The sequence below is a fragment of the Cryptomeria japonica genome, chromosome 3 (genome assembly GCF_030272615.1).
Source record: "Cryptomeria japonica chromosome 3, Sugi_1.0, whole genome shotgun sequence".
NCBI lineage: Eukaryota > Viridiplantae > Streptophyta > Pinopsida > Cupressales > Cupressaceae > Cryptomeria > Cryptomeria japonica.
In genome coordinates, this window is record NC_081407.1 from 6732320 (window position 1) to 6804408 (window position 72089).

The window sequence follows — 72089 nt, forward strand, 5'->3', positions numbered from 1 at the left end:
CTTTTTGAAGAATACCCAATGCAGGGGAGGCCTTGCCTCCTTTTGCCGAATCATGAACTGATTTCCCAATAGGATTAATTGTTTCTCCCTCCCCCAATGTCACATTAACAATAGACTTAGATCCCCCAAATGCCACCAAACTAAGATTTGTATCCATTTGCAAGGCACCCTCAACCTACAAAGTCTGCATACAATCTGTGACAATGCCTTTCTGAACCACTTCCAGTGCACCCTGATCCAGAACCAACAAACTAGGATTCACCTCTTGTTGACTGAGGTCATCCAAAACCTCAAAACGGTTAAAGGTATCTTCCTCCTGTCTTTCCTTAAAAGTTCTCTTCTGAACTCCACTCCTATTGCGAGCTTTAGCTAGAATAAATCTCTCACCACCTGTAGCCTCACTAGGAATGGGAGCTTTTCTTTTGTCAACCCTTGAAAGGTTGTGAGGGGGTTGAGTTGACTAAGACTCCGACAATTTAGACCTTGGGCATCTTCTCTGTAGATGCCCATATTCATGACAGAGACGGCAACGAAATGGCAATGTTTCATAATCTAACTGTTGAACCCAAGAATATGAACCCACCTAAATTTCCAAAGAATCTAGAAGAGGGTTACTTAAATCTATTTCAACACAAATGTGAGCAAAATTCATTACCTTTCTGTCTCGCGTTTGTTGAGAAGAGCCCACTGGTTTCCCCAACAGTGCAACCACATTATGCAAGATATCATTGTGTTATCATTCAATAGGAAATCGATGGAGACGCACCCATACAGGAAAGTGGTTTGGTAGCTCCTCCAAAGGATTGAAACCCGCATGCCAAGGTTTCATAAATAAACCAACCTGGTTGTGGAAGTAAGGTCCACCCTCAAAAACTTTATTTCGATATGCCATGCAATTGAAAACCACCATGAAGTAGTTTGCCAGCAGCATAATGTCCATTTCCCCCTCGGGAGACCAAGTCCTCTGCGACCACAACTCCACAAATTGAAGTGAAACCCTCATTGACATAAATTTGCGAAGCAAGGCATGCTTCGACAAATATTCAATGTCCTCTACAATGGACTCTAGCTAAATCACCAAAACGGTTCTCTGCTTAAACTTCTCTAAACAACCATTAACCTTCAAGATTCGAGAACCCCCTCTAGGCATAAAAAACTCCATCAACTGCATCCTTGGTGAATAGGCTATTATCAAAAATTCTTGTCGATCGATTTGGGGGAGAAACCCCAACCGTTGCCCGAAAATCCATGGGAGATTGAACTCCAGATGTCTTCCTTGACATCGTAATCAGGGGAGAAAACTTCCACCAATCCCAATATTGGGAATCACACAGAGACTCCAAAGCTCACGTCACAAAAGACTAAGAAGAAAGAGCCAAAACATGCAGACAAAAGTTACTACAACCACCATCCAAAGAGAAAACATGAGAAAAAAGACCAATCCAAGCCTCAACCAACCACCTCCAAATTCCTCCCCGATTCCTTGAAAACCCCACTCCCACACTCAACACAGAGAAATGAACACCAACTCGGCACAAAAGGGCGCATGCAGTAGTGTCTAAGGCCTCATGCAGGTTGCGGCCTACTCTAGACACCCAACATCCAAAAAGCCATCCATCTTTTTCTTATCATATTATTACAATTTTAATTATTTTATAATAATTATATTTTTAATTCTTCTTTCAAGTTATATAATAGAATAATTTATTTATCTCTCTCTCTCCTCATCTCCAGCTTCCTCTCTCTCCCCTATATCTATCTCCTTACATCTCCTTGCATCTCTATTTCTACTCCCTCTATCTTTCCCACTATATCCATCTCGCTATCTCTCTATGTTTTTATTCCTATCATTCATCTTCCCTTTCCCTCTCCCTCTCCCTCTCCCTTTCATTCCCCCTTTCTATATTTCGCTACTTCTTCATCCTCTCTATTTCTCTCCCTCTCACTCAATCCCTCTCTATCTATCTATATATCTCTCTTCCTCTCTATCTCTATCTCTATATCTCTCTCACTCACACACACTCCCCATTTCTCCCTCCCTATCTCTATATCTCTCTCTTACATACACTAACTCTTTGTGTCTCTCTATCTCTCCCCTCTCTATGTCTCCCTCCCCCTCCTCTTTATTACTTGTGAAATACACCAGCTTATAAAGTTTGCAAATTCTCAACAAGTAGTAAGAATTGAATGTTTCCAATCTTGGAATAAAGTTCTCATGATAAACAAAACATTAAATGCAGAATCTTCATGTACTTTATTCTTATAGATATATTGGAATTCACAATATAAAGCACCTCATAATTATCATATTAGTTTAGCACACTTCCATAATGTTTGCAGATAAATCATCCTAATGCATTGAAAAGTCGAATACATATGACAACTCAGATTTGAACAGTAAACATATTGGTGTGATAGCCATCCTTACAATTCCGACTAATAAAGTAGGTTCTTGACACTGCAATCGAAATTCCCTTGTCTGTCTGTGTCCCTTCTTGTCTGGTGTCAAACTCCTTGCTAAAACCCTGAGTGTGATGTCTCAATAACATCATCAAATAGAAGCTAACTTGATTACATACACAAGTATACATCAATCACATAAGCATAAACGCAAATTGTAGCTAAAGGAAATAACAAACATAGATATATAAATATTGTCAAATGTATACAATATTATAAAACTCATGGAATAAAAAATCCATGTCATCATATGATCAAATGTTCCATACAAATATCAAAACTAAAAACAACTACAAGCCTATGGCTCAAAGGAGCTTGCATCCCCCCTATGAAAGCATCTAAGGTAGGTCTTGGATGATTCGACAGCTATAGCCTATCCCCATGACACCATGCCACCCTCGCCAACATCAGGTATATGAATATATGTGTCATTGTCTGCCTCTGGCTCTGTTGTCTTTGCTCGTGCTCTTTGCTCCTCCTCTGCCATGGTTACAGCCTCAGCTTTTGTATCGGCCTGGTCGACCCAATCAATGTCGTTGTCACTAAAGATGGATTATGTCTCCGCCTCAGCTTTTGTATTACATGTCGTCGACCAAGTTTGGGAGTCGGGACTTGCCAAACTCAGCCAAAATCGTCGAGTCTGAGTTTGGGCGATTTTGGGCCCCAGACTGGCTAAGTTCAAGTCTGAGCCCCCTAGACTCGCCAAGGCTAACTCGACTCGGAAATCACCCAAACTTGGCGATTTCTGGCGATTCCCTTTTCTCTGATTTAGACTTTATTTATTAGCAAAATATTAACAAAATATAGAGTCCAGCCGACACAATTAACCGAGGACATCACAGTCCACTCGTCCCAAATGTTTCTTGGTCTAAAGCAACTTCATATTTGGATGTTTGGTTTCCACATCTTCCCATGTTGCTTCTTTTCTTTATTCATCAAAGATCACCTCAATACAATGTATTTGACCTTTTCCCAAATACTTATGATTCGGTTGGCATGATTCCTTGCTTTCCTCTAAAATTACTGCTAGCCTCTAAAATTCTATTGCATAGTCTTCCATCTTACCCTCTTGCTTTAGATGTGCTAACACTCTAAAATGAATTTCTAGACCCTTCGTCTTGCTTGTGATTTGAACATCATTTTTACCTTCCTTAGAAGATCGCACTAAGCTTTGTGGAGTTGTTGCTTTGCATGTTAAAGCAAGGCTTAGTGGAATTTCACCAAAGGTTGTCCATTGTCTATTGCATTCTTAGGAGTAGCGAAGTCTTCCTAAATCCATTTCTTTTGTTTGTTTTTTATTCTCCAAGCAAGTAGATAGAATCTAAGTTCCAGCAATTCAAACATTCATATATAATGTAAGACCCCTTGAAGAAACACCAATCACAACAACCAACTGTGCTTATCCACACGTTGTGACCCGACCTTTGGAACCTTGGAGTTGTCTCATTTGATTGCGAAGCATAGCATTTGAGAGATTTTGTTCAAGAGAGGATAAGATACTTTTGGGTATTTTATTTTGTGTTCGCATGTGCCTAAACAACACATCAACGGAACCCTGAGTGTGATGCCTCAAAAGACATTTGTAGGGCATTCACAAAAGATTAAAAGCATAGATGTAGCAGGGTTTTTATCCCACTGCAGCAGCCTCTTAGGTTTGCATCTAAGAGAGTAGATTGCATTTGTTTAATGTAGAGATAAAATCCCAATTTTCATAATGCCCTCCTCATTGAACAAGAAGCACGTATATATATAAAGTACCACCAAGTCAGCCTTGCACAAAATTATCAGTAATTTCATTTATTATAATTTTCAATTTTATAGTCTATTTAGACTTTATTTACTAGAAAAATATTAACAAATTATAAGGGCTAGCCAACGCAACTAACTAGGGACATCACAACTTGCCTCTAGCACTTCTTCCCTCTATCTCTATATCATTATCTCTACCGCCTCTTATATTCACTCCATCTCTCTCTCTACCTATTTCTCTCCCTCTCGCCCCTCTCTTGCTCCCTCCCTATCCTCCCCATCTCTCTCTATATCTACCTCTCTCCCTTTTTATTCCCATATATCTATCTCCCTCTCTCTCTCTCTACTCTCTATCTCCCCTATTTCCCTCTCTTCTCAATCTCTATTTATCTATCTATATTTCTCTTTGCATATCTATCTATGTCCCCCCTTTATATATCTCCTTATATCTCTATCACTCTTTCACCATCTATATCTTTCTAGATCTCCCTCTCCCTCGTTATCTTCATATATCTCTCTATCTTTATCTCTCCCTCTACCTCTCTCTATATGTATTTGTCTCCCTCTTCTTCTCTCTTTTTTCACCTCTACCTCCATCTTCCTCTTTTCCCATCTCTAGACATGCCACCTCCTATCCATCCATCTCTCTCACTCTCCTTGTCCCTCTCCCTCTTCCTCAACCTTTGTATATATATCTCTTTGCCTCTCTATCTCTATCTCCAGATTTCTTCATCCATCTCTCCATCTCTCATTAACTCCCTCTCTCCTCTATATATCTATCTTTGTAATATCAAAAATATTGTCCCTTGTAATTAATGTGACAAATGGCGCTTTTTCTCCATGTCATCGGAGGTCAAGATCCGCCATCATGTCCTTTTGTCCACTTAGGCTATCCATGTCAGCCCTAGCCGAAGCGTTGTCAACTATGTCGACCTATCACCTACGAGGACACAGGGGCGGCGTGGAGACGTTCGTGCAACGCGCTAGCATCTCGCAAATCTGACAGTGCATAGGTGGTCGTTTGAGCGTTACGCCTGCGCCCAAAAGGAATCATAATGCCTCTGAATGCGCCCACAGATGCCTAAATTCCTTCCTAGGCCTTTATCTTTCATTTTGGAGGCATTTGGAAGGGATTCTTTGGCAAATTTGGCAATCTTCTTGTAGGTTGAGCTTTTGGAGACCACTTTGGACAACATACTATCAACACCACCATTGTTGCAGCATTACCAAGCATTCTGAGCACACCATTCCAAGTATTTCCAAGCATTCCAATCTTCATTCGTGATAGGGGAGTTATCTTAATCCTTTCTCTTGCATATTTATCACTTTTATTTCCAATTTCACGCTACATTGTTATTCTCTTTATCACTTATCTTTCTCGTGGCTTTCTTGGATTGTTCATGGAGGTGGAAACACCAAAACGGGAGTCTGACTTAGGCAGGCTCCAAAACACAACCACCAACATTTTCTCTCTTGCATGTGTGTAGGCATGGCTTCGTGAAGAGGAGATTATCTTGTGAGAGGCTTCCATAGCATGGACCCGTTGTGAGATTTCCTTACTCTTTAGTATTCTCTTTATCTTGTTTCGTAATCTACGTTTTGCATAAGTTACAATATCATTTAGTTGTTTTATAAGTTTTATCAACATGTCCAGAGCTTTCTGCTCAGACTCTACGCTTTGTTCGTACAAGACGACATCGCGTCGCGTTGGAGTCCCAGTTCCGCGCGCTCATCCCAAGGACCGAGGTTCCGCAGAGTCGTCCAGAGACGTCTCTTGGGTGTCTGACCCTTCCTACCTGATTCTGTTATCCCGTTGCTCATCTTAGCGCCAATTCGCAGAGGTAATTGGAAAGACAATTTGTCCTTGAGGATTTGTCATCCTTGAGGTGACAAATTCCCCCATTACATTTTGGTGAACCTGACATGATACAGGGTTATCTTTGCATTACTTGCTTTGTATTTCATTCAGATGCACTTGATCTTTTAAATTTTCCAAAGTTTAAAAATCTGAAAACAATCTAAAAAAAAAGCGGAAAATAAAAAACAACAAAATTTTCATTCACATTTAGTTTAAATTTTTGCACTTTTTTGTTTTTCATTTAAAACCAACTCTATCATTCGATGTCCCTATAGTGTGGTCCTGAACGTCGTGCGGCTTGTCTATGAGCTTTACGACCCAGACCGCAACAAGAGTCGTAGTCAGGAGGTCGTCCAGTCGGAGTTTTCCCCTTGATCGTTACAGTCCTCCTCTACCCGGCACCATGTAGGGTGGGCAGTCATCCAATCCCAATGAGTTCTTGACCTCTCAGAGTCTGAAATCTATTCGGACTGAGGGGCTTTCTCCTTCTAATTCGCAACCTAACGCTTTTGGGAGTTCTACCCCGTCTTCCCCTCCTGTGATCGATCATGATTTTGTGGTCACTGTGGACTTTGAAAAGATCAATATGTTGGAGCAGAATCTGAGAGATTGAGTGTTTCTTGAACAAAGAGAATGTCCTTCCCTGGGTTGGGAATGTCGTAGGTACCTTGAGAGACATGTTAATCTCCGACAAGACACGCCTGGAGATGTTGAGGGCTTTGTCCATGATTGTTAAAAACCATGTGCCCCTAGCAGATGCACCCCTTGCGGACAATCAGTATGATCCTTTTAGTTCCCAAGTTAGTGTTAGCATTCTGGGTCTGGGCGCGCACATGGTGGACTCCACCATACCTAGTGTTAGTGCTTCACTCACTCCTTTGGGCTACACAGGCATGGGTAGTAGCTCGACCTTCGTTGATGTTCATGTATCAGTAATTGATGTTCATGTATCAGTAATCAGCGCTAGCACTACATCTGCTGGTAGCACTGGTCCTTCTGGAGGTTCTGGTGGAGGTGGTGGCGGATCTGGCCCACATCCACCTCCTCCGCCTTCTAAACCTGTCCTAAATACAATCTTACAAAACATGGGACAGTTGCAGTTGCAACTGATGAACTTAGCCTCTGCCTTTGGTCAGTCATGTGTGCCTATGTATTACAGGAAGAGTCCCCTTGACATTACCATCCTGAATACTATCCTTCCAACTATTGTTGAGTCCTTGAAATTTGATAGATTCAATGGTGATGGGGACCCGAACGTACATATAGATTCCTTCATGACTATGTGTAGTGACTACCATAATCTAGATTTCATCTTACTGAAACTATTCTCGTGTTCCCTCAAGGAGACAGCATTAGAATGGTACAGCTCCTTACCTGACCACTATATTTGTACCTTTGATCAGCTTATAGATCTTTTCCTTAAACAGTTTCAGGCGAACATTTGTAGCAGAGTCACTATCACTGACCTTGTTCATTGTAAACAGAAGCCCAATGAAAAGATCACTGATTTTATTTCAAGATATCAAGCTATCTCGACCAAGATCCCCTTTTACCTGCCAGGTAGTGATCTGCAGAGGAAGTTTATCGACAATTTGTAGTCGGCATTGAGGGAGAAACTATCTCTTAACCGATATCAGAATTTTGCTAACATGTGCTCTACTCTCACTGATTACCAGCAAACTATCACAGTTCGAAGATACTTCTTCGAACCCTCGCGGTGGGTCCTTTGCAGGTACGACCACGGATGGGTCCCGGAAGAATAAGGTCGTTGCTAATGTTGTGGCTATTCCTTCGATGGCTACTGCGCAAGCCCTGCAACAAAATACAGTCTTCACTAAGCTGAATGACTCCTACTTGAGCATAATGCAGCAGTTGTTGAAAGACAACCTTATTACCCTTCCGAAAATAAAATTGTTGTCTGATAGTCGGCCTTATCCATGTTGGTATGATGGTTCGAAGTTTTGTCATTACCATCGTGTGCCTGGTCACGACACTGAGCGATGTTATCGTCTTCGACATGTTGTCCAAGACCACATCGACAGTGGTGCAATCAAGGTAGATGCACGGAGGCACAAATCAAACAAGTTTGTTGATAAGACCAACAGCGACTTGTAGATTTATATTGATCCTTTCCATCTGCATTCGGCTAACTTTATTTCTGCATCGGATTCTTCTTCAAATGATTGTCCATATGTGAACATGGTCCCCATCACCCCCATTAGCTCACCTCCGGCCCAGAAGGGGAAAGTATCTGACTTGTCCTTGTCATTTACCCCTCTGGATGCCCCATATTGTGGAGAGTCTGCTCCTCTTTACATCCTTGCCAAGTTGAATAGTCAAACTGTCACAAGTGTGATGGTTGACCCAACTAGCAGAGTCGATGTTATCACAGAGGAGACTCTCTTTGTGAACTGTTGGCATAGACCGACATATGATGAGTGTCATGCAACTTTGAGGACACATGATGGGTTCTATATCCACCCCTTGGGCAGTCTCACCTTGACGATCCTCGTAGGACCTAAGGCGGTGTCCTCTGTGTTTGTCATCATTCCCGAATCGGACCTCTTCCAAGTTAAGCTTGGCATTCCTTGGCTAATTACTATGGAAGCAGTCCCCTCAGTTGTGCACAAATGTCTCAAGTTTCCCCTTGAGGGCACGATGCATGTCATTCAGGACACTGGATACCAACCCCTGGTTGCCCGTGGGGATTTTTCGTTGGACCACTTTTGGCCTGCTCCGGTGGGACCCATGCTTCCCTGTGGCGATTTAATGTACCACGCTTATTATCAATATAAAACGAGGGAGTCGGCCCCTACATCTATCCAGCCTAATGTTTCGTTGCCACCTCCTGCATCGACCTCTCCTCCATCGATTTTGGTCTTGAAGCGGGTAGTACCTCTTGTCTCCTCATCATTGGAGGTTGAGGCTAAGCTTGCTCCCTCAAATATACCTCTGTGTCCACCTAGGACCGCACAGCCTCCAGCGGTGTCTGCTATTGCGGCAACTGCGCCCAGCGCAGCCAAGGAAAAGGCATTCGTGTTGTCAAAGTACGCGGCCCACCCTCCCTCGAGCTCGTGATCATGGCCGATATTCCTCGGCCCTCTCATTATGAGAAAGGGAAGCGCTCTTCTCATGTCCCTTCGTCGCATCCTGTGTCGGTGCCCTCTGCTCCTCTGGCCGCTCCTCAAGCAAAACGAAGTCAAGCACCCGTTGCTGTAAATTTGGTGCCTCTTTAGGATGCACCTCGTGTCTCCTCGGCTCAGCCTTCTCCCATCCTTGAAACAATCCCGAAGGCCTCTCCTATGGAACACGATGCTTCTGAATCCTCTCTGGCTTCGATTGGTGGTCCTCACCTCCACCAGAATTAGCGTGCACGTGAGCGTAAACGCTTTCGATGGACCCGAGCTCGAGAGCACGACGCTACCTTACAGTCCGCTAGTGTCGTTCCAACATCCAACGCTACTGTTTCGGAGCCTATTCCCTCGGTTGCTCCCATCTTTGCACCTGTTTCAGTCTCGCTCCCTACTGCTTCAGGGGCTTTCGATCAACCTCCCTCTAAATGGGTGCAGGTTCTCATTGCTCCTTCTTTGGAGCCACGTCTTATCACTTCTTTGCCAAACATGCCTCCCTTTTCCCGACCCCTTAACATGGCACATACTTAGGTGGTGCCTAGTGAGACTTTTTCTACCCCACCCGCTTCGCCACCACTCCAGCATTCGAGTTTTCCTGGGGTCCTTCGGCCTGCTACGGTTGATAGGAGGCCTGACACTCCTATCCCGTGTAAACGCAAGTTTGAACAAGGCCCTATCCCGGAGTTCCGACGGCGCAAGTCTTTGCAGGTATGTTCTGCATCCCTTCCTTCGCCTGTCTCAATGCCTACTCCTTTGCCTATTTCTATTTGTGTGATTGACAAGGCCCCGACTTCTCCTGAGTTTGTCACTGCCCCTCTTCTAGAGGTCGGCAATCCTATTTTATCTTTTAGCTCTTGTATCAGTTTCCTTTGTTGAGTTGCTTTTTCATGTTTGCCTAGGTGGGGGCCAAACCACTTGATCTTTTTATTTTCCAAGATTGCCTAGGTGGGGGCAAAACCACTTGATATTTTCCAAAGATTGTCTACATGAGGGCCAAACCATTCTCGACTCATATCTATCTTGTTGCCTTGGTAGGGGCCAATCTATTACTTACCAAATTTTATCTAACGTGTCACTACCCATGCTGGCAAAATTTATCTTTATTTGCCCAATCGCATGGCTATCTAGCATGTCACTACCCATGCTGGCAAAATCTATCTATCTCATCGCCCTATCGTATGACTATCCATACCGGCATATCATTTCGCCCTATCGTATGGTTATCCATATCGACATATCATCTCGCCCTATTGTATGGCTATCCATACTGGCATATCATTTCGCCCTATCGTATGGTTATTTATATCGACATATCATCTCGCCCTATCGTACGGTCATCTAGCATAACGCATCTTGCTACCCATACCGGTGTATCTTATACCAATGGCGGCCGCTTATCTCGTATCTTTCCGTAACCAGGGATTTCCTCCAAAGCGAGGTTTCTTTCTGTTACAGTATCTTATCCTTTATCTTATCATCCATCACGCTAGCCTACAACTAGTGTGTTTGAGAAGTACCAAATAGCAACATCTATACCAAGCCTCAACATCGTCTTGTTGGGGGCAACATCGTCTTGCTGGGGGCAACCTCGTCTGATCAACGAGAATCTGCCTCCCTATCGGGACTATTCTTTCTTTATATCTTTCTCTACTTTAGCGTCACATCCCTCAACAAGCACATGCTCGCTAATGTGGGGGCAAAATGTAATATTAAAACTATTGTCCCTTGTAATTAATGTGACAAATAGCGTTTTTTCTCCATGTCATCGAAGGTCAAGATCTGACATCATGTCCTTTTGTCCACTTAGGCTATCCATGACAACCCTGGCCGAAACGTTGTCAACTCTATCGACCTGTCACCTTCGAGGACACAGGGGCGGTGCGGAGACGTCCGTGCAGCGCGCTAGCATCCCGCGAATCTGACAATGCGCAAGTGGTCTTTCGCTTGGACTCGCAAGTCTTTTGACTAGACTCGTGCAACCCAAAAAACACGTCAAAAAATTATCTAAATCTTTTTTTTTTCAAGTCAGCCTCATTCTCTTCATCATAATATATACATAAAATATAACATTTAAGTATAAGAAAGGACCACTTATACTTTGAATTATATTTCATGTATATATCAGCAGGGTGTTTGAAAGTGGTTTCAGATCTCTAGGAATTATAATGCAAATTCTAGGTTTTAAACGATCTTCTTAATTTTCAGACTTAGAAAAATTTTAGTAATCAGTAGACTCCTATTAACATTCTCTCGCCCTCTCTATCTCACTCACTTTATCTGCCCCAAATCTTAGACCTGTCTATCTCCCTATCACTCTTCCTCTATCCCCTCTCTCTACCACTCTCTATCTCAGCCTTTCCTCTCTCCCCCAAGATCTAGACCTATCATTCTATGTAATTTTGTAAACATTTATAAATTTATGTTGCTATTATACATTTTAAAGTTTGAAACTATGAGTATGAATGATGAATTTCAAATATTGAGTGTTTGGAGATCATATGACGTGTAATGTTTCAATCATGGCTCTTATGTTCTCTAAATACATTAATTTCTTTATGTTTTTTTGTAAGACTAAGGTGTTTTTTTTTTTGCCGAGTCTTTCACGAGTCCGAGTCCGAGTCCGAGTCCAAGTTTTTGGTTTGCCGAGTCCGTGGCGAGTCCAAGTTTTAAAATTTTAGTTTATACAGTAATTCCTAAACATATTTTTAAAGACGGATAAAACAACAATCCTTCTCCGCTTTTTAAGTTTTTTTGGGCAGATTAAGGAGTTTCAATTAAAAAATACAAATGGACCAAGCACAACGTTTGTTCAAAGCCTGATGCTCAACTGAAAATGTGATCCACTTCAAGCTTTGAAATAAAACAAGTCCTAAAGCCTCTCCATCCTTCAGACAAAAACATTATCCCGGCAAAAACAAGTATATGAGCTCATGCTCTAGAATTTTCAACCTAAGCAACCTTCAGAACAGCAAGATAGAAGTCGGGCTCATCTCTAAAGCTGACAAGCTGTATAGGATATCCCTGCATAACCTTTTCTAATTCTACTTTATCAGGCAAATCACCATTAATAACACCTGGATAGCTTTGCTTGTTTACATTTAACTGAGCCCTTCCCTGAGTGTCACTGATAATCACTCTTGCACCTGCAGAAAATGATAAACTTATTAAAGGTCTTTTTAAAAGTTCCTTGACTCAAATTTCTAAAATATGCTGTAATTATTTTTTTTGTAAGTTCCAAACACGTCAAAAATAAAAATTGTAGCTAGAAAAAGTAAATAGCTATTTGCTTAATAACCACTACTCGAAGATATAACTACAATTCATTCAACCAAAGTAAAACGGATGCATCTGGATATAGCACATTTACAAGCAGCCAGATAACAACAAATATCAAAACCAATGGAACAAAACAAAACAATTTTTTAATGTAACCTCACAAATCAAAAATTAAAATAAGCATATACGCCAGACTTTAGCTATTTTAGCATTTTATTTTAATGCCCCCAAGGGAAGGATGAGGCTGTAGGATTGAAATGTGGGTTTGCAACGGTTGGAAAAGCCTAAATGATCTTCACCCTGAATTGCAGTCTTTTATCTCTATTCTAGAGCAATTTGATTTTATTCACAAGTGAACTTTATACTAGAGGCCATTTATCATAATTTTTGGTAAAAGCGACTCTAGTTGTGTGATAATCCCTGGTCATGTGAAACAGTATCAATCGACCAAAACTATCCTAAACGTATGAGTTTAAAACTGAACTAAATTTTTCAGATAAGTAATCTCTTTGCTTAATCAGGAAACCATTCTTGTAGAAAAGATAAGTTAATAAATATGGATAATCAATTTGTGCAAACAGGTGATTAAAGATCACATCTTTGGACAAAAGTGTATTGCAATATTTGTGAGATAATTCCTTGTTGCAAAATTAGTCAAATGTAATACACAGAAAAATACAATTTTTTAGCTAACTTCTTCTCTTATGTCAATCCCTTGTCCACGAGTCCTGAATAGGATTTCTAGTGGTAGCTTCAGGCCTCGGACCTGAATCACCAAACTCTGGCAGGTATTCCTTCTATGTTTCCAGGTCACTGAAGCTCCTTTGAGCCTCCCTCCATTGTCTTGTGCAGGGGCACTAACAAAACAGGCATTTGCAACCCATCATTCATTTCTTCAATGAATATTTTCATGTGTATCCAGAAGGATATAATCAGATTCATTCTACCTTGCTAATGAGAGTGTTGATAAGTTTTCCTAGCCCGACATCAATACCTACATCATTAAAGATGCCTCAACAAGTGACAATTCATTACTTATTTGCTACACCCAATGGTAGATCATTAGGGCAGGAATATGTTGTTAATATATTAGGTGAAGATAAATGCAAGAGGAGAGATTTATTCATGGAAATTTGCAGGCTTAGGCAAATCTAGATTTGACTGAAAGGAGTTGAATTTTGCTTTCAAAGGCATGATAATTGGATAATGTCAAACCTTCCCCTAGTGGTATTCAAAAGATGCTTCAGTTTTCTCCTATATTCTTTTATGGTTTCAGAGTTCATTAAGGGATTCTAGGCAGTAACTCAAAAAGGCTTACAATAAATGTTATGTATGAAAGAAGTTGTTTCCTGTCTGTATAATTTTGTTATCTGTTTAGCTATTTTAGTCCACGACTTGGTTTGGTAAGATCATTTTAGTCCTGTGACCTTATTTTAATCTTTCTGTAAATAAGGAGTGTCCAGTTGAAAAACCTTATCAGGCTTTATGTTGCTCTTAACCTTTTCATTCTATCGAATTGAATTTCAGTGTGTGTTTACAATTTTTTTTGAGTTTGTATTATATATTCCGTCATGGTGTGTGTTCTCTGTACTCCACAGAAGGACAACAGCAAATATCAGAAAATTAGATAAGGATTATTGGAAGAAACTCTAATAAAGTCCTAGAAAGAATGTTAATATTCAAATGGCACCTAGTAGTCTAATTGAAAATAAAGACCATGTCAAAGGAGATTTTGTTGAAACTATATCTGATAGGAATCAAAAAAAATCTCCATCAATTCCGTGAGGTAAAAATCTAGTATGAAGTCAGGCTCTAACAGATAGTAAGCCGGAAGAGGGAAAGCATGTTAACGTGAAAGGAACTGGCAGCATAAAAAGGAAGTCAAGCCAATATGCTGGGTCCCTGGAAAAGGAATTCGAGTCCTGAACAATAGAATTGAGGATTAGCAAAGTAGCAAGATGGCATGAGAATCAAATTATCATAATGTTATCAGCTGTGGCCATAAACCAGAATTTCACAGTTAATAATGACAGCTTTATAGAAGTAACCAAAGTTTGAAACACTATCAGGATCACAGACTCCAAGTAAAAGAACATATATTTTCTAATCCACAAAATCTAATTCATTTCTTCTGGAATGGGTTCAGCTCAAGTGGTGAAAGCCTTGGGGCTTCCACTGCTGAAATGTAATTGATTGAATTGCCTAAGTAAATAAATATAATGGAATAAACAATGAGGTCCAAGCCCGAGCTCTGGTCTTGGGTCTTCAGACAGCCACAATGTGTAAGGAAACAAAGATCCACTTAGAAGGAGACTTGATGAACATTATCATAGCCATCAGTACGAAACCATCACCAAACCCAAAAATCAATGGCACACTGAACCAAGCATGGGTGTTGATTGATTCAATGGAATCCCTTTACTTCTCACGTTGCTATCAAGAATCTGTTAGACCCATTTTTAAACTCAGCAAATTTTTAACTTTTGGCGTCTAAAATATTATCTGGGATAGTTCTTGGTTTGGAAGGGTCTCCAATTATCCCAAAATGCTAAATTTTCTCCATCTTGAAACAAAACCTCTATTGTTTCATAAGACCTTCAAAAGCTATGATATAGCTTGTCGAGACTTACTAAAACAATTGATTTACGAAATTTATGAAGGTTGATTGAATACATTTTATGGAGATGGTATTGATAGTATTACACTAAATGTGGCTTGTTTACAGATAAGCCCACCTCCCAGTTTGAAAAATATTAAAGCTTTGACTTCCCCTCGATTAAATTGTGGAAACAAGTAAATCAAGGGTTTTATTCAGCCTACGTGGAACAAGATTTCTGAGTCGTGATTGTGATAGTATTATTAATGATCTGGCAAATTTTCACACCAAAATGTCAACTCAAATAAAAGTTGTGTTGATCTCCATTTTCAGATTGACAAGCTCATCAAGCAAATTAATACTCTGCAGAAGAAAGAGGGATTTATTGCATTTTCATGTGATTCCAAACACCAAAATAATGGTAAGTTGCCATTATCGATGCTGAATCTAATTTGATCACTCACATAAATGTGCCAAGGTAGATGGCAAATGGAAAGATACGTGTTAATAGCAAAATGCAACACTAGCAAAAGGAGTAAGACACTTGAATGTGCACGTTTAAACTCCATATGGGATGTTTTATGGTAATTGCCAAACTATACGTAAAAGTTGGTTCGTACTTAGTTTTATTCCACACCAAAGAGAATTTGGCAAAATATTTCCGCCTTTTTGTTGCTACTGGTAAGTTTACGAGGGATAGAAACCTTGAGAAGTTGGCGGCTTCTAAATACCATTGGTCATTTCGGTATATCGTACAAAGAAATAAAAAAGCCGATATCATCGAATTGTGAGTGGAAATAAAACCACTGACACGGAGGATTATTAGTTTCAGCCAGAGAAACCAGAATCGCCCAAAATCGCAGAGTTTGGGCGATTTCCGAGTTGAGTCATGCTGGCCGAGTCCAGTGGGCTCGGACTCGGAGTCGGCCGAGTCTGGGGTCCAAACTCGCTTGGACTCGGCCAGACTCAGCTAGACATAGACTGGGGTCCAAAATCTTTACAAATCTCTAATTTCTTGAGTTTTTCACTTTGCCGAGTCCAGCCGAGTCTGTGTCGAGTTTCGATTCCGAGTCCCGAGACGAGTAGGCCTCGTTGAGTCGGGTCCGAGTCTCGAGCCCAGTTTCTTTGGTTTCAGCAATATATACATCATCGGTAAGTTCATCTACTTTGCCAAAACACCGAACCCAATAGCTAGTTATAGTTAGTTATCGTAACTAACTCGATGCCGAGCATTATGAAGATTGACATATTGTTTTATGACTCCACCAAATTAGAAACCTTGAATGTTTTCAGATCTCGGGCAGCACAGTTTGTTGAAGAGGTTTTAGAAACTATCAAGCAAATGCAATTTGCAGACTTAAAGCCAGGCACTATGATCTTTCCCAGTATCATTCGCAGCTTTGGAATAAGGAATGAACATGCATCAAAGCGTATTTATATGTTGACTTTTGTCAAATATTATAGTTTGATAACTCTACTAGACGCACGTGCAAAATGTGCAAACATAAACAGCGCACCTGACTTGTATGACCGAATGCCTCAAAAAGACGTCGTCTCAAGGAATAAAATGCAATGATCAAAGCATTTGTAGAAATGGATTTAGAAATCATCAAGAAAAAGTAATTGGTGAAATATTTGACAGAATGTTTAAAAGATATGTCACCACATGGAATGCATGATTTGCATGACATGTAGAAAATGGATATGTTAAAAGGGCTTCAGAAACTTTTGAAGCAAATGCAATCGGTAGATGTGAAGGTGAATCCCTTGACTTCTATCATCATCCTCACTGCCTGTGCTTGCTTGCTTGAAGACACTCTAAACCTATTATTAAGATGCCAGTCAAACCTGCGGTGGTTGTGAATATGTATTTTCATGGTGCATGTAGATCGAATACAAATACAGCATGAAAGCATAAACAAAACACTCAAAGCGATGTCATCTCATGTAATGGAAACTTTGAACCAGAGTATGGGTTTTCTTCAAAGCATGATTGATAGGACTTTTGTCAGATCTCGTTATTTCAAATGCTCCAACAAACATGCATGGCATGTGGAGGAATAGACAAGGCATAGGAACTGTTTGTTAGCCTAGCTCGAATGCATACCATCTCATCAACTGCAACGATTGCTCAAAATGTGCAGAAGAGATTTGTTGAGGAGGCTTTAGAAATTTCTAAGCAAATGCATTTGGCGAGGATAAAAATAAATTCTATTATCCTTGTCCAACACTCAGCTTGCGCAGAAAATGGATTTCGCAAAGAAGCTCTCAATATTTTATAATTAATAAAGCACCTGCTGAACACATCATGACACTGTAAGCTTTGTTTGTGCTCTGTTAGCAGATGATGGCTGTGCATACTTCAATTACATTGAGTGCTTTGCGTATACAGTTAATCAATAATTGTCCATGATTGATCTTCATGCACGTGGTGGCTTGTAATGTCCCCTATTTGAATCACCTTATATTTGCCCACAAGAGATTAGAGTATCACGGTGCAAGTCTGATCTGATTGCTTTATAAGAACTCCTGCTTTGCTTTGATGCCCTCATCAAATGAAACCTTCTCCCCTTATATCTTCCAATGTGAGGGAGGGTCACACCTCTTCATCATGTTTGCCCTTTGTAATGGTCACAACCTTTCACAATCACCACCCTTCAAAAGAGTCACAACCCTTCATCTTTTATGCCCATTGAAAGAGTCACAACCTTCCATAATTATGCCCTTTGAAAGAGTCGCAACCTTTCATAATTTCTGCCTTCCTTTGGAAGAGTCGCTTCCTTATTTACTTCCCATTCCTTCTTCCATTGATTCTTCCTTGATTCACATGCTCCATTCTTTCTTCCCTCCTCTCCCACAAATGAGGTTCTCTTTCTCCCATTTATATCTCATGTTTAAAGGAGTCACAACTTTTCATTTCATGCCTTTTGACCATTCATTAACTTAATTAAATTTTAATTATATTTAATTTTATTTTTTTATATTTTAATTTTAATTTTATTTTTATTTTTTTGTATTTTAATTTTATTATTAAATCCTATTTCGAAGTGGGGACATTACAGTCCGCCCTTCCCAAAATTGCTTGTCCTCAAGCAATGACAGTTTTAAACCAAATCTTTTCCAATGTGAGGATCCCTACACTAATCTTTAGAACCTCTTTGTGATATATTTAGCTTCTACAACACAACTCTATTATCATTCAAGGGCATATCTCTATCTTCGAGTTCAATGTGATTTACGGTTTATCTCGACTAATGATTGGAAGTGTGCAATGTTTGTCATTTAAGACAAGTTCTCTCATCAATTGTAATCATAAGAACTATTTTGGTTGGTCCTATGGATATCTCCTCAAGATAAAACAAGGACAAACTTCCCATATATTGAGAAAAGGATTAGAGGCATGACACACATCTATAATTTTGTATCCCCCTTTTTTTTTGGTCTAGTCTTGTTATCCTCATATTCTAGATCAACCAAAAATAGGAATCCCATGATGATAGGAACATGTTTACAATAATCATAGATATTCTTGGAGTAGACATACCAAACACAAAGTATACACATAAAAACACGAAGCATACACATGAAGACACGAAGTATACACATGAACATAAGAAATAATGAGCATTCAGTGAATAAGTAGATTATGATAAACATAAATGACTAGCTAATTATTCTATAACCAATCTATTGATGTGTTTTTTAGGCACATGCGAACACAGAATAAAATACCAAGGTACCTTATCCTCTCTTGAACAAAGTTTCTCAAATGCTGAAGATTTGCACAAGGATCACTTGAGACAACTCCAAGGTTCCTAATATGCCGGGTCACGACGTGTGGATAAGCACAGTTAGTCGTCGTGATTGTTGTTTCTTCAAGGGGACTTACATTGAATACTTGAATTGTTGGAACTTAGATTCTATCTATTTGCTTGGAGAATAAAAAAGAGCAAAAGGCATAGGGTTTAGGGAGTCTAAGCTACTCCTAAGAATGTAAGAGAAGAGTGAATGATTCGATCTTCTAAGGTGCAATTCAAAGATGTTCAAATCATTATCATCAAACATTGATTATCATTCAAGTAAACGCATAAACAATGGATGTATAACAATTGAAGTTAAGGTCATATAATTCCAATTGACCACGCAAGGCACACTAACAATCAACAAGAGGCTAGCGGTATGGACTAAATGGATTCCACACAAATACATTCAACAAGTTCCTCCATTCAATCTAATCAACATGAAATTAAATGAGAAGTAGAAACCATGGGACTTGTTGAAATAACACAATTCACCATAACTTCAATGAAAAGAGTATCTCTATTTACAAGTCTTATCAACAATTCCTCCTCCTAATCTATTCTAACTGCTTGCTATATAATATCTATCAACTATTCACTATTGACTCTGCTACTAACTATTATCTATTCTATTTACTATTAACCTTTACAAATGAAGAGCTTGAGCTTTATATAGAGAGCTCATTACAATGAGTGGCTAGGATCAAACCCCATCAATGGCCAAGATTTTACAATGAAACCGTAATTAGGGTTTGTTAAAACAAACTCTATTCTAGCCGATGAAATGATTACAATGCTTGGACACATGTCATTTCTGGAGCGTTTGACCAATAAGTAGTGGGGGTAGGTACATTAGAATTTGTGCCCCCATGGGTAAGCTTGGTTCATCAAATCAAGACATGCTGATGTAGGACCTCCTTTGATTAGTGGAGTAGTGACCGGGATGCCACCTCAATCTGCACTTCACTTGCAAATCTCATATCTCATCATAAGCGATATCCCTTGATACTCAACGTTAGTCACTTGCTCAATGTGGTGATGATGGAGGCGTGTTTCCAAATTGTATCATGTTGTTTGAGCTAATCTTCTAACTCTGATTAACTCTTCTGAAACTATCTTCTTGAATATCTCAATGCTGAAAGCCATGAAGGTGTAAGGTGTAGATGTTGACTCCCTCTTAGTTTTAAATCTTGATATTGCCTTGGAATGAACCTTTGATGTCATAACTGCTTCTTCACTCCAATTCTTTCTTTGTGATTCCCTTCATGTTGTTGATTCTTTCATCCACATCCTTGGATGTGTGGATCATGTTCTTGTATAAGTGAATGCTTCTTGTGTAGTCACCTTGCCGATGCTCTTGAAGACATCTTCCTTGTATCTTGACCTTGATGTTGAAATTTCCTCCTTGGGATACTTGTCCCGATCTTCCTCCAACCTGGTTCCTTTGATTTCTTTCTTTACCTCCTACAAAACAAACAAATAGGTATCAAACACACATGATATATAAGCTTTGCATACTCTCAATTTGACATGATCTCCTATTTTATGTGTTGGAGGTCTGATATGCACATCTATAGGGGAGATCGCTCTTAAGGAGCCAAGGAAGAGAATTTTGCTCCTAGGAGGGAGCAAAGGAAAATTTCATACACTTAGTAAAATTTTGCTTCTGCAACTTGCCTCTCACTGAAGTACGATCAAATCACCTGGATGACGAAGGAAACACTTGCATAGTTGACTAGGCTTTATCTAAAAGACTCCACCATTCAATCTATTGTTTATGTTATGCAATCATTCCCACTTTGATGGCCAAGGAAGAAATTCACTCCAATGTCTAGGCAATGGAAGTGAATTTCGCTCCAATTGAGGAACAAAGGAAATGACTCAAAGAAAATCGCTCTTAAACATGGCCAATAGAAATTCGCTCCTATGGAGAGGCAAAGGAAGTGCATTCAACGCCTAGGAGGGGGCAACGGAAATTTTCATGTACTTAGTCAAATTTTGCCCTTGCAACCTGCCTCTCAATGAAGCATGATCATATCAATTGGATAAAGAAGGAAACTTTGCATAATTGATGAGACTTAATCCTAGGTATACATCCATCAAACCTCCTTGCTTGTCATGCTCAAATTGACACTTGACTTGACACCCCATTCCATGGAAGAGCAAAGGAAATTTTCCCATAGTCAAATTTTGTCCAACAGACCTTCCTTACCTACTATGCTCAAATTGACATCACTTGACCTCTTTCCAACCTAAGGAGGGAGAAATAACTCTACCATTGCCTAGCCACCTGATAAAGTGCACTTGTTCAAACCAAAGGCTAAATAGAAAAAGACCTTACTACTACCAATAGCTAAGCTAAGACAACTAACCTAGAAAGCCAAAAAAAGGAGGTCCCCATTTGCAATGGGGCGATGTGTGAATACGTCACAACACAATCATTGCCTAGTTCAATAGGAAACAAAAACTACCCAACCTAACTAAGCCCGAGAGCGCGTCACATCCAAATCATGGCCATTCACCTCACATCCCACAAGCAGTAGGAATGTCCAATTATGACCAATTCCATGCCTAGGGGAAATCAATTCATCACTTGACCTAAAAGAGGTAGGAACGTCCAACTATGACCAATTCCATCCCTTAGGGTAATCAATTCATCACTTAGCCCACAAGAGGTAGGAATGTCCAACTATGACCAATTCCATCAATTGGGATAATCGATTCATCACTTGGCCCGCAAGAGGCAAGAATGTCCAACTATTTTTTCTTATGGAGTTTGACTGGATAATTTGTTTCTAGATCTTGAGATGCAAAGGTGTCATAACCACTAGATTTGTTCCTCCACAAAGCTCCATTTGTTTGTTGTCCCTTCCATGTAGGGTTGATTCTCAAAACCCTTATCCCTCTTGTGTCCTCTTCTCGGTTTAGAAAGTCGTGAATGTCTCTTTTTGGACTGTCATACCTCCATCCATGGAATACAAGTCTCTGCATATTTGCCTTTAAGATCTGCAACAAAACACCTTCAAAATCTGTTCAATGTTCTTCAAAATTTCTGCTCAAGAAGGTCTGGTACAATCTGCTCACAAATCTGCTTAAATCTGCTCACAAGTCTGGAAAATGTCTGCCCATAAATCTGGAAAATGTCTGAAATAAATTGCTTCAGAATATGCTTATTAACTTTGATGTTCTATACTCATAAGGTCTGCTAAATCTGCTCAGAAAATCTGAAATAATTTGATTATTAAAACATTTAAAAATCTGCTCACAAAGTCTCCTTAAGTCTGATCTTAGGTCTACTACAAATCGTCATTAATTCTGCTCTTTGATCGAATACCACTTGTAATGTCTCTCAGGCTGGCAGAATCATGCTCTGATACCATTTGTAATGTTCCCTATTTGAATCACCTTATATTTGCCCACAAGAGATTAGAGTACCATGGTGCAAGTCTGATCTGATTGCTTTATGAGAACTCCTGCTATGCTTTGATGCCCTCATCAAATGAAACCTTCTCCCCTTATATCTTCCAATGTAAGGAAGGGTCACACCTCTTCATCATGTTTGCCCTTTGTAATGGTCACAACCTTTCACAATCACCGTCCTTCAAAAGAGTCACAACCCTTCATCATGTATGCCCATTGAAAGAGTCACAACCTTCCATAATTATGCCCTTTGAAAGAGTCACAACCTTTCATAATTTATGCCTTCCTTTGGAAGAGTCACTTCCTTATTTACTTCCCATTCCTTCCTTCTTCCATTGATTCTTCCTTGATTCACATGCTCCATTCTTTCTTCCCTCCCCTCTCACAAATGAGGTTCTCTTTCTCCCATTTATATCTCATGTTTGAGGGAGTCACAACTTTTCATTTCATGCCTTTTGACCATTCATTAACTTTAATAAATTTTAATTATATTTAATTTTATTCTTTTATTTTAATTTTAATTTTATTTTTATTCTTTTGTATTTTAATTTTATTATTAAAGCCTATTTTAAAGTGGGGACATTACATGGCAATCTCGAGGATGCCCTAGGACATTATTATTAAGATGCCATTAACACCTGTGATGGTCATGTAGACCTGTTTTCTCAATACCTCTTGCAAAATGTGGAATCATAGCCAACGCACTTGCGCACTTTGACAAAATGCCTCAAAGAGATGTCATCTCAGCAAATGAAATGCATGGATTGCAGAATGTACACAAAATGGACTTGTTGAAAAACACTTCAGAAAGATTCAAATAAAAGCAATTGGTGGAAATGGTATTAAGCACAGCGATGGCATTTGAGCTATGAAACTCGTTAAAAATGCATATCCTGATTACAGTCTCATGGATTGCAATGATTGCAGTGAATGCACAAAATGGATTTGTAGATAAAGATGACAGTTTCGAGCAAATAATATTGGAAGAAGAAAATCCAAGTTCTACAATTCGAGTAGGTCTAAATGGACAAGACACATGAAATGTTTGTCAGAATTGCCCCTATGTCAGAGCAGCATTTAGTAAACTACACATGATTCCAAATTATGCAGTTGCTAATCAGCCATCAGTCTCACAAGGTACCAAAACACCTCAAAAATTCAATTTTGTTGAAAGCATTAAAATGTGTCATGATGCTACTTCACTTATCCAGCCCATCAAAGATACCTCCATTGTAAGTGTATGTTTTGTGGCTTTCTCTCACGTATATGCCATGTTAACTTGTTTTTGGGTGTGACTTGTGGAAAACCTTCTCCCCTTTTGACATTCAGCAAATTCTAACCTCCATACATGTGTTTGGGGCCATTCATGCAACTGAAGTTTGTGCAATTCCTGGGTATTCAATTGATTCTTTCATCATTTCTGGGTGGGGAGAGAAAGATCTCTTATCTTGGTGCATCACCTCCTTTCATTTTAGCATTTCTTTCTTCCCTTTTCCTCTACAAGCTGTTAGGATAGGTTTAAGAGTAGAATTTGGAGTGTTGAGTTGGTTCAACACCTGCACTTGGATTGGGAAGGAAGTCGGCCTTCTCTGGAGATTCAACCCCATTGCGCAAGGTCCCACACTTTGGGGTTGTTTCCATGTTTCACAAGGTTGCTGAGTTGATGCAAACTTTTGTGACAACATTACCTAAAAAAAATTTCAAAAGGTTTTTTTGGCCAATATTTTTTAATAAAATCAAGGGTTTCAGTTTTTAAAATTTGGGGGTTTGATTTGCAAGCTTAAGGAGATTTTTTTTACAAGTTTTTGAAATAAAAACAAAAAAGAGTTTTTGATTTGGAAAATCACAGATTTGTTCAACAAGGTCAAAGATTTGCACGTAAAATCACGGGCAGATCCTGTCTGAAAAATTGTGTGCTTCTCCAATTACCAGATTCACAGGTTTTTGTTGCAAAACATGCAACATTCTTGTTGCAGATTTGTGGTCTCTTTTTCACACAATCTTTGGATGCGTTTTTTTTGCAGAATTGCACAAGTTTTTTTGCCGAGACTAGGTCTTTTTCGCGAGTTATATGCATTTTTTTATCATGCAAGGGTTCTTCTACTCGTGTTTTCTTCTCCCCGTGCCTTTTTTTTCCGCCCATGAAAATATGATGGGTTTCTTTTGTGCGACCTCTAGACTTTTTGCATGATTTTACAATAAAAATTGTGGGTTTGACCATTAATCCCCCACGGCTAGGATTTCAGTATTGTTTTTCAAAAGTCTTCTCCGACTATTGCCTAGGGTTTTTTTTTGCAACGACAATGCTGGTGTTTTTCCAACGCAAAAAAAAAAATTATATATCATGCAAAGGTCTCTTTGTCATGTCTTTGTTGTTGCATGATGTCTAGCGTTTTGTGGCACGCAATGTTTTGGTGGATTTTCTTATATTTTTCCAAAAAAAATCATTGTGGGTTCTTTTTCTCCAAATTTCTGAATTCGTGGGTTTTCTCTAGATTTCTGAGTTTGTGGGTTTTTACTGTTTTTTCCGCAAAACGAAGGTTTTTGCCGAAATCATGTGTGATTTCAGCATTGCATCTAGAGTTTGACAATTTTTCCACAAAATCATGGTTTCTTGCAGCTTGTTTTGGGTCGCACCTAGGGTTTCCAGGGTGAATGGTGTTTCTCAACAAAGTTTTTGACAATTGTTTTACAAAATTGAGGGTGTTGTTGCTTTTCACGATTATTGGCAAAATCCTGGTTTTTCATAACTATGAAGTTTTTTGAGAAGCTGATCTCATTTTCCATGCCTTTGGATTGCGGGAGTGATGGCTTCGTTACTGACCATCATGTTTGGAGGCATGGTTTTCATTTCTTGGTCCCATGAAATTTTGTAGAAAGCAATTGGCTGATCAGATGTTCAACCAGGGAGGGTTTTAGCAACAGGCTCATGCGGCGAAGTGTTCTAAAGAGGAGTCAGCCTTCTATGCATTCATGGCCAAATGGCCTATAGATTATGTCAAGTCTTTTGTAGGGTAGTGTTGTGACTTTTTCACACATTGCCCCATTGCAAACGGGGACCCCCTCTTTCTTGCTTTCCGCGTCTTGTTAGTTTAGGGTTTTGGCAATCAGGCAATAGTTTTAAGCTTTCCAAGTGTCTGAGTCTCAAGTTTTGATATGATCATGTGTAAGTGCTATTAGGGTTTTGAATTTTGAGTAGGATCGAGTGCATATAAGATATTAAATGTCTAGGTGATCCTAATTTTGTCCAAGTCTGGAATTTTTTGAGCGTAATTGAGTTTAAATGTGTTCAAGTCGGTGATATTTTTGTGCCTAAGCGGCAAGAGGTCCTTTAGGAGTTGTTTTTTCGCTCCTAGGAGGTAATTCAAGTCAAAATTAAACTTTATCCCGATGAAATCCCTATTTTCTCGCTCAAATTTAGACAAATTTGACTAAGTCCTAATGCATAATGATGAAATTTAATATGTCCAGATGTTTTTGAGTGTGGAAATCATCAAATTCCCGATGGAAAACCATTAAATTGAGGTCTAGAGGTCAATTATCCTGATGGGGGACATTTTTCTTCAGGTTTTTGAGCAAATTTCCGATGGACCCTGATTTTCCCCATTCAAATTCCTGATGAGGGGCGTTTTTCCCCGACTGTCCTGATGGGACCACATTTTTCCACCAAGAGGCCCAAAATTTGATTGTGTCACAAATTATCCTGATGGCCCACATTTTCCCCAGGAATGTTGTATGAAGTTTTATGCAGATGAAATTGACTATCCTGATGGAGATCGATTTTCCCCAAGTCAGTTCATGAGCAAGTTTAATGGAATTAAGTGTAGATAACTATCCTGATGAGTCGTGAATTTCCCCAAAATGTGTTTTGTGACCAAAATTGGTGTGGGTAATTATCCAGATGGAGGTCAATTTTCCCCAAAAGGTGGATTTTGACTTAATGAGCCAAATGAAGAGGATTTTATGTATCAAATGGGGGTCGATTTTACCCAAAGGGCAATTGAGATAACTTACAATGATTTTTAATGTGGATTTTTATCCAGAGGGGCGATTTTCCCAAATTGGCCAAAATTTAATGAAATTGAACGATTTTAAATGCAAATGTGGTTGAATTTAATTGTTTTTGCCTTAGCAATAATTATTTAATGATCAAAAACAATTATTTGATGCCGAGGAGCAATCATTTAATGATTAAAATATTTTTCCAAGGCAAATCGATTTTCCTAGGCAAGTTTTATCCCACATTGCTTGTGTGGTGAAGTGTTCAGGTGAAAACAAGTTTAAAGGGCTTGCCAGCATTATAATAATATTATACTTGCTGATGTGACTGACTGAAGACACTTTTTGGAGGCTGATTGGTGTTCCCAGCTGGGCGATTTTTGCCTAAGTGTCCATTGGACACCATTGTTGTGAGCTAAGTTGCAGATTTGAAGAAGTTATTTGCCCAATCAGACCTGGGCTCTGTCATTAGAAAGGGATTTACAGCAATTTGAGTGGCTGATTTAGCCACATTTTCTGAGATTTTGGGGTTGGCACCATCCTTGGGAGGCCACGATTTTACTTGTGTGGCTTGTTGCTTCACTTTGTGGGGCAATTTCATTGTTTTTGCTGAGCATCATTGATGGTTGGGGGCTGCCATTGTACTTAGATTAGAGTTTGACGACATTGTTGAAGGTGGTCTTAGCATCATTGTTGGCTGGAACATCACATTTTCAGACTTATTTTTCACTTCTAGCTACCTTCACACTTAGGCGATTTTGATTGGGGGCCATTTTTAGTGAGTTTGGAGGCATTTTTCTTAGTACACCATTGCTAGTGTAGGCAATGGTGTAGGTCTGAAGCTCCACTTGCAGGTTGTCTTCAGACTAATTTTTTCATTTCCAGCCACTTGTTTGTGCCTAGACTTAGCCATTTTGACCTTGGAGAGGTAAAGTGCATCAAATGGAAACACTTCATATAGCTGCAACCTCTCCAAATTGACTGATTTATGTTTGTTGCAGGTTATCTTCAGACTTTTGGGCAGCCATTGTTGACCTTGGAAGGGTGTCTTCAGACATTGAGAATTAAAATCTGACCTTTTGCTCACCTTTTCCAAGAGAAATCAGACTTTTGGTATACTCTTTTTACACCATTTTTGACAAATTTCTGAGTATACTGAGTAGTCTTCAGACTTAGTTTTTTACAATCAGACCTTATACAAGTCTGAAAACAAAGGTTTTATGAGGGTTTTAGGTCTTATTTTTATCAAATTTTCAGAATTCATGGTGAATGTTGTTAGAATTTCTGATTTTTGATCCTAAATTTGACTAAATCATAAGAAATCAAAACTTATACAATTCTGAAAATAGGTTATTTAGATGTTTTTCCATGATATTGACTTCGGGTTTCCTACAGGTGCCATGTCTAAATCAGGAATCGGTGTGAGGATGGAACAATTGAAGATAGTGCAAGAGGAATTTTATCTGGAATCCCAGTTGTCCTCCCAATAGAAGAAAATCATGGATACGAATATGGAATTCTTGGACGTGGAGCGGATGCGACAGAGAATGTTCGGAATGAGGAATCAACTTCCTTCTCCCCTTTCCACCAATATCATGAAGAGTGGCATATACCACACCGCTTGGTTTCCTCAATCCATACAGCGCAGTGAACTTATTTTGGAGTGTGCAAGGCATTATGATCCAATTTCCAGGATGATCTGATCACCCAAAGTGGTAACTCTTGCCTATCTCGCCGAGGATGCAATTGCAGAAGTATTTGTAATTCCCAGGAGTGCAGATATGAAAGAAAGAACCAAGGATGAGTATGAAGCCAAATACAAAATGAAGGCCGATGCGTGCATGACAATTGTGAATAAAGAATGGATGATTGAACCAAGGCCTCACCATTCTAAGGCACCTACAAGATTTATGTGTACGGATTTTAAAGATGAATACAGTGACCTAATATTCCTACTCAATCGAGTGATGGGGATGCCTCAGGGTGCCTTGTTTGAGGGCTGAATGTTTTATTTTATCTAGGATTGTATAAGAGGAACAGTGGTCAATTGGGCCAAGATTACAAGTGACAATCTGGATTTTCAGTTGAGGAATGTGGAAAAGACTAGGTCATTCAGCATGGCTTCCTACCTTGTGTACCTACTTGCAAGATTTGTCACATACAAGGGATTGATATGCAAAGGCAAAGTTGGGAATGGACCAAGACAATACAGAAATTATAAATGTTATCCACAACTTCATATGCATAAAATTGAAGACTACAGAAGGGTGAATGGTGCTTTCACCATGTACATTACAAGAATGTTGCAAGGCGGGATCCACAAACGGTTGTCCAAGGAGGCAACCCAGTTGATAGAGAAATATGGAACGTGGTACATACAGTTTCCCACCTTCACATACCTACGGATTAAGGGATTCAGATCCGCACCTTACAAACTTCCTAGGAGTGAGTCAACTACAAAATGAAGGCGAATGCATGCATGACAATTGTGAATAAAGAATGGATGATTGAACCAAGGCCTCACCATTCTAAGGCACCTAAAAGATTTGTGTACAGATTTTAAAGATGAATACATTGACCTGATATTCCTACTCAATCGAGTGATGAGGATGCCTTAGGGTGCCTTGTTTGAGGGTTGGATGTTTTATTTTATCCAGGATTGTATAAGAGGAACAGTGGTCAACTGGGCCAAGATTATAAGTGACAATCTGGATTTTTAGTTGAGGAATGTGGAAAAGACTAGGTCATTCAACATGACTTCCTACCTTGTGTACCTACTTGCAAGATTTGTCACATACAAGGGATTGATATGCAAAGGCAAAGTCGGGAATGGACCAAGACAATATAGAAGTTATGAATGTTATCCACAACTTAATATGCATAAAATTGAAGACTACAGAAGGGTGAACGATGCTTTCACCATGTACATTACAAGAATGTTGCAGGGCAAGATCCACAAACGATTGTCCAAGGAGGCAACCCAATTGATAGAGAAATATGAATCGTGGTACATACAGTTTCCCACCTTCACATACCTACGGATTAAGGGATTCAGATCCGCACCTTACAAACTTCCGAGGTATCCAACTGATAAGATAATCCTACTTGAAGTGGTGAGACAACTTCTAGAATTTGATTTCATCTAGAAGGAGAAGCACAAAACACAGATAGCTTTCCCTATTGCAATAGGAAAGACTTTGGAGGTACGCCACACTGCCACTACAGCTAGTTCGATGATTGATGAGCTTGCATTTTATCGCCTTGGAACTTACAAGAGTAGAGATAGATTTGATCCACATGAGAGTGTTGTAAAGATCAAGGGAGAAAGATTCACACATAAGGTTGACATTGAGGATTATTGGGCTAATCTCATGGATGAACATGTAGTAAGGACGAGGATGTGGTCCAGAATGTCAGTTGATTTCATGAGGAAATGTTAACTTTTTTCCAATCCAAATCAGATAGTTGATGATAGTGATCATACTCATCCGCAGTTTGAAAATGAAGTGAATAGGCCTATCTTTTTGCCTAGTTGGTCACAATCGGAGGTGGTGGATTTGAATGTGCTTATGAGACAAGTGAATGATTTTTCCAAGGAATGGATAGACAAATATATGAACCAGTTGAGAGAGATGGGCGTCACCTTCACCTATGAGAAAATGAGACAAGAGGAGTCCTCCCTTGAGGACGATCAAAGAACAATCAGTGATGCAAGGATACATGATGATGAGGAGAGTCATGCTCCTAAACGAAGGAAGGGTATGCCTGGAGAATCCAAAATGGAGGGCAATGGTGCAGTCACGGTTAGGAGGGACCTCAATGAGATCTATCCAAATTGTACAGCAAGAGTAAACACAACGAAAGCAAGACAAGATGATGGAGGCAATGTAGAATCGAATGAACTAGATCATGAAAACTGATTACAAATGACCACTAACATCTGGATTACAAGATTTGGCTCACTGGCTTGCTACATGCATGCCCAATTACAAAATCAGCCACTTCGGACCTCTAAATCTTACGATATATCTTCTATATTCTCTACTACCTATTATGATGCTAAATTACATTGATTTATATGGTCTAGAGGGATCCGGTCGGCCCAAGAAGAATCAAACAATGATGAACAAGATGAAACGTGCAAAACCACCATGTAGGCCTCCGCCAATGAGAATCCTCCGAAAAATCCAAAGGATGAAGTGCGGATCAGAGGGAAGTTTTCCCACATGCTAAGGAACATTGGAACAACGCGTTGAGGCTCTGCAAGCTATGGAAAGACTTCACAAGATTCGCCAAAATAGGTCCAAGCGGTTCCGAAGCTCTAAGCCAGAAAACTGTCTCGAAATTCAGAAGCGATAACTTGCCAGAAAATGATCCAAACGTCCCGCAGTTCAAGAATAAGGAAGATGATCATGATCACAAACAAAATCCAGCTTTGCAAGATCCGGTGAGCAAATGCAAGAAAATGCAGAAAAAAATGTTGAAACTACAAAACTAAAAACAAACTGAAAAGAAATATTTTTGGTTGATGCAAGATTGCCAAGAACCGGGGATTCTCCTACATCAGACATCCAAGGTTGTTGAAAAAAACTGAGTCCCTCACTTTGCTGGGCTCAAAGAAAAACCAAGGCAGTCCACCTCTGTCTGAGAAACCCAAGATGAATCTTCAACTGGTTTGTCCTTCCATTTCACAAGATACTCCTTGTATTGACTACTCCGGGTATTACGCCCAATCTTACTGTCCAAAATGTCTTCAATCTGCTCTGGTTTCTTCCGAGGTAACTATTTCTCCAAGTCTGCAATACTGTCTCCATTGAATTTTGATTCATGATACTGATGTAGATCTGCAACGTTGAATATAGGTGAGATACTCAAACTATCCGGTAACTCCACTTCATATGCATTTCCAGAACTGAATCTCCTCAAGATCTTACAAGGTCCAAACTTTCTCATCTATAACTTGTTATAGGTTCCAACTGGAAATCTTTCTTTTCTCAGATAAACCATCACTTCATCACCAACTTCAAATTCCTTATGTCTTCTCTTCTCATCTGCTTTCTCCTTATATTTGTTGTTCATGTCCTCCAAATGTTGTTTAACCTGAACATGTAAGGCTTTCATATGATCTACAAATTCTTCTGCTTCTACACTCCTCTTGTCTTCATTACTGATATCCCTCAGTTCTGATATACCTCTAAGGTGTACTCCGATAACAATCTCAAAAGGTGTCCTTCTGGTAATCCTGTTTATTGAATTATTGTAGGAAAACTCTACTTGCGCAAGAATCAAATCCCAACTTCCGGTCTTCTCTCCTACTAAGCATCTCAACAAATTTCCCAAGCTTCAGTTTACTACCTCTGTCTGTCCATCAGTCTGTGGGTCAAAAGTAGAACTGAACTCCAAATTTGTCATCTTCTTCCAAAGTGTTCTCCAAAAATAACCAACAAACTTAGTGTCTCTATTTGAAACTATGCTCTTAGGTAATCCATGCAATCTCACTATTTCCTTGAAAAATAAGTCAACTACATGCACTGCATCTGATGTTTTCTTGCAAGGTATGAAATGGGCCATCTTCGAGAATCTATCCACTACCACAAATATAGAATCACTCCCTCTCTGTATCTTAGGCAATCCAAGTATGAAATCCATGCTTATATCTTCCCAAGGTCTCTCTGGTACTGTCAAAGGTTTATACAATCCCACATTCTAACTACTACCTTTTGCAACTTGACAAACTCTACAACTCTGCACAAATTTCTTGACATCCTTATGAATCTGAGGCCAAAAGTAATGCTCACTCACCAATGCTATTGTTTTGTCAATAACAAAGTGTTCGACTAATCCTCCACTATGCTTCTTCTTTATCAGCTTCTCCCTCATAGAACTCTTAGGTATACACAACTGAACTCCTCTTAATAACATCTCATCCTAAATGAAATAATCTAGCCACTTACTTTTGTCCACTGAAACCAGTTCTTTACATGCTTTCCAAGGTTCTGCAAAATCCGGGTCATCATTATACAAAGTCTTTAACTCTTCAAATCCTAATGTTGTCACTCTCATCTCTGTCAGCAAATTCCTCCTACTCAATGCATCAGCAACTTTGTTTGACTTCCCACTCCTATGCTTCAACACAAAGGTGTAACTCTGCAAGAATTCTACCTATCTCATGTGTTTTTGATTCAACTTACTCTGACTGTTCAAATACTGCAAGGCTCGATGATCAGTATACAACACAAACTCCTTAGGTAACAGGTAATGTCTCCACTTCTTCAAAGCTTGAACTATGGCATAAAATTCCTGATCATACACTGAATATCTCCTCCTTGCATCATTCAACTTCTCACTGAAATGAGCTATTGCTCTCCCTCCTTGACTTAACACTGCTCCAATTGCATTCCCACTTGCATCACAGTCCACTTGAAATACTTTGTTGAAATCCGGTAAAGCTAACACAGGCTGCTCAGACACCTTCTGCTTCAACAACTCAAAACTCCTATTTGCTCCAGTTGTCCACTTGAATTCCTTCCTATCTACTCTTGTTGTCTCAATCATAGGGTTACAAACTGAACTGAAATTTTTGATAAACTTCTGGTAAAAACTAGCCAATCCATGAAATGATCTTACCTCTCCAATGCTTTCCGGTGTAGGCCATTCAACAATTGCTTTTACCTTCTCAGGGTCCATTTTTAATCCATCCGCAGATATCACAAATCCCAAATAGACTAACTCTTCCTTCATGGAACTACACTTCTTTAGATTTATCAGCAACTTCTCTTCTCTCAACCTCTACAAAACTTGTCTTAAATGCAACAAATGCTCCTCTTTTGTCTTAATGAAAATCAGAATGTCATTCAAATATACAATAACAAACTTACCCAAGAATTTCTTTAATACCTCATTCATCAACCTCATGAAAGTACTTGGTGCATTAGTCAACCCAAAAGGCATCACCAACCATTCATACAATCCTTTGTTTGTCCTGAATGCAGTCTTCCATTCATTTCCTTCTCTGATTCTATTCTGATGATATCCACTCTTCAAGTCTATCTTTGTGTAGTATTTGGCTCCACTCAAACAATCCATTATGTCATCCATCCTAGGTAAAGGAAACTGGTACTTCACTGTGATCTTATTTATTGCTCTGGAATCGGTACACATCCTCCATTCTCCATTCTTCTTAGGTGCTAACACTGCTAGTACTGCACAGGGACTCAAACTTTCTCTAATCAAACCTTTCTTCAACAATTCCTGCACTTGTCTATCCAACTCTTCATTCTCTGTTGGTGTCATCCGGTGTGCAGCTTTGTTTGGTAAACTAGCTCCAAGAATTAGGCCCATGCAATGACTGATACTCCTCACAGGTGGTAATCCATCAAGCACATTATCTGAAATGATGTCTTCATACTCTGTCAGCAACTCCCTTATCTCCTCCTGTCGTTCTTCATACTCCGGGTTCTTAGTCTTCTTAGGGACTAAGGCAAAACACACGTTCTCATGTCTCATTCCATCCAGGAATTTCCTTCCATCCACCAAGCAGAGTCTAACATTTGTACAGACTTCATTCTTTAGGGGCTCCTCCAAGGGTAACAAGGATTGTTTCATCCCATTTGCTACAATAGTGTATATGTTCTTCCTTCCATCATGTATTGCCTGTCTATCAAATTGCCAAGGTCTACCCAACAAAATGTGACAAATATCCATAGGCATAATATCACACAAAACTTCATCATGATAATTTCCAATTTTCAATTTCACCAAACATTGCTCACTCACTAACAACTTATGATCATCTTGAATCCATGCTATCTGATAAGGCTTAGGGTGTTTCAATCTTTCCAACTTCAATTTATTCACCATTTCTTCTAAAACAAGATTATCCAAACTACCACTGTCAATAACTACTTTGCAACACTTACCAAATACCTTACACCTGGTCTTGAACAAATTTCTCCTATACAAGGGCTCTTCATCTTCTTCGGTATGACACAAGGCTCTCATCATCAACAATAGTTCTCCATCTTCCGATTTGTTACCTGATCCAGTGGGGCTTTCTTCTACCAAGGTTGTTCTCCCAATGTTTTGTCTTCTTACATTCAAAAGCACGATGTCCTTCTCCTCCACACTTAAAGCAAGTTCCTCTAAACACTCTCTTATCTTGTCTTCTATCATCTTTTCCATAACTTTCATTCCGGTAACCATCAAGTTCTCTTCTTCAGTAGAAATTTTTGTCATCCTTCCGGTATGAACTACCATCTTTGCTTACTTCCTTGTCTTCATTATGATCTGTACAGGTTCCTCTTCCTCCTTGAAATCTTCCTCCAGAAAACCTTCCACCTCTACCTCTTTGTCTCTACTCGTGTCTTTTGTTCAACTTCTCTTCTGCTTTCAAGGCATATTGGTAAGCTTCTTCAACACTCTGCAACTTGATAAAACTGAGTTCGTCTTGTATAGACACCCGCAATCCATTCAAATATCTTGCAGCTTGTTCAATCTCATCATCGACATGTCCGGATCTAATATTCAACTTGTAGAATGCTTCGGTATACTCCTTCACACTAGATTCTTTTTGCTTCAAGTTTTGTAACTTCCGGAACAAATTCACTTGATAATCAGCTAGCATAAACTTTGATTTCAATTTGGCAACCATCCGCTCCCATGATTTGATCTTTTCTTTACCTCTTCTCTGTCTATCAACCTGCAAATGTTCCCACCAAAGAGATGCATGACCTTTCAATCGAGTACAGGCATATTTCACCTTTCTTTCTTCTGCAGTGTTCTCAGAATCGAAATACTTCTCCATCTCCAAGATCCAATCCATTAATTCATCTGAATCCAACTTGCCATCGTACTCCGGTGGGGTAAAATGAGGTTTGGTGTTTGCCCTACTCAAGACCCTCAAGAACCTCTCTTCATCCGGATCAATCACCGACAAATTTGCTACTTGTTCTGTCGGTGCTTTTTCTTCATCTTCGCTCACATTTTCAATATGTCAACCTCTTCTCTAGGCTATTTCAATGGCTTCCAACCAGGCTGCAATTCCTCTCAACATTTCCATCACAGCAGGGTCTACATTCCCGCGCGCTCCACTATTCCTATTTCCTCTTTGTGCCATCTTCACGCCAATCCTCTACAGCTGCAGGTCGGATCCACAGTCCGCCACCCTACAACAAAATCTTCAGGACAACACAAACTCTAGACAAAATCTCGCTCGAATACCCACTTGGTGCAGTCACAATAAGGAGGGACCTCAATGAGATCTATTGGGGCTGTGTAGCAAGAGTAAACACAACGAAAGCAAGACAAAATGATGGAGGCAATGCAGAATCAAATGAACTAGATCATGAAACTGATTACAAATGACCAGTAACATCCGAATTACAAGATTTGGCTCACTGGCCTGCTACATACATGCCCAATTACAGAATCAGCCCACTCCGAACCTCTAAATCTTAAGATATATCTTCTATATTCTCTACTACCTATTATGATGCTAAATTACATTGATTTATATGGTCTAGAGGGATCCAGATGGCCCAAGAAGAATCAAACAACGATGAACAAGATGAAACGTGCAAAACCACCATGTCGGCCTCCGCCAATGAGAATCCTTCAGAAAATCCAAAAGATGAAGTGCGAATCAGAGGGAAGGTCGGCCACACGCTAAGGAACATTGGAACAACGCGCTGAGGCTCCGCAAGCTACGGAAAGACTTCGCAAGATTCGCCAAAATAGGTCCAAGTGGTTCCGGAATTCTAAGCCTGAAAACTATCTCAGAATCCGGAAGTGATAACTTGCCGAAAAATGATCCAAACGTCCCATGGTTCAGGAATAAGGAAGATGATCATGATCACAAACAAAATCCAACTCTGCAAGATCCGGTGACCAAATGCAAGAAAATGCATAAAGAAATGTTGAAACTGCAAAACTAAAAACAAACTGAAAAGAAATATTTTTGGTTGATGCAAGATTGCCAAGAACCGATGATGCTCCTCCATCAGGCAAGGAGACAGTTAGTCAGCAATCAAAGAAGAAGAAGCAAAAGCCTAGAACTCCTTTATCCACCCCTAGTTCCTCATCAATGAAGGAGGTAGATATGCCATAGAGGAGCAAAGAGTTTGAACAATGCTCCAATACAGTGATTTTGCCAGAGAATATTCAGGAGTTGCATGCTACAACAACATCGGCACCACGGCATGAAGATGAAGAGCAGCCAAGATCTCCCACTATCCAATTGGAGGTTAGTTTGGGCAACAATGTTTACGATTTGACCAAATTCAAGGAGGAAGATGATGATGTTGTCTCAAAATTGAGGGGACTTGATGGGGAGATGTTTCCTGATGATGGGATGGAGATTTCCACCATTCCCAATTGGTTAATGCAGAGCATGGAGAAAAGGATAAAGATGATAAAGACGCAGCCTATTGAGAATATTGATGATGTCTTAGCACAGACAAACAAAGAGAGAGAGCAGAAGAAGGCTAAGATATTTTCCAATGTGGCTAGAGATGAAACATGTGTGCGAATTGCACAAGTGGCTATCCCGATGGGTGATGTGACCAAAGATATGGCTACTCCCATCAATTATCAGATTACTTTGATTCTCATTAAACAAATTACAAAGAAGGAGGAGTTCCAAGAACTCGATGATACAATCCAAGGCAATCTATGCAAGGTTGGATAGGGAGATTGAGAAGAAGAATACATATAAGGAAGAGAATATGAAGCTTAAGGAATATATTGCAGGGATGAGGCGTGAAGATCCCACTTTTGTCTCACCTATTGCAGTTGATTGTGGATTTCACTTTGATCATGAGGCAGCAAGGAATCCACATGCAGAATTTGGGAAGTGGATTGAAGATGTGACAAAGCAGGCAGATGATTTCCTGACTCTATTTGTCCAGGCATTTGACAAATCGCCAATGCTCGCATTCAAGATACAATATTTGGAAGGAATTTGGGATGAGTTCCAACTGATACAAGAGAAGACCATTCCTCGCCTCAAGGTGTTGAAGCGAATTCCAATGCCCACTTTGATCCATGAGGGAGTCCTGCACGAGGGAGATATTTATGATTTCCAAGGATGGTATTGTTTATTGGCCATGCGGAGATCTACCTAAGAGCATGCGAGGAAAGATTGTGCAAAGATGGAAGGATCGATTCATTAGATTCAATCCAAAATCCTCACATCCATTGAAGAATTGTTAGGGGTAGATGTTAGTGCTTCCAACGGTCTACACTTAGAAAAATTGAAAGAAAAGATGAAGTTCATGTACTTCAACATGTTGGATTCTTTGAAGAAGAATCAAATTGATGATTTGGTTTCCCTATTGATTCACATTCGAAGAATCAAATTGATGATTTGGTTTCCCTATTGATTCACATTCATGGTTCGCAAAAGCTTATGCCAAATTGGGAGAATGTTTTGGATGCTTGTTCGGATGCATTGGATGTGATTGATGCACAACAAGAGGCTTTGCCCAGCATCACCATGGAGGAGCTAGATTCAATTTTGGCCAGATTCTTGGAATATGTTGCTAGAGAGCGGAATGCAAACCGGAATCTTCTAGAAGATTCTCTATTTGATGATTAGGCTTCATTCTATTGGATCACATGTTGGCGTTTCCTTTTTTGATGTAAACCCTAATTAGGGCAAATTTAGGGCTATGTTGGCATGATCTTGGCCCTCGATTCTAAATGAATCTTGGCCATTCATTTCTTTTGAGACTATATATTCCCCATTGCCTCTCATTTGTAAGAGAGATTTTGAGAATCGTTGCCTACATGCTGCAGATTTGAATACAATCATTGAAGCTTGGTGATTTTGTTTAAGTGGTGTATGCATCTGTGGTTTTGCCTCCAAGTTAGATTAGAATTTGTTTTCAAACATTTTAGATTGAATGAAAGAGTTGTTGAATGCATTTGTGTGGAATCCATTTAATCCATACCACTAGCATCTTGTTGATTGTATGTTTGCCTTGAGTGGTCAACTGGAATTTTGTTGAACTTAACTTCAATTGCTGCACATCCATTGTTATGCATTGCCTTGATGGTATCAATGTTTGATGGTGATAATTTGAACATCTATGAAATTTACCTTAGATGATTGCACTAATCTTGTGTCAAATTGTTAGTTGATGGTGAGACCTTGCCTAGTAAGATTCCATTGAATGGTTCACTATTTCTTGCATTCTAGGTTAGAATAGAATTCCTAAACCCTATTCCCTTTATCCTTTTTTAAAATCTTTGTTAGATCAGATCAAGAGCTCAATTGCAAAATCTTAAGTCATTGGCATAACCTATTCCAAATCTATGATAAGATTGATCGATTTGAACAATTGTGTAAGTCCCCAAGTGAAAACAGCATATCACATCAAGCCATTGAGTTACCTACATGTCAAGAACTGACCATAGAAACCTTGGAATCGTCTTAGTTGATCAAATATTTAGCATCTGAGGTGATTTTGTTCAAGAGAGGGTATGATACTTTGGTAGTTTATTCTGTGTTCGTATGTGCATAAAACACACATCAACAAGTAGTTAGTAAATTAACCATTAAGGGAGGGTCTTAAAGTAATTTTGTAATGTTCCTATAATGGTCATTCAATGAGGATCTCTCCCTTTCATAGTTAGTTCTCATTTAGAATGTTTCTTTTCAGTCTTTCGATTCTGTTTTAGAAACTTTGCATGAAATCTCTATTTAAGGAGTTTTCATCTCTCCTTTGTAAAGATCGAACATTAATTAATTATTATTTCACCCGATTCACATTCACTACTATCATCAAAACTTCCATCTTCCTCTAATTTTTCTTTTATTGCAAAGGACATTCTATCTTCACTTTCTATGTCCATTGCTCGTTGTAGGCTTCAAAATAGGACGAGGTTGGTACTACCTTCATCTTTTTTCTCAATGAAGGAAGTAGGCCTTCAATGAACCATTGCTTTTTTAGACAGTCAGCCAATTATATTTCTAATTTTACTAGTATAAATACCTTGACCTTGTCCTTCCAAAGGATGGTGAGCGAATTATGTTTTGAGTCTTGTCCTTACCAAGGTCATAGCGCGAAATTTTCATCAAGGACATTGAGCGAGCTTCTTCACTTAACCATGTATCTTGCATCAACTTGGACTTGGAACGAATGAATCTTTTAGACCTTGTCTTTGGAGAGAACATGAAACGAGTTTTATTATAGGGCCTGTCCTCCTTAAGGACAGAGCGAATTCATCATTTGAAGCTTGTCCTTGGAAGGGTCTTAGAGCGAAAAATGCTATATAGGTCATGTCCTTGGAGAGGACATTGGGCAAAATTATCACCTCAACCTTGTCCTTGCTAATGGTCCAGAGCGAACTGCTTGCCTTGTCCTTGCTGATGGTCTAGAATGAACTTGAGTATGTGTCTTAGAGCGAACTTTGTTTACAATCAAGCTTGTCCTTACCGTGATCCAAGAGCGAACTTGATCATTTGGAACTTGTCCTTAGAAGGGTCATAGAGCGAAATCTACATTATTGGTCATGTCCCTGCCAAGGACACAGAGCAAACTGCACTATAAGTCTTGTCCTTACCAAGGACGTAGAGCGAAAATTTTATATAAGGCCTGCCATTCCAAAGGACATGGAGCGAAACACTTATCTTGGCCTTGTCCTTCCAAAGGACATGAAGCGATTTGAAGAGAGTGTACCTTGCAAAGGTCAGCAAATGACTTTGTTGATATAGGTCCTATCCTTGGGAAGGACAGAGAGTGAATTTGTCATATAGGTCATGTCCCTAGCAAAGGCATAGAGCGAAATTATCACCACCTCAAGCAAATTACATGTACCTTGCATGAGATCCAAAGCGAAATTCCACAAGGCAAGCATTTTGGTGCCTAAAGTAATTCAAAAATTTGAATTGATAGAAGGGAGAGTATGATTTATCAAGTCGGCCAGCTTCAAGAAGGATAATTTATATTTTGCTTACACTAAACCAAGTTGGCCTTGTATCCTAAAAGACACATCTCTACCCTAAGTCGCATATATAAGAGAGGTTGAAAGATCATATTTACATCATATCAAAACTCAGTTCCTCTCTATCAGCAAAATTTAACAGCAGGTCAGCGAATTTCTTCAATTAGACAGCGAACTTCATCAAACATTAGCGAATTTCAATCAGTAGACAAGGCGAACTTCACCATTAATTGCAGGGTTAGTCATTTGGAGAAGGCGAATTATGTCATTTGAAGATCAGAAGTAGCGAATTTGCTCAAGCAACGAGCCTTCCATCAGTGAATTCAACTTGGACAGCCCAGATTTGCCCTACGACATTAAGTTTGCCTTCCACACAGCGAATTCATTGATTACTATCAGTCCTTTGATTAGATTTAGAAAGAAATCATCAAAAAATCAAAGATTGGATCAAGCTGTATATCATGTGTGTTTGATGTGCAATTGTTCATTTTGCAAGAGGTAAGAAAAGAGATCAAATGGGCCAGGTTGAAGGAGGATCGGAACAAGGATCTCAAGGAGAGAATTTCAGCATCAAGGTCAAGATACAAGGAAGAGGCCTTCAAGAAGTTTCATCAACATCAAGAACACCTAGAATGCATGAAGAAGTTTTAAAGTGCTACTAGGCTGAAAAACTTAAAATATTCAGCAGCTGCAAGCAGTAGAGCGGGATATCTTCAAGGTTCTCATACTATCATATTGACATGGAGAGATCATAAGATGGCAAAGGAGAGATCATACAATCACTCCAAGGCAAGCAAGCAAGGATGGAAGAAGGACTTAGCTATATCAATAATTCCCATCACCACTACTTTGAGCAAGCTAGATAATGTTGAGTATCAAGAGATATCTCTTGATATCTCTTCATGATGATGAATCTATCCAGTCTACAAAGGTGCAAGTTAAAGATGGCGTCCTAGTCATCATCCCAGTCACCATTCACCAATCAGGGAAGGTCTACCTCAGCAAGTCTTGATTCAATGTACCAGACTCGCCCATGGATGCACAAACTCCGATGTACCTACCCTTGATATTTATTGGTCCATACTCACTGAATGTACTTTTCTCATTGGCTATGGAGAGTTTGTTGTAACAAACCCTAATTAGGGTTTTCATTGTAAAATCTTAGTCGTTGATAGAGATTTGATCATGGTTGTTAATTGTAAATGAGCTCTCTATATAAAGCTCAGACTCTTCATTTGTAAAGGCTAATAGCTAATAGCGAGTAGAATAGTTAATAGTCAATAGATAGGCTTAAGAGAATAGAATAGTAATTAGAGTAGAGTAGGAGGAGAAGGCAGAAATTGTTGCCTAAGTTATAAATGAGCTCAATTTTCATTGAAGTTATGGTGAAGTGTGTTGTTTCTTTATAACGTGCATGGTTTCTTGTTGGATCTTCATGTTAGATGATAAATAATTAGATTGAATGGAAGAATTTGTTGAATGCATTTGTGTGGAATCTGCCCAGTCCATATCACTAGCCTCTTACTGATTGTAAGTGTGCCTTGCGTGGTCAACTGGAGTGATATGAGTTTAACTTCGAATCGTTATACGTCCATTGCTTATGCATTAACTTGAATGGTGATCAATGTTTATGGTGATGATTTGAAAATCTTTGAAACATCCTTAGAAGATTGCACTGAGCTTGTGTCAAATTGTTCAGATTGATGGTGAGACCTTGCCCAGTAGGACTCCAGCTAATCATTCAACTATCTTCTTACATTCTAGGTCTTAGAATAGACTCTCTCAAACCTTTCCTTTTGCCATTTTTCAAACTCAAGCTAGTTTAGGACAAACAGCATCACCATATAGCAACATCAGATGATCGAGTTCCAACAAATCAAGCATTCAGGCATTCGAATGTAAGTCCCCTTGTGATTCCAGCATAATCACATCAACCAACAGAGCTTATCCACACGTGGTGACCCTACATTCATGAACATTGGAGTCTTCTCGAGTGATCCTTAAGCTAATCTTCAGCATTTGAGAGATTTTGTTCAAGAGAGGATAAGATACTCTTGGGTATTTTATTTTGTGTTCACATGTGCCTAAAAAACACATCAACACCTCCCTTTCATTAGGTCTTCATCAACCTAATCCATGCACAAACCTTGTGCTTTATCATCCCTCAAGGATTTGTCTTTGTTCCTCAACTAAGTGTTCTCCATCACTTCTAACCTCTCTCAAAGGTTGCCCACCAGTTCCTCCAAATCTGCAACCCTACGTGCTCAATTCTTCCCTCCTCTACCAACATTAACTCCTCTATCTGCCATTCCTTCTTCCTCAAGTATTTTGACAGCAAGTGTCATGTACCCAACAACTAAAGCATCCAAAGGCATTACACAAAGTTCAAACACAATGAGTAAGAATACACACTAATGGCAAGGGAAGAGTTTTATATCTCTCAATGGCCAAATTACAATATAATGCATGCAAACTCTCTCTCATAAGCTACAATAGCTTGCCAACAAGATCTAAGGAACTACGATTCTATCATAAATAGACTTCTCATATTTATAAAGAATTACAATCTAATTTGGTGAACAATTCACCATCATAAATGTGGAATGCTCCGACATTCCGACTCACCTACCCACCACTTCCATTGAATGACTCTAAACCAGCTACCAATCCAAGTTCTTGCAATTAATTGCAAATTAGACAGCCCTTGAATCATACTGACTGGTCTAACATGTAGTCCAATTGCCAACTACCAGCACTCGTCATCACCACATGGAAATTGCACCAACAAACCACACCTCAAAACTATGTGACCCGAATTACGTTCACACCCCTTGCTGATATGTCTGCTAGCCATCATCACATGCTCATCAATCATTGTCACTGAACATTGCATGCAATGCCTCCCTTTTGTTCCTTAAGTTCCCTGTCTCGTGTCACTACTGTGCAATTCATTAAGTGTCTTACACACTTGTTTTGTGTGTGTTTCCTCCTTTTGCAAGATTCAATTTCTATGCCTGGATGAGCCTGCATCAATCCTACTTTGTCTTATACTTGTTTTCTTGAGTCACATCAACACGTTCTTCTGCACATGCTCAACAGTAGGTGGCATTGCATGTAGCAATGATGCCTACATGCATATATTGCATTGCAAGTTGCAATGATGTTTTTTAACAAGAAAATTGTGTACTGATGATTTATCCATATGTTAGAGTGGGCATTACAAATATCACTCAATTAAATCTAATTTATACTTGTCAAATGGGACGATCTCAAGTGGTAAATTATTGGAACTTCCAAAGCATACCTTTTGGTTCAAATCCTCAAAGGACAAAGATTACAATTGGTTAAACACTTATAAGGTCAAAAATTGCGTACTTTGTAATCACTTGTTTATGTTTTTGCACTCAATTAAGTGTTCATTCCTATAGGTGTTTTCTAGGATCATTTGCTATGTTTCTAAGCCTTCTCCCAAGTATCAGACTGATTTCTAGCTACCCTGAACCATTTTTTACACCCAAAACCCACCTAGAAGTTTCAAACCAGAATTCAATTTTGGACAACCAGATACCAATGTCCTGGAGATTTGGATATCTACACACTAGTATCTAAATCAAACCTTCAAATGATGAAATTTCACATGCCCAAAACCATAGGCCTAATCTTATTTAGTCCTAATGTGCACTCAAATAATCATCTTGACTTTAACCCAAAATAATAAATTTTGTGGCTTAATTACTGAACATAATCTATCATCTCTTGTGGCCTTCTTCCCATCTCCCATCACTAATCCCTCTTTGACCTCTTGTTTCCTTTGACATTGGCCCATTTGCCTTCCCAATCTCTGCCAAAATTCATTAAAAACTTAAAAGTTAAAACTCTTCAATAACATTCCCTATCGTGTTATGTTTCAGATTTAATCCCCAATTCTCCCAAATCGGTCGAGTCTCTTCCATATCCATTCTTATCTTCCAACCCACAAGTACACACCACATTAGCAATAGACATCCTCCTAAGGTTCTTGGTAACTGCTAAAGCTTGTGCGTACCACAAACTCCCCGCATAGGATATACACACTCCAATCCTTCCAAAGGCTACTACTGAGGTTTAGACATAACACCCAGGAGACTGATTGAGGCAGTCTCCCAAATAGCCTAACCCATTTTTCCTTTCCCAATAGCTTCAGATCCAAATAGCAGAAAATCAGAGACACTTCCAGAGGATCTACTGGCAGAATCGGAACCAGGGCATAAAGGAGAACAGTTGTTGAAAGTTTCAGGGCCCCCGTAGACAAACGACAAGAGCACCCCGTGGTCCAGGTGACCTGCAGGAGCATCTAGGTTGGCCATCAGTGTCCTGCACAGGTCAGAGAAGGGTGAAATTTGCAAGCATTGCTCCTTCAGTCTTCCACAGGAAGCCCATCTTATCAAACACGTTTTCCAGGTAGTCCAGTGATCCATATTTGAACCATAGTCTCTTTCCTTTACTAATTATCATTTCCAACTCTAGTATTTAATCTATTTGAATGTTAAATCAGATAGTTCATAACTTATTGTTGTGTCTAATGTTAATTTTCAGTTTATAATAAAAAATCAAGTACATTAATGCAAAGAAAAAAGGTGAATATATAGGTGGTAATATGTTTTAATTGTACAGCACTATTATTAACCTAAGGTTCATATTTTTAACTTTCAACACCACAACCAACTAGCTGGGTGTGGCATATACCCAAATCAGGAAAAAATTAAAAACAAAAACTTTCTTACAAGTATTAAATGGTAGGCTGTTACTCGAGTAAGTAATATGGGAACATTTATGACTCTCACTACCAGAATAACTAAACAGAATTCATTGGGTGCTCTATACTCCAAGCAGCTTTTATGCTCTGCAATTTTTCTGTACCTAACTTGTGTCTATAGCAGACGGCAGATTAAAGGACTGCCCCTATGGTGGCACAGTATCAGACTGCTCTCTACTGAATGCATTCTAATTTTGCAGTGCGGATACACTATATATTGCGTAAGTGTACTAGGAGAAAGTGGCACAGTCTAAATGGAAGAATATAGCATGCAAGTGTACTAGAAGAAAGTGGCACAGTCTACATGGAAGTCAAGAGGATGTGTGTATCCAGCGAGAATGATGTTCTGATGAAATTGGCTGAGTGGATTGGCAACAGAACTACTACATATTGGCTAGAGTGCTTAAGCCAGACTAAATAATCCCATGGGTACAAAAGAATGACGTGAATAAGGGTGGGTTCGAGTCTATCTGTGAAATATGAAGAAGCTGAAGAGGGAATGGAGGCTGATGTGGACCGGCAAGTAGCCAGATTGCAGGAGGAAATTCATATAGTGCATTACCAGCACAGAGAGACATGGCAGCTGGGCCCTGACCTAGCACAATACATCCAAGGGCTGTGTGAGGTCCACTGGTACAGAATGCTAGTGGTCTACCGGAGATTGGAATAGATGGATTCAAGACAGCAAAGAAGAAGAGACTGAGCCTAGTGGCAGATTTAGGTTAACAGCCAAGGTACAAAAAACTATGGAGGGGGATTGTGCCTGCAAACACGGTACAAAAGACATTCCTACAAGAGAAGTGGGCGAACAATTATATGTCTATGGTGAGCCCTAAATCAACAGCATTCATTCAGATTAAATGAAAAACATCTGGTTGGGCTAGGTTTGGTGTTCGGGCTGCTCTGTGCAGTGTTGTGCTATGGTCTGGTGGCGAAGGGGTTATGGTATTCGTGGAAGTGGTGCTGATCTTAGTAAGGGGCATTAAGAAAGATTTTCCAATCATATAAGATGAAGCTTTGTGTAGCTAATGTAGCCTGTTCAAAGAATGATGTGGGATCTTCTGCAGTTCAATTCCGAATCTGTTACCACAATGCTTTTGTTCTTAGCTCGAAATTCCTATTTAATGAGCAAAGGAACCCATTATAATTGTCGCTGTATTACCTTAAAAAAATGTAAGAGAAATTTCTTAAAGAAAATAATATTTTGTACCAACGATGTATGCTATGAAAAATCTAGCATTATCCATATTTAACAGGTCCATTTGGCGAGTAGTGTTTTTTTATACTACTAATTGAAAATTCTAAGTCTTATTAAATACGTAGGAAATGAGCCAAATAAATGCTACCCTAATCCCAGAGAACAATGGCGGGTGCAACTCCAGGTTGAGGCAACTAAGCCAAAAGTTAGCCCATGAGGGAGTTTGCCAAATTTAAAAAGCCTGGGCTACTAAATTTAATGAAATTTTAGCCAATTGGCAAAGACAAATAACCTTGAAAAAAAAATTAGCCAGATGGAGAAAACAAATAGCCCATACAAAAATACCCTGCATTTGTTAGTTACCCACCTGGTGCGCACATCTTGACAAGAGCTTGAAATATTTGAGAAAGGGGGCAAAGGAGTGCTGGTAGAAAGTTTATGAACACCACATCCAATTTACTCCAAGAAGGAGGTATGCCCGCAATGTCACCTTGCCTGCACCTCACACTGTCGTGGTTCTCCTTTATATTGGCCAACTCCATCAAAGAATAATGAAGGACTGATAATGCAATAGAAGGTTCAACAGAGCATAAGTAGTCCACAAACCGTTCTGTTCCCATGCAGAGAACAACTTTTGAGTCTTGTTCCAGCTGGGCTGCAGCTACTACAGTTGCCATATTTTGGTTGATCCAGCTGGAGGTTTCAGCTAGGAAGGACCAGTCCTGGGCGTCCAGGAATTCAGTGGAATCAGACACATTGGATTTTGCAGTGGGTGTTGATGGTTTGGGTGGTGGTGTTTTGAGACCTGCTGATTTAGGTGATTTTGGTTTGGGTGTTGGTGACTTGGGCACTGGTGTTTTAGGGGTTTTCGATGAGCCTGGTGGTTTTCTGGAATTATATGATGATGAAATGCATCTACACACAGAGCCATGAAATCTAGGTGGTAAAAAGTTGTTGGTCAGCACAAAAAGAGGGGCTTTGAATGAGGAGATTTTAGGTGAAAGAGAAAGGGTCGGGGATGGGAAATGTACGATCGAATGCATTGCTTTCTTCTTTGCATGTCCCGAAACTGTATAACTGCACTTAAATGAAAATAACCTAAAAATAAATAGTTCTATTGTTGGACATGTGCTTGATCGTATCTTTGAGAGAAAAATAGTGCTTTTATTGATAATGCGAAATACATCTGACCCAATTATTATTTTTATTTAAAAAAAAATTCGTTTTTTTTGGGTAGTCGGACATGAACCCACTATAATTTTGGAGCCCTTTATATCCTCGAAGTTGTATAACATTATTTTTAAGTTCAATAATCTTAAGTTATAATATCATTTCTAAATCATAAAGAAATTATAGGTATTTTTTATGTAAGAGTATTCGAGTTCACAAGTAATAGCATATCATTCAAACAAAAAAAATCTTGTTTTATGATCAAGTTTTTCCATTTTGTTGTAAGTTGGAGCTTCAAGAACATCTTGTGGAGTATTGAAAGGATAAAATCTTCATTTAACAATAGTTGACTTCCTTTTCAAAAATTAGAGGCAAATAGGGTGTTTAATGTGGTTTTAAGATTATTGTAGCATAATTTCAAGGCTTGAAGGGTTGAAGGGTTCCTTTGACATGTTAGAAGGAATCTGTGTATACAACTAAAAATGGTCTGAAGATAGTTAATTAAATACGCAGTTATTTGATTAATCCCCCTTCCCAATTAATTGAATTCACAAGCAATTTGATTAATTTCTCTATTCATCTACTAGTAAATAAATCTACATGATTTATTTATATAGTTCATTTCATATCCCCCTTTAATTAATTAATTTTAAATTAATTAATTGATTCTCCTCATTTTAATCAATTCTTCTAAATCCTAATTAAGATTAACAAACTCAAGTTTGTTGAGATTAATTATTATTTTCCAGATTATTTGAATTTCTAAATTCAAATGAGCACATGGCTCCTAACTTTTAACCACCTAACCTAACCATCCCCTAACCTAACCCAATCCACCTGGGTTTAACTAACCCTATCCTATTTTGCACATTCTAACCTCCTTATCCTAACCTCCTATGGTGTGGATATTCTCCCCTTGACACACATGGCACTTTTGCCACATGTCTCCTCCCTTGGACATTTGCCTTCTCATGAGCAAGGCTCCTTGACACTTGTCACCACAGAGATGACAAGTGTCCCTTCCTCCAACCTCTTCTCCAACTTCCTCAATCTTAGCCCTTGATATCTTCAGATCAGATCTGGACCATTGATTCCTGCCACCTCAGCTTTGGCCTTTGAATTCCTATAAATATCCCCCATTTTGGAGCAATAAGGATCCCTTGCATTCACAGTTTTAGCATCATTACTATAGGCAATTTGCATTTCAATTATCTAGTAATTAGACTTTTGGATTAATCATAGCATGTTAGTCTAGTTTCTTAGATCATGCATTTCATAGCATAATCAATCATGATCAAGTAGCTACTCAACTCTTGAGTTGCCACTTTGGAGGTCATTGCTCCGCTGAGAGCCAATCAATCCAACACCTTCAAGGTCCTTAAGAATAGAGGAAAATGGGACATTCCAAGGCTGGCTTATGGTTTGCATCTTTAATTTAGTTTTCAATTGAGTTTTCCATTATGTTTTATTGTCTCATTATATGTGTATGCTTTTTTATTTACCACATTTTTAGCATGACATTAATTGGCGCCCACCGTGGGGCTTAGCCCCTTTGATCTTTAACAAGTTTGTTTGTAGGAAATTTCATTGATAGGTTGATTAGTTCTTTCAGTGGGCAGATTAGCTCTCTAGGGCTCCCAGATCGCGTTCTTGGGTCTTTATTGTAGCGTCTCGACATCTCAAAGGGTGTTTATGAGAGACTTCTCAACTCTATTTTTTATGTTTTTCTCTATTTTAGCATTTTCAGTATGTACCTTAGCGTTTTTTGTATGTTTTGTAGTGTTTCTGGTATAGTTGATAGGGTTTTTGGTGTGCAGAATAGTGTTTCTGGTGTGCAGAATAGCGTTTTGGGTTCATTTGGCAGCGTTCTTGGCACATACGATGGCGTTCTTGGTTACTTTGATGGCGTTTTTCAATTTTTTATTGATTTTTCAAATGTTGTATGTTGCACTCCTTATTTCTGCTTCTGGACTGTCATTTTCCTAAACCTAATTTGCAGATTGTTGGATTTGCAGGTACTCATTTTATTGTGAGAGACCGGAGGCATAAACCATTTCGTCGTCAAAGAATGCAATATAAACTACTAACTTTGTTCGCAGTCGCGGGATTTTGCACTTTTTTTTGTTAAATTAGGCACATAGACTAATTACAATGGAAATGAACAAACATGTCTTATGTGTTTTGATGATAGGCGAGTATGCTCTCACCTTTCTTAGGTGATCAGAAAGTCGGACTCGTCTTTTTCTTTCAATAGTGCATATCTTTAGCGGGCCTACCCTCCCGAGGAGCCTATAAGGCCAAAGCCATTAAGGTCGGTGAGAGGGGAACAACCAAAGTGGGAACGACTAATGCCAAGTACTCCAACCCACTATAAAATAAACATGATTTGATGAAAATCAAGTCAACGGTAGTGCTTGGGAATAGCTATCCTTCGTACCTTCAGGTATATCAAACCTTGGTTTTTAAGGCTGGGAGACCTCTTAATTGAGTTTATACCCCCAACGCGCCGAATGGGTCCCTTACTAGTTCCAATTAAAATTAGAAGCTACTCGGTTTACCTTCGAACATTATTAAATTCTTAGTGCATGGAGGGGGAAGAATCTCTCCTTAAGATACTCACCATATGTCCCTTTTAAGCTTATGTGTGAACTCCCCTTTTGAGACCTTATTGCTAGGCTCATAATGGGACTCCACTAGTTCTCGCAAAGGCAAAGACACGGGTGCCCTTTAGGGGGTGACAAGGTTGTGTGAGTTGACAGGGTACCAAGTGTGGGCTAAGAACTAATAATGAACCCAGTCTTCTTAGGATAGACTGAATGATGTGTTTTCAATTGTTCAAAACCCGTAAAAACTTGGGCTTTCTTTAAAGCTTCTTGAACATACACTTTATGTGTCTTTTGGGACAAAAAAATGCAATCTGAATTCTGTGTTTGTAAGTCAAGTCAAGATATCATCCATTGAAATACAACTGTAGACGTATAAAAATGACCATATTCCTAAATGAATATTTTATGTTCATTTCTCTATTTAATTAAATCCAATTTAATTAAATTATCCACATTCTTCTATTTTATTAAATAAATTACTCAATTTATTTAAATAAAATTCACTATATCCATTTAATGAATAAATCATTTTATTCAATTAACTCCCCCCTATCCACTTTTAATTAAATCCAAATTTAATTAAATAGTTATCCCAAATTGAATAAATCAAATTTATTTAATTACAACCAAATTGAATGAAAATCATTTAATTCAATTAAATCCTATTATCTCTCCATCCACTTGCAAAATCCCAAAACCCTTTCTAAACCCTTCTAGAATCTTCTAATCGCTTCTAATTAACCTAACCCTCCCCTAAATTTTGTCACATCCCTAAGCAAAGGGAAGTCACTTCTCAAATGGCTTAAAGTCTTTGATAACCATTGAAGGTTTTCAACCTTCAACCACCAAAACCCTTAAAGTCTTTGAAAACCATTGAAGGCTTCCAACCTTCAACCACGTAATCCCCAAAGTCTCCAATAGCCATTAATGGTTATTTCAAACCCTCCCACATGGTTAAAACATTTGTTTTGACTCAACCTCTATCCAACCCAAGGGTCTCATCAGGCCATTAATGCTTTGACCATGATTATCTCTTAATCATTTGCACAAAGGTTTATCCTTGGATTAACTCCTAATCCAGTGGGTAATCCTAACTTAGACTTGACCCTTAGCCTTTAGATAACCATGAGGTCTTCTCAGGCCTTTAATACCTCCAACCTCTTCTTTCAACCCAATCTTGTGTGGACATTTGTCACCATGTCATTGGTGCCAATTGTGCACATGGATCCTCAACTTTCAAACTTGGCCCTTGATTAAACCTTTCAATCTTGACCATCCATTGCCCTGTTTGTGCTATAAATAGAGCTCTCATTCCTCCATTTTTAACAATCATCTTTCAAATTTGAAGCATCACACTTATGCTCAAATTGTTTCAAGCTTTCATATCATTTTATGCTCATCATTTAGCCTCTCTTTAGATCAAAATTAATCATGAATATACATATTAGAATAAGTTCTTTATCATTTTAGCTCAATCATAGATTAAATATAGTATGTTAGGATAGTATTCATACTAACCCTGTCATCTTATCATTTAGTTTATTGCATTTCTAGCATCATACCTAGCTTGTAACACATCTCATACTAAAATCAGTTAAAAATCTCTCTCGTTCTCATATTTGCCATCCCTAAACCATTTTGCTCAGTAATCTGAGAGCAAAACATTGGTTTAAGGGACATTGTGAGATAGAGAACCATGGGACCCTCCTTGGGAAGCTGAGTAACACTACGTTACTCCATAGCTTGCATCAAGAAGTCCTGTGTGTGTGTGTGGACTGGTATTTTTTGTAATTTTCACATATTAAGTTTTATTCGCCCATTTTTCCCACATACATTTCTGGCGCCCACCGTGGGGCTCGAACCCCAATAACCTATCATTTTTTGAATTTAAGGACTTTTGCAGGTACGCGGGAAACCAGAACTAGCGCGTCGAAAAGACATTTTAGCGCATCCGCCCAACAGTTTAGCGCTTCTAGCCTACTGTTTAGCGCGTGTGCTTTCTGTCTTAGCGCATAAAAACTGTTCCTTAGCGCATGAAAACTGTTCCTTAGCGCATGATACTATTTGACAAATTTTCCTGTAGGTGTCGACGCCGGCGAAACACATATTAGCGCATCCGCTCCAAAATTTAGCGCTTAAGCTGCATATTCCAGCGCTTTGCAACTAACAGTTAGCGCATCAAATTCAAAATTTTCCTGCACAACAAACCGCGGGAAAACCAAACCACAGATTAGCGCGTCTGACACACAGAGTAGCGCATCCGGGAAACAGAATAGCGCACAGAAAAGAAACTGTAGCGCATCCGAGGAGTATTGTAGCGCGTACAGTTTGTTCTGTAGTGCATCACAAACAAAACAAACAAAAAGATTTTGTAACCGAATTCAAAAATTTAGACTTGTGGAAGTCCCCCGAAACAAACTAACAGCCTTCTCGTTCTGTCTATTTGCAGGATTTTTAACAAGTTTCTTGCAGGTAAAGCGAGGAAGTTTTCTTTTAAAGCAAAACGTTTTTCTTTTGTTGACCTCTGAAAATCGTATTTGCTTTGTTGACGATCTATTTTCCATAGATTAGATAATTATTGCTATGAAGGATTAAAAAGAACATCATGCTTGTTGGAGCAACATCTCCAAATAGAAGTTAGCAAATTATTGTCTTGAGGGTTAAAAAGAACAAACTTATTTGCCTTGTCTCGAAAGTGGAAGGTATATGCTCTCCCCTTAACTGGGTGACCAAAAAGCCAAACCACTCTTATGCTTTCTATACTTCAAGCAATAAATCCTTTAGCAGGTCTGTCTTCCCGAGGAGTTGCAATCAACTCTTAAAGCCGTTTATGGCCGGTGTGAAGGGAACGACCTAAGTGGGGAACGACTTTGACGCCAAGAATTCCAACCCACTATAATCAAATGTGGAAAGTGACGAAAGTCTTTTTCAACGGTTGCGCGCAGTGATTAGCCTTCCCCCAGTATCCTCGAGATACGTAAAGCCTTTGTTCTAAAGATTGGGAAGCCTCTTGAGGGAGTTTATCACTGACGGCCGAACGGGAAGCCTGATTAAGAACCTTAGCATTAGAAACTTTGAGCTGAGTCAGTATCCAAACATTTGTAACATCATAGTGCAAGGGTGGGGAAGAATCTGCCCCCAAGATTACTCACCATATATCTCCCAAGATAACTACTCAACTGTGAAGCAATTCACTTTGGGTTAACTTCTGGCAAAAGGCAAAAAAACGGGCGCCCTCTAGGGGGTGACACGGCTGTTTGAGCTGACGGAGTATCGAGACTAGTGGGCTATGATGTTGCTTATGACCCTTGAATAAAGAGTCTTTCTGAAGTGTTTATCTTATATCCAACCTGTTAAAACATTGGGGATTTGAACACATCCTCGACAGAACATACACTTTATGTTAGATTAAGTGAAATGATTGTACTTTGTGTGCTGTGCTTGCATTTTGTATTTCAGAAAATCATCCATCAGATTTAAAAAATTCTCTCAACAAAAATCAAAATCCTCACAAAAACAACAAAAGAAAAAATCAGGGCAGTTTAGCGCGTAAGAGCAACATCTTAGCGCGTCAAACAGTTATTTTAGCGCATCCACAGAACAAAATAGCGCGTGCAACACAAACAGTAGCGTTTCAACTGTAAAGCAAAACAAAGAGCAATCTTTTAGCGCGTACAAAACAGATTCTAGCGCGTATAAGGAAAATATTAGCGCTTAGGTATCCAAAGTTGGCGCATTAACAGAAACAGATAGCGCGTAGAAGGCACAGTGTAGCGCGTTGTTTTCCCAAAAACTTCACAGCAAATTTCAAACAGCCTGTTTTAGCGCGTGAAACAAGTAGCTTAGCGTGTAGAAAGCCTATTTTAGCGCATTAGCCAAATCAGTCAGCGCGTATAAAACCCAGTCTAGCGCGTACATCTTTCACAGTCAAAAAACAAAATTTTCCAGAATCAATCTTTTAGCGCGTAACCGGGGGCAGACTAGCGCGTGTAAGAAACATTTTAGCGCATAGGAAAAATTAAGTAGCGCATTAAACATCTGTTTTAGCGCATGAGAAAAGGAAAAAAAACAGAGAGTTGGAAAAACCGGAAATTTTGAAAATTTCAAAATATTTTAAAACAGTTTTTCATCAAAACACGTCTTTTATCAAACCAGAGTGACAAAAACGAGTCATTAAAACTATTTCTCAAGTCAAATTTGTGTCAAACAAGGTTGTCCAAATCCGAAAACGAGTCGAGCAATAGAGGACGTCTTTCCTATCATAATCCGGAAAATTTTCATCATCAGTATCAATCAAATCCTTTACCATCTTACGGATTTTTATCTCAAAAACACTTATTTAAAACTTTCAAATTGTCAAATCCAGTTTCCAGATCGGGAAGCTTTTATCCATATCATTTAACACACTTTGTCGTGAAGGGATAGCTAAACCTTCACTCTGATAAAGTAAGATTTGAAATTTTCAAAAACAAGAATCAACTGAATCTAAACAAATCAAAGGAAATCATTGATCACTCATGCATGACTAATCCCCTTATTCTGAGAAGAAAGAATCTCTATCGTAACATCGCGTTGAAGAAACAACAACCTAGCTTTTCCAAATTCATCAAGCGAAACAAGTTTTTATACATCAATCGTCAACTCTTCAAATCTCATCGGGTATTTCTTCATCACGTCAAACGTTATATCCAAAACAAATCTAGCGAATTTGATAGAGAACCCCTGAAAACAAGAGCATACTGTCAAAAGTCTGTTTTTAATCAAAAGATAAACCGCGGAGGAAAGATCAATCCAGCATTCCTACCCTACGAGTGCATCACATATAACACATCTCAATCAGAACCACCAATGCCAGAGCAAAACATCAACGAGGACTTTGTTCCTTTCATCACTGAAAGTTTCTATTGAAATGCCTATCACTCGCTCTCAACGAAACAAACAAAGCGAGACACCCGCGGAATCAAGTATGAATCGTAGATTATCAAATCCTTTTGAAGTTCCATCATCAGACGATCCTGAAATTACTGACGCAATTCTTCAGGAATGTCAAGAAAATCCTTCATTCCAAAAACTCATCAAAAAACTCATGGAAAATGACAAAGAAAAATATCTACTCATGCTTACAAGCAAAGGTGTCAGACTTCCTGAAGATTTCGATGCAAACGTCTTTCAAACAAGATCTCAACAATATACATATCAAGAACAACAAAGGGAAGAAGAAACTCGCGTACCTGAACAACATATTCCAGAACAACATATACCAGAAATGCGAGTACCTGCTTTTGAAACCCCAGAACAACACATACCATTTACTACACCTTTTTAGTTAAGAACAAATACGAGGGAAGAACTCTTCCCTCAGCAAGGTAATGCACCCTTGGTTGCTCTTACTCAACAAATGCAAATGTTGCAAAGACAAATACACGATATGCAACAAGGGACAACAGTGCGGTATTCTATAAACGAAATCTGTCCTTATCCATTTGACAGAAGCTTAAACATGATACCTTTTCCTCCAAACTCAGACATTCCCAAATTTGATAAATATGATGGGAAAGGTGATCCTCGAGATCATGTTCGAGAATTTTGTACTATGAGTCTTGAATTTGCTCATAATGACACTTATCTGATGAGGTTATTCCCGAGAAGCCTGGGAGGACAAACGATGGAATGGTTATCTAAGATTACACCACCTGTTAGATCATTTGACGAATTGGTTAACAAATTCATCACCCATTATTCTTACAACATCCAACATGCCATAACCATGCTAGATATTTGCAACACCAAACAAAAGAACAATGAAACATTCATGTTATTCCTTCAACGTTGGCGACGCATGGTATCAAGATATCCTCGAGATATTCCTGAAAAAGAGAAAATGAAAATCTTCATTGATAACTTGAATGGTGAGATGAGTTACAGACTCAAACTTCAATGCATACCATCTTTTGACAAAGTGATCGAAAATGGCATCCAAGTAGAGGAAGCTTGCGTCAAAAAGGGAACACTCAAGTTCTACAAAGAAGGGACGAACTCATCAAACTACAATAACCAAAACAACACGAATTTGGACAAAACTCGATTTTGGACTCGAAACAAAAACGAAGGCAACAATGAATCATATGATCCCAAATCTAAACAGCCAGTGCTTGCCTTATCAGGAAATACTCAAAATACGAAAAATCCTAAAAATGCTACTCCCAATGCCAACACATATGCACCAAACAATGCTCAAGGACAACTCAATACCAACAACACCAACGATAATCAAAACAAAAACCTGAATCCAGGGCCTAACAACAATTCACGCAATAACACCAACAATTTCCATAAGCGTATCTTCACACCATTGGGCCAATCATTAGAGTCCGCATTCAGAGAGCTGTTGGCAAACAAGGTTCTTTCTTTACCTCCAAACAACAATTATGAACCTCCAATCAAACCACCTTGGTGGAATGATTCACACTATTGTGATTTTCATCGAAACAAAGGTCATAGAACAAACGAGTGCATGAGATTGAAACACATAATCCAAGACATGATTGATCAAGGTGACTTAACGGTGGATGGTCTCAAAACAAATAATGATCACGAAGCCTTCAAAGATCCTCTTCCAAATTATAACAAAGATGGAGCATCAACTTCAAATGATACCCGCGGAGCTCGTATTAATCACATCTACAACAACACAATTAATCACATATCGGCTGAAGACCATCAAGTCAATGTTATAACCATTCGAGATAAACGTGATCATGAATTTGTCAATGTAACAACCCGGACTCAGAAATATGTCTTGAAGGGACATACTGCACCTCCAACTACCACACCAAAGATCCAATACGACTTAGTTAACCAACTACGCAAGACTCCGGCTCAGATATCTATCCTGGAATTGTTGAAACTATCTCCAAAACATAAAGACATATTGGAGCAAGCGCTATTAGAAACAAATGTACCTCAAAATCTGGATACAGACAGATTCCAAGCTATGGTTGCCCACATGATAGAATCTCATAACCTCACCTTCTCAGAGTATGATAATACTTCATTGAGTCATCCGCATAATACTCCTCTACATATTGAAGTCATTGTTTGCAAACACCGTGTCAAAAGAGTCTTAATAGATGGAGGAGCCAGACTTAATATATGTACTTTAAAACTTATCCGTGCACTAGGTTTCTCAGAAGAATCTATTGATCCTTGTAAAAAGATTACCATAAAAGCATATGATGATGAGGAAAGATCCTCTAAAGGAATAGTGATATTGCCTATTCAAGTAGGACCAGTGAAAAAAGATACTATATGTCAAGTCTTAGATATTGATCTCACCTACAATATCCTATTAGGCCGACCCTGGATACATGAAATGCAAGCAGTACCTTCTACATACCACCAGTGTGTCAAATTTCCTTATGATGGACAGGAAATCTCCATATCAGCTGATCACAATCCATTTCAACATTGCAATGCAATGGGGGCAGCCCAAGATAGTTTGGTTCCTTATAACAGAGAAAAGCAGCGGTCTTCAACATCTGATCCACCAACAGTAAAATCCAACTCCTTATGGGGAGACTTCAAACAGAAAATGCAAATCAAAGACCAAGGCATGGGCGAATACTCTATGGAGCCTTTATGTTTGACCAGATTGCCAACATCACCTAGATCGCATGGTTTACCTACTATATCAACACATCTGGCAACTCAGCCCATAACTAAATTTGATGGTACCTTCATCCAATTGGGGACTCTAGCACATGAATCAGAAGATAAGGATGTTCTTAAATGGCTATACAAAGATGAAGAAGAAGCTAATAGAGCAGCCGCTCTAGACATTGTTCTACCGACACACCTATATGGAAAAGGCTACTTGATCATGAAACAAATGGGATATGGCGGCAAAGGACCTATTGGGAAACGCCAAGAAGGAGTTACGAAACCTATAGATCTTCCTTCACAACCTAGTAGAAATAAAGCAGGATTAGGTTCTAAATTCACTTTCCTATTGAAAAGGCCACCACACACAAATGCAAAACCTCAATGGAAGGAAAAGAAGAAATACAAGAAAGAATCCTGGCAGGAAGCTCTCTTTGAATCAGCAGAAACAATCCGCAAGGCAAGAGAACGTCAAGATCAGAAGATACATCAGGGAAAGCTTTTGAATCATAAGAAGGCCCTCTCTGCAGCAGTGGCTCATATTCACACACCAATGTCTCAAGAACAAATCATATCATCACAAGAAACCATCATTCCTCCCCGAGGAAGCACAATCTATGAACAAATCCAGACTGTAGAAGACGGATTGGATACAGAATCAACACAGAATATCAAAATAGTATCCATCATCAAAGATTTGTTTTCGCCATACAACATACCTGTTTACAGCACAGATAGAATTTGGGATGATGCCTATGAAACAAATTCCAATGAATATGAATGGGGTACCTGCTCCAATGCTACTACTGATATCCTAGATGATACTGATTCTATATCCCTTTCTCAGGAAGAACATAATGCGGAGGATAGACCTCTTGAATTTGGACCACAACATATCTATGACGCTCAGGAAAGTGAACAGAAACATTATGAACAAATCTATGTGGAAGATGATACCATCGAGGACCTCGACGCAATCCAAAATTTCTTTAAACCAAAAACCCAGCACGATGATAACTCTATCCTAACACTTACAATAGCCGAACTTGATCCACCCAACGATTCCTTACCACTTGTCTTTCCTGACCTAATCAACTGGGACGAACCTGAAACAATTGATATACCTATTTTCCCAGATGATGCATCTATTGTCCATTACCTATGTACCGTAAATCCGGAAACAGGCTCTACCAGTGAACGAAATAATGATATCTGTCAATCAGGGAGTGCCAAGTCTCTCAGTCGCAAAAATGCATCAAATGATGGATCTAATGCTGAAAACCAGTCAATGGCAGCTCTAGATCATAAAAATGTAAAAATAAAGGACGCATTGGAGGGTGAAAACCTTTTTAAGGCACCTAACGATGGGAGACTTGACACTCTTCCTGAGCACTTTCATGAGCGATCGCCCATATTGATTGAGCCCACTCAACCAATCAACATTGGTACTACAGAAGCAGCCAGAAATATACATCTTGCAGAATCTCTAACAGAAGAAGAAAGATTGGTATTCATCATCTTCTTTAAAGAACAACAAATCAACTTTGCTTGGTCATATGCTGATATGCCCGGAGTAGATCCACACTTAATCATGCATCACTTGTCCATCTCTACTGGAGTTAAGCCAGTCAAGCAAAAGCTACGAAAGATGAATCCACAGATAGCACTCATGGTCAAAACGGAATTAAAGAAATTATTAGATGTCGGATTCATCCGACCTATTGACTTGCAAAATGGATTTCCAACATTGTTCCAGTCTCAAAACCAGATGGTAGTATAAGAATATGTACTGACTTCAGAGATGTCAATAAAGCTTGCCCAAAGGATGACTTTCCTCTGCCAAGTATTGATATAATTGTAGATCTCACAGCAGGCCATGCAATGCTCTCACTAATGGATGGTTTCTTAGGTTATAACCAAATTAAGATAGCTCCGGAAGATCAAGATAAAACAGCATTCACCTGTCCTTGGGGGACGTACTGTTGGAATGTCATGCCTTTTGGCTTAAAGAATGCAGGGGCCACTTATCAAAGAGCAATGACAACCATCTTCCATGATATGATGCACACATTTATGGAAGACTATGTGGATGATTTACTAGCAAAATCCTTCACCAGAGCTGAACATCTCGGCATCCTAACAAAGATCTTTGATTGATTGCAAAAATTCCAAGTTCGACCCAACCCTAAGAAGTGTGTCTTCGGGGTTACATCAGGCAAGTTACTAGGCTACATAGTATCAGCTAAAGGTATTGAAGTTAATCCAGCAAAGGTACAAGCCATCATGGAAATGCCACCACCACGAAATATCAGTCAACTCAGATCTCTACAGGGACGACTTCAATCAATCCGGCGATTCATCGCTCAGCTAGCAGATAAAAGTCTACCATTTAACCATTTGCTACACAAAAATGTACCCTTCAAATGGGAGGCTAAGTGTGAAGAATCTTTTTACCATATTAAACAGTACCTGATGAATCCACCAGTTCTAGTACCACCAGTTGTCGGAAAGCCACTTATTCTATATATCTCAACAACAGATATTTCACTGGGGGCACTATTGGCACAAGAAGATCAACAAGGAAAGGAACATGCCATACACTACATCAGTAGAACATTGAATGGCTATGAGCTCAACTATACATTTATTGAAAAGGCTTGCCTAACAGTAGTCTTTGCATCTCAGAAATTCCGACATTACATGCTCGCACACACCATAAAGCTAGTTGCAAAAATTGATCCTCTCAAATATCTACTCAGCAAAGCCGCTCTTACAGGCCGATTGGCTAAATGGGTCATGATTCTCAGTGAATTCGACATCCAATACACAGAAAGACGAGCCATCAAAGGACAAGCAATTGCAGATCAATTGGCGGAAGCACCGCTACCAGGCAAACAAACCATGGAGGTTGAATTTCCGGACAGGGATGTACTTGTTCTTACTACTAAACAATGGACCCTATACTTTGACGGATCCTATACTCAACATGGTTCAGGTGCCGGCATTTTGTTCATCACTCCTAAAGGACACACTATGCCAAAATCATACAAACTTATGTTTCCATGCACAAATAATGTGGCTGAATATGAAGCACTGGTCATCGGCATCAAAATGGCCGTCGAATGGAAAATCACAGAGTTAAAAGTCTATGGAGACTCACAACTGGTCATCAATCAAATCAACAACAACTATCAGACAAAGGACGACAAACTACTACCTTACAAACGAATGGTGGATGACTTCAAACAGTATTTTGTGCACATCACCTTTGAGCAAATACCAAGGTTGAACAACAAAGCAGCCGATGCAATGGCTACAATCACTTCGCTACTACAAATTCCTGAGCAACAGAGTCGTTATGAGTTCCTGGTAGAGCAACTGTTCTCCCCCGCCTATGACCACTCCGAATCCCATGTTATCTATGCCTTGACTGGTTCCGATTCTCCGCTATATGGACCGATATACGACTACCTCAAGCATAATATCTTACCCATTGACCAATCCCGTAACCAAAAACATAACTTTATTCGACAAGCTGCCCGTTACACCCTTACCGCTGATACTCTATATCGTCGAGGTCTCGATGGTACTCTTCTTCGTTGCCTTGATCATAATGATTCCGATTCCGCTTTACACGAGCTTCATGAAGGTATTTGTGGCACACATTCAAGTGGCACTACTCTTGCTAAAAAGCTTCTACGAATGGGATACTACTGGCCTACAATGGAGAAAGATTCATATCACTTTGCCAAGAAATGTCCTAAATGCCAGATCCATGGCAATCTGATACATGCACCAACACAGGAACTGCAGCCCTTTACAACATCATGGCCCTTTTGTCAGTGGGGACTGGACCTAGTTGGCAAAATACATCCTTCATCTTCAAATGGACACAAGTTCATTATAACTGCGACAGAATACTTTACCAAATGGATCGAAGTAGTTCCCATGACCACAGTGACCGGGAAACAAATTGCCTCTTTTATCCTCAATTATTTGATCTGCAGATATGGTATTCCAAGTTCAATCATCACAGATAATGGGCGACCTTTCAAAAACCAAGATGTGCAGGAATTATGTGAAAAATTCAAAATCCAACATCGGTTTTCTACACCATACTATCCCCAGGGAAATGGTCAAGCAGAAGCATCTAACAAAACAATCCTAAAAATTCTCAAGAAAACAGTGAATGATGTCGGTAAAGATTGGCACGTACAACTCAATCCAGCACTTTGGGCCTACAGGACCAGCATTCGCACACCTACAGGGGCAACACCATATTCATTGGTATATGGATCAGAGGCTATTTTACCCTTAGAGGTAGAAATTCCATCTCTTAGAGTCTCTTGTAAAGGTTTGATCCCCGATGAAGAGTATCGAGTTAACCGACTGCAAGAACTAGAACTATTAGATGAAAGACGCCAACATGCTTATACTCATCTCAAAGCATATCAGCAACGCATGTGCAGGAGCTACAATCATAAGGTCATTCCTCGTAACTTCAAAGTTGGTGATCTAGTCCTCAAAGAAAATCCAAGAAACCAGCAAGATAGAGAAAAGAAAGGGAAATTTGAACCTAATTGGTTGGGTCCCTATGTCATCATATCAGTATATGGATCAGGTGCCTATCAGCTAACAAATTCTGAAGGAGATGTGCTTGATGATCCAACTAACAGCATTCATCTAAAAAAGTACTATACTTAAGGTAGCCTAGTGCACGGAAAAAGCCAAAAACAAACAAAAAAAAATCAAAAAAATCCAGAAAAAGCAAAAATACAAAGTACAATAAAAACAAATGGTGAAACCTTGGTAAAACAGGCGCCCTTGTGAAAGGTCGGCTCCTTTATCTATATCCATGCCCGGCCATCGCTCGACACTTAGCATATATCCATTCAGGACATACTTAGCGTAGTCACTATCCTGAGTTATTCATCTACCGCATTTCACCATGGCTTGGAAATCACTGTACATAATCATATCCAGAAGACCACTCATCTAGGGGCATTAAACTGTTCAAAAACTTGCAAACATTCAAGACATGCCAACTATTGCAAAACTCAGACATATGACATCCAACAAACACAACTACGCTACATCACAACAACCAAAAACACAAACAAATACACAAGAAACTCAAGGATGGATGATTTTCTGAAGTACTAAATGTTGCATTATCACATTAAGGTCTTGATTATTTTGCATTTTGAACTTTTTAATTTGATTGGAATCTTCTCTTTATCTCATAAAAAGCTTCACAACCAGAGATCATGAGGAATTTCCAAAAATTTTCTTAGTCTTCTGTCTGGGAGGCGATCACTTGTACTGTGTGAATATTTGCCTCGAGACGTGATCCATATCACTGAAGGCCTGATTCCATTTCACGCATATAAATGATCTAATCTTGTATGTTTACGCAATACACACTCAGGTCGTCCTGGTTCAATTATACCTTGACGCTTGCGCTATCTTGCAAAATCAAATATCATGTAAATTTTACTCAGGTCATTATGGTTCAATTATACCATTATGCTTGTATAAATTTTCAACATATCTAAAAATCGATAAATGCTCCATGATGATATTTACAAAGAAAGCAAATAAATGGTTATATCGGATGGCAAATACAGAATGAGAGATGCTCCAAAAACAATTAGTTGCATTTCATTTTACAATTAGTTGCATATCATGTTACAATTAGTTGCATATCATTTTACAATTAGTCGCACATCATTTTACACTATTATCCCATATCATTATTACATCATTATTACATCATTTCATATTACATATAACCGCATATTAAATCATACATCTCATTTTCAAGATACATCTCATAGCATATAAAAACATACATCCTGCATCACACATTACATCATATATGTAAACATTACATCATCATATGAAAGGAAGAAGCACACATAAACTGCATCCATAAACACATCACATCGTTCAAAAATGGTGCTCCGTATATATATATCTCTCAAAAAATGATCAAAATCTACAAAATGTGTCTCAAAAATATGTCCAGTACAAAGTATGCAAAAATCCAAAAATACAATAGAGGCCATGTCTCTCAAGTGTGACTATCCCCTGATGGAGATGGTCTCGCTCCGGATGCACCTGCCCCTGGATCTCCAGGAGGATCCTGCCTAGCTCCCGATACACTCGCCCCTGGATCTGCAGGAGGGTCCTGTCTCGCTGGCCCAGTCACTCCTCGGCTCTCAGATCGTGTCCCAGCAGTTCGAGATCGACTCGATCTCGACTGTGCAAAACTCGCTACACGTCGCTCTCTGGGTACTGCATCCTCATAATGCCGCCTATAATACTCAACCTCCTGTACTCTCCATGTCAGCTCTCTCAGGGTGTCTCTCAATGGACCACCCGCCGCTGCTCTCTGTACACTCGCCAAGGCCTCCTCCGCTCGACCCCGCCGCTCTATCTCCGTATCTCTCTCAACGGTCAACTACGAAATCTGCCGCTGATAGGTCAAAATCTGTGCCTGCAACTGCTGCACAGTAATCTGTAGGGTCCGGATCTGTGCATCCTCTACATGACCCGGCACTCGAACCCGCAATGGTCCCTGTGCTGGAGGAACCCCTCCCACTCGCCCTGTCCTCGGTACTGGAGGTGGAAGTATATCTATCCTCCTCCTCTGAGCTAGTCTCACCATCTCCTCCTCACCCCCCACCGCCGCCAAAACCTCTGTCACTCTCCCCTCTCTCCCGGCTCCAATGGCCAAACCTCCTCTCCCCCTCTCAATCCTACCCTGTCGTACCGCCCGCTGCACACCCTGCCTCCCCCTGGCTCCTCTACCTCCTCCATCATCTCCATCATATCCGTCATCTCCATCATCTCCCCCCTCCTCTCCATCCAAATCAAATGCTGGCCTCATCTCCTCGGGATTGGAGATCCTCGCCACTGCCCGCGCAGTAAACAAACGAGCGAACTCCTCTGTCATCCCGGCATCCTGTATCTCTAGGGCATAGTCCCAGACCTGTCCAGCTAACCCTGTAAACTCCTCTACGGCCACGACACTATCAATAGTCGACCCCCAATCGGCCACATCCTGCTGCCGCCGTGCATACAAGCACACTCCCTGTGGAATCCCCTGCTGCCTCCCGAACTGCCACAAAACTTGGGTGACCAAAAACCGCTCAATAACGAACGGAGTCCTCCTAATAAGATACCTCATCATGAAAACGAAAGGCATCTCTATCCCATCCTCTGCTCACACCTCACAACCTGTATACGGTCTCCAAATGACCGTATCTATGTCATCAAAAACTCTCCTCCAGTGCTCTAGTTTGCCCAGCTTACGCTGGACAACTAGGCCTCTGTATCCATAGGCGTAGGCTGCACCTACGGGCCTATCTCTGTCTGCCAATGGCCTCGCTACTGGGATGTGCTCCCAGCACCATACCTGTAATAGAGTAACACCTGCTGATAAACTCCCATAACCGAGGTATACTACCTCATGCAGGCTCCTGTAAAGATGGGCCAACATCGCTGACCCCCATGCAAATCTCCGACCCTGTGTCACCATCTGCTCCAAGACCAACCCCCATCCTACTGAAAATCCCTTTGACCTGCGATCAGGACAAAGGAATCCTCCAATGAATCCTGCCAATACCGATGGCAGCGGTGCATAATCCAGATCCAAAAACTCCTGCCAAGGGATCTCATAGCCACAGACACTCTCATCATGAAATATACGGCGCAGTGCCTCTGTGCCGCCCTCCTCTGTCTGCTCGTAGGGTAGCAGTGCCCCTACCACAGGAATGCGCAAAATCCGGTAGCAATCCTCCGGTGTCACTGTCATCTCTCCAGTGGCAAAATGAAAGGTGTTCGTATCACTATGCCACCTCTCTGCCAATGCTGTCAACAGTCCCCGGTTCACAGTAAACTGAGGCATATCCAGAAGAGAGGTCAATCCGCATCTCTCAATAATATCCAAGTCTGCCTGTGACAGACGTGGTATCAGCATCCATGGTCTCGGGAATCTCTCCCTCGACTGCACAATACCCAATCGCTCCTGTCAACAAACAAAACATATCCAATATCAGTTTCCACATCAACACAAAGATATCAAAATAAAACTTACATCAACAACATGAAACAAATTTGTTCATCTACAATCAAAGTTCAAAATCCTAATCATTTCATATCAACTTGTAAAACAACTCAAGTTCTCAAAAACCATATCAAAACTTGTAAAACAACTCAAGTACCACAATCACATACACTTGTAAAACAACTCAAGTTTCCCACCCATATCAACTTGTAAAACAACTCAAGTTTCCAACCCATATCGGCTTGTAAAACAACTCAGGCTTTCATACACATTTGAACTTAAAACAGATAACGCAACTAATCATATTCTGATCAACACAAACAGCTTGATATCTATACATAACTTGGAAAATTGCACATCAAAACAAGTTATACAAATACTCATCTTGGATAAATGCATCAAAAACATGATAGGCACGCGAAAACACAACTTTTCAAAATTGGTCAAAACTACAAATTTTTCATGGATGCGCTAAATCAGACCTCCAATGCGCTAAAAAAATCCCACACGCTAGACTGCTTGTCCTACGCGCTAGCCTATCTGCCCTATGCGTTAGATTATTTCTACGCGCTACTCTTTTCTTCCATCGCGCTAACCCATGTGTCCCATGTGCTAGAACCTATCTACGCACTAATCTATCCCTCCCAGGCGCTATTCTTTTAGTCTTATGCGCTAGGTTAGTCCTACGCGCTAAACCCCTTTTCCTATGCGAACCCCGGCGGCTCCTATGCGCTAGGTTATACCTATGCGCTAACCTGTTGACTAGACGCGCTACCAAAACCTTTACATGCGCTATTTTCCGTCCACGCGCTAACCTAAAAATCCTATGCGCTAACAAATGTTTTCGGACGCGACCCCTAATTTTGAGCTTGATGCGCTACTTCGCACTGCGTATGCGCTAATCTACGCCTTAGACGCGCTAAACCGAAAAGCCCGAACTTGAAAATTCAAAAAACACCTAAAAACGACAAAATCAAAAATCAAAAAGGGGTCAAAAGGGTTGACTTACTGGTGGTCCACGCGCTACTGGTCTCCAGTACCTCCGAACGCGCTCGAAACGGTGTCTGTGATAGGGAATAGGCATTTTCTCTCCAGAGCAAATTCTCTTTTCTTCAAAGTCAACAAAGCACAAATGAGTTTAAATCAAGCCCTTTTCCCCTTTTATAGGAGGAAAATCAAATTAGGGTTAGCTAATTGGGCCTGTAATATGGTCGCGGTCTCCCCTATACCAAAACATTTGTAATTTATCGGGAGATGAATCAATTTATACACTTTCTACACGCACGAAATCCTACACATCATACGAACTTCATCAATTTAAAATCCAAAATTTTCCAAAAAAAAATATTGATTCATCTCCCGAGGGGGCATCACATCAAATATCGAATCTGGGGCATCACATCAAATCTGGGGCATGACTTGCAAATCAAAAGAACGACACAAAAAATTGCATTTGATCATAAAAACACAAAAACAATCATTTTTCTTTGAAATAACATATGCACACACGTCACTTCAAAGAGGGGCAAAATGTAGACGTATAAAAATGACCATATTCCTAAATGAATATTTTATGTTCATTTCTCTATTTAATTAAATCCAATTTAATTAAATTATCCACATTCTTCTATTTTATTAAATAAATTACTCAATTTATTTAAATAAAATTCACTATATCCATTTAATGAATAAATCATTTTATTCAATTAACTCCCCCCTATCCACTTTTAATTAAATCCAAATTTAATTAAATAGTTATCCCAAATTGAATAAATCAAATTTATTTAATTACAACCAAATTGAATGAAAATCATTTAATTCAATTAAATCCTATTATCTCTCCATCCACTTGCAAAATCCCAAAACCCTTTCTAAACCCTTCTAGAATCTTCTAATCGCTTCTAATTAACCTAACCCTCCCCTAAATTTTGTCACATCCCTAAGCAAAGGGAAGTCACTTCTCAAATGGCTTAAAGTCTTTGATAACCATTGAAGGTTTTCAACCTTCAACCACCAAAACCCTTAAAGTCTTTGAAAACCATTGAAGGCTTCCAACCTTCAACCACTTAATCCCCAAAGTCTCCAATAGCCATTAATGGTTATTTCAAACCCTTCCACATGGTTAAAACATTTGTTTTGACTCAACCTCTATCCAACCCAAGGGTCTCATCAGGCCATTAATGCTTTGACCATGATTATCTCTTAATCATTTGCACAAAGGTTTATCCTTGGATTAACTCCTAATCCAGTGGGTAATCCTAACTTAGACTTGACCCTTAGCCTTTAGATAACCATGAGGTCTTCTCAGGCCTTTAATGCCTCCAACCTCTTCTTTCAACCCAATCCTGTGTGGACATTTGTCACCATGTCATTGGTGCCAATTGTGCACATGGATCCTCAACTTTCAAACTTGGCCCTTGATTAAACCTTTCAATCTTGACCATCCATTGCCCTGTTTGTGCTATAAATAGAGCTCTCATTCCTCCATTTTTAACAATCATCTTTCAAATTTGAAGCATCACACTTATGCTCAAATTGTTTCAAGCTTTCATATCATTTTATGCTCATCATTTAGCCTCTCTTTAGATCAGAATTAATCATGAATATGCATATTAGAATAAGTTCTTTATCATTTTAGCTCAACCATAGATTAAATATAGTATGTTAGGATAGTATTCATACTAACCCTGTCATCTTATCATTTAGTTTATTGCATTTCTAGCATCATACCTAGCTTGTAACACATCTCATACTAAAATCAGTTAAAAATCTCTCTCGTTCTCATATTTGCCATCCCTAAACCATTTTGCTCAGTAATCTGAGAGCAAAACATTGGTTTGAGGGACATTGTGAGATAGAGAACCATGGGACCCTCCTTGGGAAGCTGAGTAACACTACGTTACTCCATAGCTTGCATCAAGAAGTCCTGTGTGTGTGTGTGGACTGGTATTTCTTGTAATTTTCACATATTAAGTTTTATTCGCCCATTTTTCCCACATACAACAACAAAAATTGCAAACTCAAACTTCAAATTGTCAAATTTACAAGTTTCACAGTAGATTAGCTCTTTCAGTCCAAACATTGAAAAAATAAAAAAATAAAAAAAATTGGCTGAGTCAGCCCCCCCCCCCGCTGCCGCCGCCACCGCTCCCAAAAAATGCAAAAAAAAAATTAAAAGTTTGAAAATTTTGCAAAGAAGCTAAACATGACAAATAAATAAATAAACAAAAAAAATTGGGGTGCGAGTTTTCGAAAATCAAAAAATCCAAAAAACCCATTTTGTAATTCAAAAACCCATGTCAAAAATGTAACTTTTTTACAAATCCACATGGTGAAAATGCTAAAAAATGATTTTTTTCTACAAATAGCTAATTTTTTCAAAAATCAACAAAAAATTGACAAAGTAGGGTTTTCTCGAAGTATGTATCGGTGGACTGTAGGCCGGAGGACGATCGTGTAAAAGAAATTCACCTTTTTAAACTCACAATGGGGCATTTAAGTGGGATTTTTATTCCATTAATTTTTAATCAACTTGGCAGGGCAGCATTTTCAAGTTTCTTATCGGGAAATGAATCAGATCAGCTCTAAAAATATCTAAATATCAAGCAATCATTAAAAATCTAAAAATCGTAAAAAAATTCACAAATTTCAAAAAAATCAAAAAATCGCGAAAAATTCAAAAACATTGAAAAAATTATCTGATTCATCTCCTGAGGGGGCATCCTTGCATCGATATCTATCAGACAGCGTCTGGGACATCATATCGAGATTTATCATCTCAAACATCGAAACCGCATCATATCGAGATTTATCATCTCAAAATCAAATCAGTATCATATCGAAACCAAATTGAGATCAAATCAAGATCAAATCTACATCCTATCAAAATCAATATCAGCAACATCATCAATTGAGTTTTCTTTGAACCAACGCGTCGTCACACATCGCTTCAAAGAGGGGCAAAATGTATACACTTAAAAATGGTATTGTTGGTGTCTGTTTTATCATCTACCAAACATTAGAATAGGATACCCGAAGGTATTCTATCCTCTCCTGAAAAATCACTACTGATTCCAAGGTCTATATGTGCGATCAAGCAGCTTTAGTGGAATAGCTTCTTAGGTAGTGTATGCTGAAAATATCAAGGGGGACTTACGTTAACATGGATTGTGCTTATGATTAAGATGTTGGGATGCATAGAGTATGGGCTCAGACTAACTTTGCACGGTGAAATGGAAATCATCCATTCACCAAAAGTATGAGCGGAGATACACCATTGATTGACACTTATCAAATCCTTCATTCAAATTAACAATAATGAAAGCAAATCTAAATTAACTTTAATTAAGTGTTGAGGAAATTAAAACCATGCAAATCATTCAAACAATAGGGATTACAAAGCATTAAGAGAAAGCGCACATGCAATATATTATCTGGAAATGACCTTACGTAACAATACATCAAAAACCTCACACTCTTTATGTGAGAGGAGGTAGCCTTATATAGTTTTTCAAAAATAAATGAACGGTCGAGATCAAACAGTGATCAAGGACCCAAATTGAAAGCTATAAACCCTATTAGGGTTTTCCAGAACATTATCAACTTGAATGAATAAGAAAGTGACATGTGGCACAACTACCAATCTCACTAAGGTGAGCATCCACTTTCCTCTTTCACGGATTCGATGTACCTAGACACAATAAGCCTGACCTCCTCCATAGTGACACTTGGCAAGATGCTAGTTTGGAAGTCAATGATGTCCACATCATCAGTACATGTGGCAAGAATGTTCTCCCACTCAACCGCCTGGGCGAGAAAGTTCTCATCGATGAAGAGAAAATTTGCAATCTTCGAAAGATCACCCTTGTCAATCATCCCCGAGTCCTTGAAGAAACTTGACTGAATCCTGGCTCTCAGGTTTTTTGCCTGCAAGTGCTTCTCCCTTATACTCTCTTTCTTCTAGATCTCTTATGCTACATGAAACACCTTGCTCAATATCTCCTTGACACTCTCCTCTGTCTCAAAGCACTTAGTCTCAGATTTCTTCAAAACTTCAATCCAGGTGACCAAGGCATAATACCAGGTGTTGAAGTCATACCTATCCCTGGCCTATATGACACTTGCATCTACCAGACTTCTCTTCGTCAAGCCTCAAATAACCTTCAGATGCAGAAGTATTTCATCTTGAATTTCCTCCATGTCCTCCTAATTGGTAGCTAGGTCCTGGATACGGCTGACCAACGAAGAGGCCGACTCGTGTGTTGACACTAAATTATCTACAAGTATATCAGCACGTGCTGAAGCATCTGAAATCCACTCCTTAGCCTGTGTGAATGTGCCCTTCATATCCTCATAATCCTTCATTGATTCCGGTTGAAGAGGTCGTGGAGGGGTAACCAGGGTCTCATGGTTAAGTGGCCTGATAAGATGGAGAGCATACTTCCTCCATTGCTGGTTTTCTTCTTCAACCTTCTTTCTCTTCTCTCTCTCTTGAGCTAAATTTGCCTTTAGGGCGTTACAAGAGTCATCAAAGTACTGGACCTCTTGGTCTTGGGTGGGCTTACCCAGCTCTATAGTGGTGATTTTGTAGTCCTCTGAGGCAACATTGTCCCAAGTTTTCCCTTCCTTTGGCACAACTATTTGGACCGTCTTGAATCATGCACTATCCCTCTGAATCAAAGAGAACTTTCTGGCTGGCTTGGGTGGTTTAGCTATGATTGGCTCATTCACCTTCTCCAGAAATGTTGTTGTGATCTCTTCAGAACAGGCTTCCTTGGGGACCTTAGCCTTTATCCTCTCCCTTAGCCAATCAGGGATAGTTGATTGCTCTACGGTATTCTGATCAAACCCATCATTTGTCCCTCTTGGGTTCGTAGCTATACCATCCAAGAAGATTACTGGAGGTGCAGGCGTTTCAATTTTCTCTTTGTCCGGACTTTGGACGACTGCTTTCATTATTTCCTCGATCGAAAGAGAAGGCGCTCTCACTTCATTGTTAACCATACATATGTCCATCTTCTGCTCCTCAATGACATTCTGATTAGGTATGATAGAAGCGACACTCAGGATGGAATGACCTTCATTGGACTCTCGTCTTTTCCCTACAATCTTCTTTCATGTGACCTTTCCGGAGCTTCCAACTAACTCCTTCCTCTTTCGAGACCCAACACTCTCTAGATTCTGGGCATTACCTGCAGAGATACAAGGGTTGGAGGACAAAGAGCCATCTATTCCCATCAATTCATAGGTCAAGGCCACACCTTTAGACTTTAATTGCTTTGTCCTTTCAGATGTCCACCACCTAGAATACTCAACCACTGACCTCATGAGGTATGCTAGATCTGATTTCTCTCCCTC

The 72089-nt window shown here is 39.4% G+C and overlaps 1 protein-coding gene across 1 annotated transcript; it reads right to left on the minus strand.

The window, feature by feature from the left end:
• Window positions 1-11914: 11914 nt before the first annotated feature.
• On the minus strand, window positions 11915-47361 carry LOC131065660 (uncharacterized). Its single transcript, XM_058000246.2, has 2 exons — window positions 46594-47361; window positions 11915-12341 (listed from the first exon to the last, which is right to left on the minus strand). The coding sequence occupies exons 1-2, from the start codon at window positions 47267-47269 to the stop codon at window positions 12148-12150; spliced, it is 870 nt and encodes a 289-aa protein (XP_057856229.2). The 5' UTR covers window positions 47270-47361; the 3' UTR covers window positions 11915-12147.
• Between the last annotated feature and the right edge of the window lie 24728 nt (window positions 47362-72089).

Bases quoted from the DNA above. Each gene is read 5' to 3' on its own strand.
- LOC131065660 (XM_058000246.2), bottom strand. From the start codon at position 47,269: ATGCATTCGATCGTACATTTCCCATCCCCGACCCTTTCTCTTTCACCT. The intron at 12,342-46,593 runs GTGGGTAACTAA...CATTTTCTGCAG, and splicing joins TGTCAAGATGTGCGCACCAG to GTGCAAGAGTGATTATCAGT.